Below are 60,948 nucleotides of genomic sequence, written 5' to 3'. Positions count from 1 at the left end.
TACAGACACATGCCGAATCTGCTTTGCATTGCTTTTTGCATTGTACAATTCACAAATCTGACATCATTAAAGCAGTTAATTACCTCTGATGGAAGGCTGCAGTGAGGCCATCTACATTTATCAAACAAGCAGCTGGTTAAGATAGTAAGTATGCCCCCCCCCAACCCCCTAGCATCCCCCAAAATGCTATTATCTGTCACACGTTGCTTCTCTGAAGTGGTTAGATTTGGTGTGCACATTAATGTGCAAATGTGTTGCCATAGGAACTGCAGCCTCCATTACGCCTCAATGACACCATTCAGCAAAAGCCAAAACTAAAAATAACAACAACAATAACAAAAAAAAACACAAGGGAAAAAAGACCCCAACAACCCTTAAAAATGAAACAGAAACAAACAAAAAACAACCCCCAAAAGGCAGCAAAGTCAAAGTCCAACGCACATGCGGAGCCTGGCCCAGGACTGCAGGTTACGCGTGGCTACGGAACAGCGCGGGAGATACTTAGGTTTGATCTTAACTTCACGCTATGGTACAATGGGGCTCAGAGTGAGTTCAGCCGGTCCCAGTCCGTGCTGGCTTAGGAAGGAGAAGGGGAGCGGGGGAATGGAGCGGAGTCGTGGTTACCGGATGCACCCAGGGTCTCTCGGGAATTTGGCAGAATGAGGCACATCCCAATAAAAGTGCAACACCAGTGCCGTGGTGGCAGTGCGATGGGTGAGTGCGTGCACGCGCTTTCCTCTTCATGCATTGGAGCAAGCGGGTTAGGGTAGAGGGGGGAAATCTGTCGTTTCCCCCCCCCCCACTTGTCTCTGAAATCTATTGACCAGTAACTAATGGTAAGACAAATGCATATTCTACTGACTGGTGCCCGAAATACTGAAAACTGCATTCAAGTAATATTTTCTGCACTACCATGAACGCGTGGCTATGTTATCTTACATTGGGAGGAGGAGACTATGTACACCAGAGCAGTGGTAACTGGCTCGCAGTTGAGTTTCTGTGCTTTCCGGAGGTACCTGGGGAGGAGAGGCCGCCGCTCCGCTCCACTCTGCCCCGCCGCGTCGCAGGACTCCCAGCACCACCACCTGCAGCATGCGAGGAAGGAGCGCTGCTCGGCCGGGCCATCGAGCTGCACGGAGCAAACCAAGAGATGACATGAGGGAAAACAAAGACTCAACCCAACAACCGGCAGAATCGGGTGGCGAGGAGGAGGAGGAGGAGGGTGGTTTATTATTTTGTGAAGGGGGAGAAGGAAGGAAAAAGAAAACGCATATTTTGTTGGTTTCGTTTGGTTGGGTGGGTTTCTATTCTTCCCGCAGCTGCAGGCGGTAGCGGTGGTAGCGGAGCTGGAAGAACATTCTCTCCAGTAAGGAGCGCGTCATGCCTGGCAGGGCGTAATGTTCAACAACACCCACATGCTTGAACCCCAAGGACTCGTAGAGCCTGTGGGCTGCCATCTTCACGGCCGTGGTTCCCAGCACAACGGAGGAGTAGTTGTTGAGCATGGCAAACTCCAGCACTTTGCGGCCCAGGGCCTTGGCGATCCCTTTGCCGCGGTAGTTGGAGTCGACGGACATACGGCGCAGCTCCACTGTGTTGTCCTCCTCGTTGCCCCGTGCTGCCACGATCCCCACCACGTTGCCGTCCAGAACGGCAACCCAGAAGCAGGAGCCTGCGGGAGATAAAGCAGCACATGTAGCCACTGGCTATCCAGGATGGGGAAGGCAGGTAAAGCACCCGTTGACAATCACAGTGATGGGAGGTGGGCTTGGGGTCAGAAATCACCCCTCTGCCACATGTGGGGACTAATGACCTCTCTATAGAAGAGCCAAACTTTCTTTTCCCTTGATGCTGTGAAGGGAATGTTGTTTTCCCAAAGGAAATGCACAGGGAAGTCACTACAAACCAAAACAAGGTTCCTAGGGACCAAGCTTTATGAAGTACAGATGGGCAGTGATCCTCAGCTTACAGTGGCACATGATGGGTAACTGATGATGAAAGGGCAGAGCACTAACAAGGGAAAACACCACGTACACACCCAGAAAGAGCACCTCCTGTGCAAGATCAGGCTCACCCACCCCATCTTCCCCCCACAGGTTGGGATGCTTGTGGTCAGGTCACCCTTGCTTTGCAGCTGCTACGCTTCTGCTGCAGACCAGGCAAGAGCATCTCAAGAGCTGGAAACATGGTGTTCAAGCAACTCAGACCAAAACCATGTAGGGTTTAACCAGCGAGCAAAACCAGCCTGCCCTTAATTGTGCCCCAGTACTGGTCAGCAGACACAATGCTCCAGGAACGTGGCTTAACCAAGAGGCTGCACTTTCTGTGTACAGGGTGGTCAGCACTGACACTCTGCCATGGGGCTGAAGGCTTGGTATAGAGCAAATGATGCATTCAAGCAGCCAAAGCAAAACCCAACCTAATCAAAGCCCAGCAACTTGAAGGGCATCCAGCTAGGCTCAAGGCAAGTACCCCAGGGTGCCAAGCACTCCAACCACAGCCCCAGTTATGAAGCTCAAATAAAACTGGACCTCACTGGAGAGAAGCACTGATGCCATTCTATCCCACTGCTTGTATTAGGCAAATGTTAAAGCCAATGCCACTGGAAACTGCTGTAACTGTGGAGTACTGCAGTAGCACTTGGCCCCACCAGCAAGTGAACTTAAATGAAATTCAAGTAGCGAACTACTCAGGTCTTAACTAAAGATCTTTACAGGAAGTCCTGTGAAGGAAAAGTGTCACCAATTGAACTGAAAAGACCAACGTCAGCATAGGGCAACTGCAACCTTAGCTTGGATATTGCTTAATTAACACCCAAGAAAGGCACTGTTCAATTACTGCAGCTAACAAGGGGCATGGACAGGTCTGTCACTGGGAAGGAAAGTGCTGACTGTCAGTGCTCAGGAGAAACATGGCTTCATCCAGAGGAAGAGGACCCCACCACAGGGAAAACCCTGGTACACCATGACCTTCCACAGGCATTGACCTTCTGTCCAGTGCTAAGGAGAAGGAAACCTGACTTGGTCTCTATCTTTAGCATCAACCCTGTCAACCTCCCCATGCATGGCATGGCACATGTCCATAAGGACTGGCACTGAACAGCCCAGGTGGGTGCTCAGGGGTGCACAGCACTGCTCGCCCTGCAAAATGAGGGGCAAGGGCATGAATAAGGCACCTCAGAGTCCTTTGTTACCGGAGGAGTGCAAAGCACAGGGTGGCAGGAGGTGCCTCCCCAGCTGCTGCCTGCAGGACAAACACCTCTCGCAGCTCAGTGAAGCCATCAGAAAGAGATGGCCGAGGTCTCCCACCCTTCCCCATGGCACAGCCCAGCTGCTGAGGAAAAGCCTGGCACAAAGGAAGCGCAGGGAACCAGCCCAGGTTCAACTCAGCCCACCAGGCTCGTCCCCACCTTCAGAGCGATGCGCAGCTCCAGCGACGCTCGCTTCTGTTCCCACTGCAAGTCATCCCGCTGTCGCTATCTAGGTCAACAGCTAATTTTTGAAACCCCGGGACCCATCTTGACCCATTTATCAGGAGCAGTTGTCTCCTCCGCTGCCACAGTGACAGTGCAGCTTGTTCCCTGCAGTCACCTGCATCTCAAGACATCATTTATTCACACACAACCCCAGACGAAGACCTCAAAGAGCTGAAACCCAGCAGTCGCCTTCCCTGCGAATACAAATCACAGGGCTGAGAGCTCGCCTCTCGCTGCTCCAGAGCTGCTTTAAACTGCTCAATGTGTGGTGACCTCAGAGCAGCACTGCAGTGTCTGACGGGGCTATAAGGATGCTGGAGAGGGACTCTTCATCAGGGACTGTAGTGATAGGACAAGGGGTGATGGATTAAAACTTAAACAGGGGACATTTAGATTGGATATAAAAAAGAAGTTCTTTACTGGGCGAGTGGTGAGGCACTGGAATGGGTTGCCCAAAGAAGCACTAAATGCTCCATCCCTGGCAGTGTTCAAGGCTGGGCTGGACAGAGCCTTGGACAACATTATCTAGTGCAAGGCATCCCTGCCCACGGCAGGGGGTTGGAACTGGATGATCTTAAGGTCCTTTCCAACCTATCCCATTCTATGATTCTATGTGGGGGATCTGCCCAACACAACCCCAGCCCATCCCCCTGGCTGCATGGCAAACACACTACAAAATAAGGGCCACAATGACCCTCACCCCTACATGCACAGCCACCAATTTCAGCTCCTGTGGGGTAGTACAAAAGGGGGTTCACATGTACCCCCGTGTTTGGGGATCAGAGGTGGGATGCTCCCCTGGGACACAGAATGCTGTGTCCATCACCCACCCAGTCAAGAGGCAGCTCCCAGAAGTGCCACAACGTAGTCATCAACCGGTGTCACTGCCACCACATCCCTGTCACCCAGCCCTGTGCATGGCAGTGACTCCTGGAGCTGCTTCTCAGCAAGCCTGTCTTTGTGTTCCCCGAACCAGAGATGCCAACCCCGGCTCCTCTCAGCCTGAGGTTATGGAATTGCTTCTCTGAATGCTTCCTGTTTCTATTCCTGATTATTTCTTTCTTAGCAAGCGCCTCTCCTCTGTGCCTACCAAGCCCAAGAGGCTGCTAACACTCTCTCGGCAACGCTTCCCACAGTTGCAAAATGGCACGTTTCTAGTATTTTTGGGTCTTCTGCCTATGTAAAACCCAAACCAGGACGTGCCCACCATGGCAGAGCCCACAAGGTCCTTCTCATCCTTCCGACCACCCTCCAGGACACAGCCTGTGCCCTCACACCCATCCATCTCAGTGGGTACCAGCCTGGTTGCAAGCAGCATGACGGTAAACCCATACTCCTTGTTAGCTTTTACTTACAACTTTAAGGCTTAATTATAATGATTTTGAGTTCAATGTGAAAAGAAACTGTATCTGGCACATCTCCCAGTGTGTTGTACACGAAAATGCTTATAATTAGCGGCAGACAGGACACATCTGCTCAAACAATGTGAGCTGTGCTTGGCTCTTGATTACACCAGCACCATCAATCCCCAAGACTTTCACTCTGCTGCCCACCTTGTGTTTGATCTGAGCATCACCAGCAGCCACATCCTTCAGCCTAATGAAGGCACCTCAAATTTCACAAGGTGACAAATAAGCCCAGGAGAAGCTTTCACCCATGGAATTGTCAATTCCCTCCTCTGGGGAGCTGCATCCCATCCGGATGGGGATTTGTTACCGAAAGCTGTTTTGGGCTCCTATCATGTGCTGCTTTGGGCTAAGACCCTCCTTCCTCTGGGAAAACCTTCCTGTTTCAGAGCAGGAACCCTGAAGGTCTTCAGCTTGCTTTTAAGTAACATGTTTCAGCAATCCCAGCAGCTCCCCTCCATACCCAGCACTGCTTACTATGGAGAGGGGTGGAAGCATCCCGGGAAAGCTATGCCACACTGCCCCTCCTCAGGGCTGGAGGGGGGTCTCTTCACCATCTCTTCTTGACCGAGTGCACTGACTCAGGGCCTGTCTTGTTTGTGCACTCTCATACCTAAATTAACTTCATCTCACCTGTCAGCAGCAGCAGGAGCCTTGTTTGCAGCGCTATTAATAGCAGGGGCTGACGTTTTACTCTCTCACACCACTATCTGAAAATAATCACTGCAGCAAAGATAAACACAAACCCCAGCGGCCACAACTCTCCCTGCCCTTCACATGCTCATCTCGTGGCAGCGTCTCTGCCTTCACTTCCATCCACCTCCATCTTCTGGGGTCCCCTGTGAACTCATCGCTATGGCCATCCAAAGCCCTTCCAGCTCACTCCGAGGTCTGCTCTTCATGGACATCTTGCATTTAACTACAGCTGCCCCCTCAGTGCCACCCTGGAGTGCTGGAGGTACCCGCTGGAGGCATTAGCTGTTTCCAGCCAAACACCAAGCCTCTCTGCAGCACTGTCCCTTGCCTCTTGATCTAACCCTCCAGGCTGCCAAAAGGCAAAGGCAGAGGAGAAGCAGCCATGGGAAGCCCACTGCTGTCTTGCTTAGCCATCTCCACTCCCCCAGCCCACAGCCTCACTATGCAGAGCTTCAACTGCAGGAACTCAAGAGGTGAAAGACATAATAAAGGAAGAAATACTCTGCAATGAGGGAGTGAGAGACTGGCACAGGTTTCCCAAAGAGGCTGCGGGTGCCTCATCTCTGTCAGCGTTCAAGATCAGGTTGGATGGATGGGGTTTTGAGCAACCTGGTCTATTGAAAGATGTCTGTGTTCACGGCAGGGTGGCTGGAACTGGATGAGCTTTAAAGGGTCTCTTCCAACCCAAAACATTCTATGGGAAAAGTAATTGGAATGCACATGTCTATGGAAAAGGCACAAGATGTCTGTGATGCGGGTAACAAGGAAGATGATTTGGGGTTGTTCACACTTCACAGCAAGTCACAGCTTTCTCAGCTGATGGCACCCAGGGCCTGAAAGCACGCATGACGGCCATGCCTTTCTGCTCTATATTTAAGGCTGATTCCCAGCTTTTGAGGACCAAAAGAGAGCATCTTTCTAACCCACCCACCCCTCTCCTGCAGCACAGGCTGCCCTCAGGCTCCATACACCCTGATGTCTTCCCCAGAGCACTGGCGCCACGCTGGCTGCTCATCCTGCACCCAAAGCACCCACTGCTCCTGCCCAAGGCCATGCAGTTCCCTGCCTGTGCCTGCAGCCCTCCTCTCCTGCTCTTCTCCTCTGTCATGAGCTGCACAGCTCCCCCCACGCACCCGGCGGCGATGGTGGGTGAAACCAAATTCATTTATTTTTGCTGCAAATTCTTCTACACCCTTTGGTGAATAAAAGGCCGGTGGGTGGATGGGTGGAAAGATTGGAGCCAAAAGCAATAGCAGAGAGTACTGCTAGGAGAGAGGGGGGAAAATGAGACATCCGCCTTCCTCGGCAGCATGAGTCCTACGTGATTGACTACAGCAGGTTCCCACAGCTTCCTTAAGACCCTTGCCATCCAAGGAGCACTACCCCGACAAACCAGCAGTTAACAGCTGTGTGCTGCTCTGAAAAAGCAAAGCTCCGTGTGACAGGAGCTTTTAAAACCCACTGCTTGCTGGTAAATTCTGTTATTTCCGCAGCAGCAAGCAAAGCTCTGCCACCCCAAAACATCCTGAACTCACGTCTGGCTCCATCCTCCGTGGTTCCAGCACCCATGCACCAAGACAAGCCATGTGCAGCAGCAAGCGGACACAGTCCCCAGCCTAAAGGTGGCTGTGCCACAGCCGTGTATTGCTGATGCCATTTAAATCCCTACCCTTTAATGCCATGTGGGGTTTGGGGAGAAGAACTCAGCACTTGAGGCAAGTCTCCCTCCTCCTTCCCCTCCATCCTCAGTGAAATCCAGGGCAGCCCAGCCGAGTTACATCCACATCAAGGCAGAAAGGAAGCTTGTCTGGGAGAGCAGGGCTGCTGCGATGTGAGTGCTGCCAGCGGAAAGAGTCTGGGGCATAGATGTGACACTTTGGCTGCCAACTGGCCACAGACACAGCTTGGGCACAGGGACCAACCAAGGTCAGGCAACAGTGACTGACTGCAGCTGCACAGCCAGCCAGGATAGGGAGGGGTTTATTTATGTGCTTATCAGGCACATTATTACCCTATTATCTCACCCTACCTCCATCCTTCCCATGTCTTGAGTTTCTCTCCCTTCCACCTTTCTAGTTTCCCCATGGCTTCAAGCAGGGCTGCATAACAGCTCCCACAACTTCTGCTAATAACTCTACACTTGACTTCAGTTAAAAGGCACTCCTGGAGGGCTCCTGGATAATAATTGCATTTCAGTGTAGTTTATGGCCAGGGAAACCAGGTGGGATGTGAGAGGCTCCGACTCCAACACTGCTGACACCCGTGAACATCCCTCTACAACAGGCGAGGCCCAGGCGTGGGGTAACAAAACATGTCAGGGACACACAAGAATTACTCATGCATGAAATTGGAACTGCTGTGGGACCCCTTCCTTCCCATAAATAACTCCACACAACCTACCACCGCAGGATTCATTGCCCCGTTATAAACAATTCCCTGCTGGAAGAGCACAGGGCAGCACATCGATGTGCTGAGGGTGGGTGACAACTCTTGATTCATGGGGTATCTGGCAATGAGATCACCTACACAGCATGAAGAGATCAATGATTTGGTCCTGAGCAACCAGCTCAGCTACTCCTCATCTACCTTATTCTCCATTCTTGGTACCTTTCACCTTCATTTTGTTGTCACTGAGGGCTGAAGCTACTCACAACCACCTCTTAAGCTCAGGCAAAGCCTCCAGAGCTGCAATGAGGGGATCAGTGGGATGACAGCGACATCCAGCATTTGACCTGCAACAGGGCTACAGCACAGTTCCATGCACATTCACTACCAGAAACACCATGACCACAACTCACAACAGCAATGGGCCTGAAGCCACCCCAACAGACAGGAATTCAGAAGTGGCCTCTGCAGCTGATAAACCTGAGCATAAAATGAGACACGGGGGTACATAATAGCTGGCCTAAACATCTGTGCAAACCCAAAAGGACATTTGGATTCAGACTGGTCTGTGCCTAACATGCCAGCATTGATAAACCTGGAGCAGCAGTGCAACTGCAGAGGTGATGGTCCCACCAGGAGGTTTCACTGCAGCCCAGCTTTACCTTCAGCTGGGGATGGAAAGGGTGGTGGGGCTGCAGTTTAGAGTAACAGTATGAGAACTGACTTTGATCAGTGCCTGCTCCATGCTTCCTGATGGAGCTGGTCCATCCTCAAAAGCACTCAGCTACCTTATCATTGCATTTTGGGGTGCCGAGGCCCCTGGAAAACCCCTAGGATGAGGACAGCTAGCTATAGCATCCTTTCACTTTAATATTTTGCCTGCAGAAAACCAACACATTCTGCAGTAAATGAGCTTCAGGAAGCGGCCAGGTTTGGTCCTAAACAACATCTCCTGCTGTCACTGCCGGGGATGTAACATTTCCAATGTGTCATTCCTGATCTTAAAGCCTCCGCTTTAAACCTCACCCTGCTCCTCTGAAACACCTATATGACAGCTCCTTACTCCTCTAAAGCTTCAGGAGCACCTAGCCTGGGTGTCTGGATCAGGACAGGCTGTTAGCGGCAATACCCCACGTCAGCACTTCACGGGTTGGTTTTCCAAACAGGCTTTAGCCCTGTGGGGCCCACAATGTCACCACGTGTGACAGCACCAGGGGAGCTCCGCAAAGCCCTGGGAAGCGCCCAGCACATCTCAGGAACAGGCTTTTGATGAGACAGCTAAAAATCAGGCGATGCCGCAGATGGGGAAAGACAGCCCTTCCAGCACATTTCAGAGGGTGCTATATTAAGAAGTGCAACAGCAGGACTTGCATCCGGCTCTTTCTGCCGGCCGTGGTGCACCTTGAAAAGCAAAGGCTGCAATAAAGCCAGTGTATAATAACTGATCAAGAAAAAGCTGCAGAAGCAGTTAGGGGGGATTAGAAGTACCCTGCTTATCAGGGCTTATTTAGCCCAGTCCATCGCTCTGCTCTCCACTGTTGAAAAGAAGGACACACAACAAAGACAGGAGAGACAAAACCACTGATGTAGCGATTGGAGTCTACCTGCTGGGTCATCAAGAGGAAACGCAGTTTGAGGAACCAGGCATTGTCTGTGGTTTTGGCATGTGAGCCATTGTTATCGATAAGCAAAGAATTAAACAGCTTAAAGGAGCGGATAAAGACCAGAATATGTGACTTTGGCCTGGCATTGTCCTCAGGGCTCAGGGGGTGATAAGTGCAGCACAGCGGAGCTGGCTCAGCAGAACGGGCTGGTCTGCACAAATGGACAAAACCAGGAAAAAAGAGCATTATAAGTACTTTCAGAGCAGATGTTCCCTTTGCATCCAGAATCCGCACTAAGCCCGCAAGTGCGGAGTCAGACCTTAACCACACCAACGCTTTAGAGTTTAGACTGATGTTTAGATGGGAGTTTAAAGGAAAAAAGACAAAGCCCTCCTGCCAGCTTTGCTAGCCTCTGTGCTCCCAGCAACTGCTCTGAAAGACTGATGTGACAACTAGCTGCTCACTAGTTGAATCAGCATACAAGATTAATTGTGTTGCTGGCTGTGTTTAAGCCAGCTCCTTCCAAGGACATTGTTAAGGCTCAGTCTCCATTACCTAGGCCAATCTTTCACTATATGGCTTTAGTGATTTCAGAAAGGTACTGAATTTACATTACAGCACCTTCCACTTCCAAGCACTGGAAAAAACTGGAAAACCTACCATTATTGGATGTTTTAGAGTTCATTATTTGCTGGCTGACTTCTACTTCATACGCATTAGTGTAAGAAGGCACTGAGCAATAATCATCAAATGACTCCCTTTTAGCTTAGCAGTTGGCCTAGCCATAAATCATACAGGGAAACCAGATAGAATCGATCTCATTTTCACCATCCATCACTACTCGTCTGGTCTAAATTTAGCCAAGGCTCCCTTTAGTTCAAGGGAAATGCCTGTATCTACACAGGTACTGCCCCAAATGCTTCACAGCAAAGACAGAAACTAACTTTACATTTACTTAAGGTTAAATAATAAATGCAATTCTCAACTTTACAAGGACTTCCAAGGAGATTTATGCTGCTCTAAATGAGGTCAACAACCTTTAGATGAGTCACCCTTTCGGAGAGCCCCTCTTCTGTAAGTGACCACATCAAAAGCCTACACAGCTCACTGCAAACAACTGCTTTTAGCCAGGAATAAGGTAGGAAAGATGAATCACACCCAAAATGTAGGTTCAAACTTAATGTATGGCATAACAACACATTAGGACAGAATAACTCTTATGTGTGCAATCTCTTTAAATCAGAGCCATAAAAAAGGCCGAGAAGTGCTTTCCCCTACGTTACAGCCAGGGCACCTACCTATACTGAAAAGGGAGAGACTAGAAACATTTGTATATTTAAACATGACAGACAAATAAACCCTGACAAACAACAAGAGAAGAAAACCCCACAACAAAGCACACCCCAAAACAGGACTACGTTGCTTACATTACTTTTAGGACATCAAGGACAGCAGTGCTGGGAACAGGAATGCCTGTCAGGTAACCAGCATATAACCCCAACTCATGGGATGGTGCTCCCCAGGTGCTGGTACAGATGCTGACTGCTTCTGCAAAACCACCCAAATCTATGTCTGTAAAGTAGGGAAGTGAGTGAAAAGGGCAAGGCACAACATACAATTGTAGGTCATGTAGAGGATGCATGTATTCAGCTAAAATATCCTGTACAGCATGCTTCAGTGCTTCTGAACATGGGGTCTTTCCACCCTTAGCACATTCTCTCTGCCCTCAGAAGCCTCTGAATGAGGATTGCTACCACAGCAGTCAATGAGCAACAATGATGAGCAACAATGAACAGTATTTATGGTGCAGAAACACTGACCAGGAAAGCCACAGACCCCAGGGCAGCTCCTCTGTGTTCCTTACTGGGCCATGCCAGGACCTGGGGGACAGGGACTGCATTTCACCAAACACTGCATGGCAAAGAGAAGCTACCATAGGTGTCTCCTAGCACCAATAAATACAACTCTGCTGTGCTCAAAGCCTTTCTTTCTGCAGATGACTTGGGTTTCACAAGAATCCTACCTTGTTGCTAACACAGTGAACTAACCCTCCCCAACCTCTAACCTTCCATTGTATGAATAATCTACAGCAGAGAAACAGCAGTCACAAAGAGTTACATTTTCCCTGAAATCACAGTGAAGAATTCACTATTTAATATGGAAGGAAGACAACAGAAAAGGTTCAGGCATGTATTTGGTACAAACTACAGGCTGAAGTCAAATGTACATGGCTTGATCACCTCAAGTCTATTGCAAGCCATAAAAAAATCCTATTTCTAGCACATTCAGCAACTTGAAAGGGTGCTGCACACATACCCTTCCCAGAGCTCAGGCACCCAACAAGGATGTCAGTTGTAATCAGCTGGGACCAACCCACCCCATCATATCACAGCATGTGAATAGTCACCATCTGCCACACCAAGATAAGTCCCCAAAATCCATTGTAAGAGCAAGGGTGGCACTGAAGCACAGCTCAATCACACTTCTCACTGGGACCAATCCTGTCTGACCTGTTAGTATGAGCCATCCAAGCAGAGGGCCAAACCCATTCCCCTAACCTCTGGGTGAGGAATAGATGACTAAACAGGGGATCTGAAATGATAATAAAGCTGGTAAGGAGGATCAGGCTTGGGTCAAGCAACCAAACTCACAGCCTCCTTGCCCTGCTGCCATCGAGGCAGCACAGCATTCCTGCAGACACATCCTGGCATGGAAGGTGATGGGAAAAATAAAAGCAATTTCCACCTGCAGCATGCCAAGAAACAAAGCCTTTTCCTTGGAAAGGGGGTTTCCCATGCACTTCTGACATCCGTGGCTAGAGGTAGTGACAGGACGAAGGCTTCGTTTTATAGCAAATGCAACCCCAAACCCATATAAATAAGTGAATAAATAACTAGCAAAACTCTCTGGAAGCAAGCCTTCCAAGTATTTCCTGAGTGCTTTTAACCCCTCAAATACTCCTTCAAACACTAGAGGTCTTCCTCCATCAGTAACTTTAACCCTACACAACACCAACCAGCCCATCCTCTTCTAGAAGAGCAGGGAAGGAGGCACTCATTTGATCACACAGGCCCAGACCCTGAAGAGCCTCACTGCACTGCTGTGGGGCTGAACCAGACCCACTGACAGCTGCAGGCACCTTCCCACATCTCCAACCCAACCCTCAACCAACGGATACAGTGCGTGGTGATTCCAATGGTCCAGTAGAATCAGGGGGTACCACTATGTTCCCATCCCACCGTGCTGTCCACCTCCCTATGGCCATCCCACCACAGGCTCCCACTGTAAGCTAACACCTTTCCTCTACAAAGCCTCAGTACTTACACCCAGCACACTGCAGTCCCAGCACGACGTCCTGCGCAGTGTGAGCCTCCATCACCACACATCAACCTTTAACTCTCAGCAAACCCATGGTAATGCCTCATGTAAAGCCAGAGCACCACCATGGTATAGAAAAACACACACCTGGATGCTCACTGTTGTTAAAGCCAACGTGTTTCTTTATCCCTCCTCTAGTGCAGGAAGGCCAATGTGCCTTGGGTGTGATTCTACTGAACTACACAGCTCCAGACTGAAACTAGCGCTTTAATGTGGCAGTGTAAGAAAAGTCTAGATGCATAAATGTATGTCAGGCTGGGCACAGACAATGGACCTGGTGTAGATGATGCATTAACAGAAAATGAGAATAACATCTACATAAATCTCCACATTAAATTAAAAATTAAAGAAGAAAAGATAACCCTTTGCCCTGTGTCCAGACTACCATGGCCCCGACATCCCACAAAAGCCTGATTTGTTTATTCCCACATCTCCTTTGATGACCATCTATCACCACCTTAAGCCTCCACATCCACATGAGTGGGGCTCCTTAGAGCCCCAGCCCCAAAACCAGACACAAGAGCCAGGGATTTAGAAGAGGTCTGCAAAATAAATCAGTGAGTAGGTAAAGGGCTGTTTCTCATTCCATTGGAAGACACGTGGGAAATGAATGAGGCTTGCTCAGAGCCAGTGAAAGCAGACACTTCCATGCTTATTCACCACGCATCTGTGCAAAGGGGATCAACTTACAAACACGAACAGCACCTAGAGCAACCAGCCAGGGGAGATGCAAACCTGGGTAGAAGTGCAGTCTTTTCAGGAACCATTGGATCTTCCTCACTACAAAGACAACACTAAACAACGCTAAACCCCCAAAACCGATGCTAAAACAGGGCAGAATGAGTAAACTAAAAGCAGGTTCACAGCTGCAACTCCTCCTTCTGATGCACCAGTTTTCCCTAAACCATCCTAAATTCCCCTTGCAGGAAGCTGGGAGCACACACAGCAAACGCAAGGTTTACTCCATCGCTGCATGTCCTATCTATGTCACAGGTCTCCTGTAAAGGCCAAAAGAGCACTTGCACCCGTAACTGAAGGATGCCCCTGTGCTGAACTCCCAACAAAAGACAAAGGATTTAAGCCCACGATTAAGTTAAAGCAAATGCTCCAGTGAATCTTTAAGCCAAACTGTCCCAGAGTTCAGTCTGTGTCAATGCAGTGTGCGTGTGTGTGGGTGCTGTTTGGGTTTGGGGGGGGATTCTTTCGTTATTTTTTAATTTAACTTAAATCCTCTTTAGCTGCTTGAGTTATCCATGAAAAACATTCCCACTCCAAGAATCCCTGCAGACACTTTGATGCTTTTCAGACTGCTGATGGCTCGACAAAACCCCCCCCGTAAAACCTGACCATGGCTTATTCCCAAATGAAAATCTGCCCAAGAGGCACATCTTGATGCTATCCCCTAAACATCTGCAGGATCTGAAATCACACCAGACATGTATTTTCACAGCCATTAAGTGAATCTAATTGACTTCACAGGCAGCAAAAGACTGAAAAGGTGTTTTACAAATACCCCTTTTACACAGTTTGGAGTTTTAAAGCATCTCTCATCAGCATCCCTTTCATCCAGTAACTCCCTTCCTCGCTTCCTCTCTTGAACAAATCCCACCACCAGCGACGTAATTCCAATAATGAGGACTTCACCAAGATGCTCGCTGCTGTTGAGCAGACAGCAGCCATGTATCTGCCATGCTTTTGCTGCTCTGTCTCTAGCCAACCATCATCCAAAATTGCTTACAAATGGCAGGTGCTCCAAACCAGGGTATTTGCAAAAGCTTCTCTTTGCAGTTCCACTATTTAACATTATTTTAAATTGAAAGAACTACAGATTTAGGTCTTCCCTGGATTCCCACGAGAAGTGTTACACAGTGCTTCTGATGCTGTTATCTAGTTCCAAGGAGAATGAACAGATTTGGCACCTCCAAAAAAAGAACAAAAAGCCCTGATCTCAGCAAATGAAATGTGGGGGTTTTTTGCTGTACTGACTGCAGCAATGATTTTATGTATCCTATTAAAATGGGAAGAATGGGGCTTGTAATAAAAAATCATAGCTGAAAAGATCAAATAGCTGTACATGTAGGGGCGACGTGGGTCAGATGCTCTAAGGAAGGTGTAAGAAATGCGGTTGTCTTTGGCATTTGCCTTTGGGCAGAATGTTCCTTCCCCACCACCACCGACACGTGGGTTTGTGCACTGCACTGACGCACTCTCTTCAGCTCAGCAGACACAATATCCTCGTGCTGCTGCCTTCTATTTATTTTCTCATCTTTGTTATTCCGAGTACTCTACCAAAAAGAAAATATTGTGCTCTATTCCATTGTGCTCCCCATGCGCAATATCTGAATGGCAAACTGAGAAAATGAAAGTACTTACACAATGAGATTAAGCAAAGCAACAGGGACTTAAAGCGTAACAGGAGGAAGGGGAAGATCAGAGAGATACAAAGAGGGATGCTGGGTGTGGGACCATCACTGCTGGGAAATGCCAGAAGTGATGAATGGAGCAAGAACCAGACCAAACCCACCAGAGAATTCAACACAGGAATGGACAAGAGAACCGAGCAGTATTCAGAGGATAAAAACCAGCATATATTGCTGTTTGACACAAAACCGGACAAGTGAGATAGAGAACTGCTGTAGCAGGGGAGGAAAGAGGGGGATAAAATGGGAAAGAAAGAACTCAAGGAACTACTATTGACCCCCAATAGATGTTATTATCTGATAGCTGTTTAAATGAGTGTTGTCTGGGAGGTGCACTGAGAAGCCATTCACAGCCAGACAGCTGGTCCATCAACCCCCATTTCAATTAGCAGCTTTAGCACAGAGACCAAGAGCTGCAACCGTACAAAGCAAACAAACTTGCACCTCGGTTTCCAAGTCAGGATTCAAGCACATTGGCAAGAGACGGTGGGAGCAGCTTGTATAGCAATTACTAGTGATCGAGGATAAATCTGGGCAAATAGCTTAAAAATGCAGGTTTTGTCAACTCAAAACAATTTACACATTAGTCCTGAATTCACCAATATCTTCTGCTGGGAAAGATGATGGAGAGGGAAGCTAGGCTGGCACTAATCCGGCACACGGCACAGCATCCCCCCGAGGATGTTCCATCCAAGGGGTTAGAACTGGATGATCTTAAGGTCCTTTCCAACCCAAATCATCCTATGATTTTCTGCCAGCACACAGCTTGGTCCTACCCAGATGGCAGGGGACATCCTATCAAGGCTCTACCGTAATCAGTTATCTTAAATAAATACTTGGGTCTGAGCTTTGCTTCTTGAGGAAGCCTGTAACAGAACCAACAGCTTTGTTTCAGGCTAAAAAAGTATTACATTCACCACGACACAGAGGTTTTTGCTTCTTCATGGTGAAAACACACAGAATGAGCAGTAAATCAACTTAATTTGGATTAAAACCATCTTCCCTTTCATTTTCCAGTTCCTGAACTGAAAAATCCTTTTCTCATAAAACCCTGCATTTTTCAGTTCTGCCACTTGGATAAATCCTAGAAGCAGCACACGAAGTTTCAGTGACCAATATTAGCTGTAAGTTATCATTTCAAGCAGCACGTGTTAATGTGCCACTAATGCCTTGCATTCTTCTATCAGCATTTACACTGTCGCAAATCCAATTTTAAATAGTAATATTTCACGTAGGCACTTAAAAATATTCCTGTTATATGTATTTCTGGGTACCTATTTTGAAAAGCCTCCTTTCACTCGCAGGAATCCCACTTTTAACGCAGAATCACGGCTTGGCACTAAAACCATGGGAGTGCTGGGTCTACATTTTAGAGTTAGACTGTAAGAAACAGTTTTCACTTCTTGAAAGAAGCACTTGTCAAACAGTTACAGAAGACAACAAATGATACCCTAGGTGCTTGCATAAAAAGTTCATTGATTGCTGGGGTCCAACGGGTCAATAGATGACTTGAACAAATGGCTCAAAGCCATCTGTAACAGATACCTCAGCTTGTACCTGGCTCCAACCAGGCCACTATGAACTAATTGTTGATGCACCCTTAGTAAAAAGCATGAGGCTTCTTGGTGATTCCAAAAAGCCAAAAGCTAAATAACCAAACAACCAACCTTATTATTTGGGTTAGAATAGTAGATTTGTAAATGTAAACTAGGTATGGTACCCTGCTCTCTTTGGGTTGCCTTAAAGACCGCTTTCATTAACCACCTTACAGGAAAAAGAAAACATTCCTCAGCTTCCTACAAGGGGGAAAATATGAAAGGAAAAGAAAAACCCTAAAAATACACTTTGGACTTCCTGTTTCGCTAATGCAGAAAGCTACAAAGACCTGTGCATCCCTTAGCTGCTCACAGAACCGGATACCAGCAAAGTCTCTTTTTGCTTTAGTCTGGAAGGAGCAGCATCAAGCATGTGATGATTTATAACAGATCCCCAGCACTGCATGACCAGAATAAAAGCATGTGCTCTGAAATACACCAGTAAATGACACTGAGAGCCTCCAGAGCCCACACAGGGCTTGCAGCCACCTCAAGCCCCACCAGCCATTCCCACCCCAGGTAATTAAATATAACCTGCCTGGATAAGGATTTAAGCCTACAAAAGTCATTTCAGAAACCCACCCTGAAATGTGGACACATTTGGAACGGCTGCTCTTGAAAATCAGGCTGTGCATTCAGGGTTTTACCTAAAAGCTGCTTTTGCAGTATATTTAGAGGTCTTAAGGTAGAGAGCGATGACTAATGATGATTTCTAAAGTATTAAGACCCCTGGTTGTGCACCCCGGGAGGAACCAACCTGACCACAGACACTCTAAGATAATCCTAAGAGGCTAAACATAATACTAAATATAATAATGTGCTTGGAAGTAAGATTTTTCAGTTCATGTTCCCACATCCAAAACTGAAGCACCAAGAGGGGCTCAAAGCCTTGTACTTTTAAAACCCCTACTACAAGCCACATACCTGACATGGAGCCTAAATTTAGGCAATTATGAAAACCTTAAGCAGGCTTCTCATCTTGGCCATTCCTAAGAAAGAGAAAAAAGGAAGAGGAACCACTGAAAACCCTTTAGAAGAGTAATCAATTTGCACTTAAACTTGTGGAGAAGATGCTTTTTAGTCGTAAGCAATTGCACACAACCACGCCAGGAAACACCCAACACAGAGAAAACATTCAAAAGGATACTCAAAGCCAGAAAAAAAACCCAGAGCATCTGATGTTCCAGCCCCCTTCATGTTCATATGGCTTGTGTTTGCTTGTCTGGGGAAGTTAACTGTGCCTGTAACACTCCTGATGTTCAATTTACACAACTTATTACTTCTTGTATTGAAGATTAATGAACAGCACTTGCATGTACTGGGGTTTTTAAACACCTGCAGGCAGAGCTTATGTTCAGAAGCATCAAACCCACCCAGATGGATACAACTCAAATGCTGCTGCTTTAACTGACAGTCATGTCAATTAGGGACTACCTTTGGAGAGGATTTTTCAACGTGTGCAGAAAAAATAAGTATTGCTCTGCAAAACTTACTATAAAATCTATTTTCATCTAATTTTGACATGGGACCAAGCCAGCACTCGTGGGAGACCTATTTTTGTCTTGCGCACGTTGAGGAATGGGTTTGTGCATATGTTCCTACTCCAGTGATAAATACACAGGAGGGGGGAAGGCTGCAGTGGCTTACCCATGAACACACTCATACCATATGCACGGATGACATAGCCCTGCATCCACAGGCTGCTCTGCTCATCAGACAACTGCAGCTTTCCCACGTGCCGGCCCTTGCCTGACAGCACCACTGCTCTACCCTGCACTGCCTGAGCCCCAGAAGTGAAAAAAACACTGAATAATAAAGAGTTTGTGGGGCAGAAGGACCCTGCAAGCACTCAGTGAGGTTGAGCAGAGCTGACCCGCATGGCTCAGCACTTCTGGCACTTCTTACCCAAGGAGTGGTAAATGCTCCATCCCTGACAGTGCTCAAGGCCAGGTCAGACAGAGCCTTGGGTGACATGGTTTAGGGTGAGGTGTCCCTACCCATGGCAGGGGGGTGGAACTGGATGATCTTAAGGTCCTTTCCAACCCAAACCATTCTATGATTCTATAGGGGACCTCAGCTGTATCCCCTCCAGATCTACCCAGTGCTTATCCACAAGGGTACAGCGTTGGGCGGCCTCCAGCTCACCCATGCTGCTGACCCTGGGGAGAGCCCTCGCTCAGCTCTGGGAACATGAGGTGAAGCATAGGAGCCATGGTGTGTTCTGGTGCTGACCCTGGCAGGGCTGTGCCATGCTCACTGTGCCCTTGCTAAGCACTTGCAGGATGGGGCTGCCTCCAGATGCAAAAAGCCAAGGCTCCTCTGCAGCAAACCGAGGCAGTCAGGAGTGATGGAGCGCATGCTGTATCAGAGGAGGTGGGTTTTGGGAGAGGCAACCTAACTTTAAAGACATTTTACATGATTCAAATAAAACCAATAAAAACTAATGCTGGACAAAGCATATCCCTAACATTTGGAAGCATGAGCTGTTTTTCCTATTGCTCCCCAACAAAATGCACTGGAGATGAGAAATGCCAAACCAGGCAGCAAGTAGTCAAAACTCAAAAGCAACACTGGTAAGTGCAGTACCCCCACTGTTCCCCTCAAATACTTTCTGACATAATACCTCCCACTGTAAGTATACCAATGGTCTCTAATCCTAACCCTGCAGGATCTCATCCCTTGAAGCACCTTCATTGAATTGCAGAGAGACGCCAGCACCTGAACTGCTCAAGGGAGAGACCCTGCACTGCCTGAGGACAAGACCTGACCTCAGTTCTCAGGGGTGTGGAGCAGAGCTGGGAGACACCGAGGTGGAGATAAGGACACAGCCCTTCCCCTGGGCTTTCTGGCTCCAACTTCTCACCACCCTACACCGTGCATGAGGAGAGGCATGCACGAAAACCATGATACACGAGGGCGAGCGCAGGGGTTTGGCAGATACATGAGGTCAGGGCACTGCATAAGCCAGCAAGAAATGCCGAAGATAGGGATGCTTCGGATTCCAGCTGCCTCTGGGCACCGCGAGTGTGGCTGGGGTCTCCAAAAACACATTCCTGTACTGGGAAGCAGCAGCCCTGAGCCCTCTCCCGGCCTCAGGTAACCAAGCCCTTTCTTTGCTGCTCTATTCTTTCCAAACAATGTTATCACTCGGCAGCGGCGCTCCTGCTTATCTGGCAGCTTGAGCATTACCCAGAATGTGGAGAAACTGGGTTCCGTGGTGGGGAGAAACCCCCCCCCTAGGCTTGCAAAGAGTCTGGGCATGTCAGAGGAACCACAGCTCCCATGCTGAGGATCTCTTCCCATGGTGGCCCCTGTATTTTCCCTGCACCCCAAACCTCACTGCTGTGCATCCCACAGCCTCCAGTGCCTGGCACTCAGTGAACAGGGTTAGATGGAAACTAAGTTCAGCTCCTCTGGGGTCAAACCTGCTGCAAACGGCCTGATCCAAAAGCACAATTAAAACCAGATAAAGGTCTCACTGAAGGCGAGGTACACCTCAAAAAGAGCAAGGGGCAAACAGGGTATCACCTCCTCACAACCCAGCTCTGGCCCCACCTCAACTGGTATCCTTCTGGCAGAAGGATGTGATCCCAAAACCTCTGCCAAGAAGGGCAGGACATCCCTCCTTCGGGCTCAGCTGAGGAATGTGCCATCCCAGGAGCAGCAGGAATTGAACCTTCATGAGCCATCCCCCCATAGCCACCTCCCAGTGACATGGGTTAGTGGTGGACTTGGCAGTGCTGGGGTAACAGTTGGACTTGATGATCTTAAAGGTCTTTTCCATTCATAGCTGATGCTACAATGCCTTAGGGCCCCATCACCCAGGGAGGTTGGGATCTCAGCCCAGGCTCTTCATCCACACCCTCATGTACCAGGGGACAAAAGGTAGCAGGATAGGGAGGCTCTGCTCAGCCCTGGATGGAGGCAGGAGAGCAGAGGCGCAGGCACTGCTGAAAACCACAGCTCTCAGCGTGCTGTGGTTAATGCGACCTGACACCTCCTGCAGCAGACACTTGGGCTTCATCTGCTGCATTATCCAAGGCAGATGCCCTCAAGACTCCACCAGGTCCTGCAGCCACAGCGCTCCAGGTTGCCCAGCTGCGTTGCCTGTCGCTCCTGCCCTGCGGCACTGAGCATGGCAATGCAATCACTCAGCTAATCTCCAGTGCCCAAAGCCATGGGGAAAGGCCAGCTCCCACTACCACGAGCACAGCACATGTGCACACCCCTCAGCAGACCCTGCTGGGACAGCTGGCAGCAGAGATAACACTGCAAACCACAAAGAAAGACCTGCTGGCTCATCAGCTAAAGCCCCGTCTCTGCTCATTGCAGAGAGCATCAGGTTTGCATCGGAGGGAAGGAGTCCGGGTTTCCATCACCCTCCAGCAGAGACCTCAGCCTCACAAGAATCTCTCCAACACACCACCAGCCACTGCAGTACATATATATATACAACACATCTAACAGGGACAGAAGCTTGAAGAGACACTGTGGAATTGATTAGTCGTCAAATTCATCAGACCATAAAAGAAGCTCCAGCTGTGCTCCTCTTATTTGCGTAGAGAAATGCAAGAGGCAGTGCTCTATTTAAAATTAATTCCTTCTTTTTTCCTCTGTTTACTAGAGCCCAAGTTATTCTGGTTGACAATTAAGCCCATTATCCACATCCTTTCTTTTCCTCCACCCCGTGCCTAAAAAGGAAAATTCCTGTAAGTGCTATTTTAAATGGAAAAACGCAAGTTTACAAAGAGCTCAGGGAGGTGTTTGAACCATTCAACCTCCTGGTTTAAGATGCCAGCACAGGACTCAACACAAGCAATACCTTTCAAAAGTCACCCCTGCTGCATACAAGCTCAGAATCAAGTGCTGGCCTAAATGTTCTGCCAGATCCTTGGCTTAGGTGTAGGAGGGCAAGAGAAAACAAAGGCACAGATTTTGGCTGGTGTGTCTGTGCAGAACCACTGTCAGCACATAGTTCTCAGTTCATACAAAGCCCAGTGGAGGAAATTTAAAACAATAACTTGGAAGCCAGAGGAGCAGAAAACTGCAGAAACACTGTAATATGATGTAACTCATGGGACTGTTCAGCACTCGTCATTAAGCTGGGTGCTTGCAGTATCCCATTGCAAATCAGGTCTTTTTGGTTTGGTTTTGAAGCTGAGCCACAATTTTAGCAGGTGCTTTGGCAAAACCACCACGAATGATCCTTTCTAATACTTAAAGTGTCCCCTCACTGTAGATGCCTGCTTTGCCAGGGGCTATTTGTTATAGATGCTCTGTACAATGGTACCCAGCCCGGGGTACCACAGGGAGCCCACTGCAAACAGGTTTTCATACCCAGGTACCACAGACGCTAAGAGCAAAACCGCAGCAAAGCCACAACCACCGTCAAGATCTGAGACCTTAAAACCTCATCCCAGTTTTAGCTTTGTGTTCATCACCCTAATAAACAAGAATTCATAAACCACCCCAAAAAAACTCCCTTCCTCTATTCTCCATGTTGGAAAAACAACATTCAAGCAGGTAAAGAAGGATTCTCCAGAAGGAGCAAAAAGTTGCCTGCTGTGCTCCCAGCCAAAGCCAGGCTGGGATGCAGTTACATCAGGCTAGATTTTAACTCATCTAGTCAAGCTCTGACCACCTCTAGCCTCTCTGGGCCCCTGTTCCCACACCAAATTACCCTCGCTGTGGCCATTTCTTCTCTAACACCTCATTGAGAAAGCTCTCACTAATATCTGAGCTGGAGCATTACACAGGACAAGGAGCCCTTCTCATTCCCACTGCACGCATTTCTGCCTGTGTGCTAATTTGTAAACTAGACAAATAAAGACAAACTTGGGGCTGGAAGTTGTTTTATTGTCATTTTTCTGTCCTTTGGGCAGGATGGGCAGTGCCGATATGGCACATCACTGCCTGTCTCCATACACTCAGGCAGACAATGCAAGTCAGACAGCCTCTGAAGCACGCAGAACTCCAGGCTGTTCCAAGATAACTGCATTTATACTACTGTCTTACAGGGAAGAAACCAGCAACTGTATTTTGGGAGGAAGCAAGAGCAAAACACTGGCTTCATGCCTTGTGCACAGCTACACCAAATAGCACCACACAGCTTTACGGCACATGGACAGACATCACTGGCAGTACCAGTTCCGACCCACAGACATCCTTCTCTTCCCCAAAGCCTCTTTGGTCTTTATCTAATTACAACTCCAGCCAACCTGCTTAACACCAAGAACCTTAAACAAGCACCACCAACCCCATAAATCTGTGTTTTATGGCATGGCAGAAGCCTAATTACACACAGTTAAATTCTGTCAAAAATTAAAGCCCACACGTTTGCTCTAAAATTGAAATCAGCCCTTTTAGGTACCAAATAAAAGCAATGTTAACATTTCAAAGACATGCTGGCAACACCACTGAACCAGATTACATTACTGACCCTAAACAAATTGAGGGCATTGCTCTTCTTCCGAGACCCTTTATTACATATATATATATATATATATATATATAGTGTTTTAAATAGAAGCACTTTGATCCATGCCCTGAATCGTGACCGCACAAGTCCCAAGCACTAATCAGCTCAAACACCTAGTGTACACGTTCTTGTTCCACTGGAGTCCCCTGCTACATTATCCAGCATAATACACTGTTGAACCTCAGAGGCTTGGAAATGTTTTGCTTAGGAGACCTTTCATCTTTGCAACACCACCTTCAACGGAGGCTTTTAAATACAAGTCACACATCAATTTTTCCAAGAACAAGTGCTGTAAATGAAACACAACCCATGTGTAAGATGGGACGAGACCTGTACAAGATATGCACTATGATGGGAAATGAAATCTAAAGCAAGCACATCTAGTCTTCAGGGATTTTCATTACAGGAGGAGCACTGTAGAAGTGAAGGGAAGTTTGTGGCTATGGTATTGCTTCCCAAGAATCCTCTAGAAGTGCTCAGGACGAGGTTAGTCGCACACAGGGAACAGCAATGACACAGTGAAAACATGGTTACATGGAAAAATGACAGAGTAGGTACCCCGAGAAGATGGAACTAACCAGGATACTGGCACTGCCTTGCTCTCCCAGCTCACTGCTTGTGCTACGTGACCACCAAACCTCAAATCCCAAGCGACTGCCCAGTCATCCCCTTGCTCTTGTCCTCAACCTGGATGTGTGCCTACAAGAAGGGAAACAGCACCTGACAAGTTCTAAAGGGCCTTTTTCTTTTTTAAATCATCATGTAAGAGGTCTTTTACAGCTGAACAGCCAAATATTATCAGTGGATACTATACTTTTAATTACACGCATAAATCTAATAAACGGGTGAACGTGTATTATATCAAACCCAGGCAGCATCCCTTTACATACCTGATCTGTGCCTCTTCCAGAACACTTGCATTAAGACATGCTCTTCTTGCATAACACAGGGAAATGGGCGCAATAACTAAAACAGGTTCCTCTATGTGTTTGGGCTAAAAGGCGTTTCATCATCCCCTCCTCCCACTCTCAGAGCTAATACCAAGTGCAAGAAGCAAAGAAATACCAAGCACAAGAAGTAAAGGCTGGGTTGGACCTGGGCTGCAGTAAATAAACCACATCACCCAGCCCCAGCATCCCCCAGCACCTACATCCTGGTCCCCACAGACAGGCTGTGGGACCCCGGAGCACTGCGCTCCAGGATGGATGGAGGCTGCCTTGGATGACTAGACATCTTTGAAGGGAGAAGGGGAAAAACCAACCCCCAAAACCTAAACCAAAAGCAGAGGTATCTGTGTGCCTGATTTGGCTAAAGAGCTGCATTCTGGCGACTTTTGAGCTTGCTCAGTGCTGCTGACAGGAGGAAAAGGCACCAGCAGCACGGAGCAGCCATGTTCCCGGAGGAGCAGGGCTGGGAGCAGGCTCCCTCTGGGAATTCGTACTCACCTGGTGGTTTCATGTAATATTGCTCAATATCGGACATGTCTGTATGCAGCGCACAATCGAGATAGTGCAGGATAACTTTTCTACTGAAGTAGTACCTCATGCCCATCAGAAAGATGGGCAAGCAGCAGGTCAGCAGGAAGGACTTGGTCACAACAAAGCATATTACTATGGAGATAAGGAAGAGAAATAAACGATACCTGTCAGAAAAGAGAATGTAGTGTTGATTTCGGAATACAAACTCATTACACAAAATAAATTAAAAACCAAAAAGTAAACAAGCACAGACAAAACATACATTTGCAGTACACACACAGTTCAGGCTCTCGAGATTATCATGTTAAGGGACACACCAAGATAACCCCAGAGAAGTTTATGGGGTGTCTGGAGCGAGCCGGTGGGGAGGATGCTGCCATAGCACGGCAAATCCCACCAAGCCTCCCCAGTGAGACAATGGTGGGGACACCAGGGACCCCCCAAGCCCCGCTCTGCTCTCCCCGGCCGGGATGGAAAAGCCACTCTGCGGGCACGCCGCTCCGCAGCCATGTGTGTGTCACTGCGGCAGTACTATTTCCATCGCACCGCCTCGATGCCGGCGTGCTGTCGAAGACCCGAGGGGCTTCTGCGGATGCCCACGAGATGGCAGCTCCCCCCGGCACGGCCCCTGCCCCCAGAGCCCCCCTGCACCCCAACTGCTTGTTCTGGCGGGGGGACTCCCTCCAGCACAGGGCCCTGCCGTCCCCCCAGGCTGAAGCACGAGAGTGCAACCTGCCTGTAACCACCAAGGGCAGGAGAAACCAGCCCAAAGCTTGCTCTGGGAGGCGGCGTGGGGGGGGCACATCATTGCTAATTATTAGCACGGGGCGCAGTTATTTGCGGGGTGGGGGTCACCTTGCAGGTGCTGTTCTGAGGATGCAGCTCTGGGAGCTGACACCCCCCCCCCCCCCCTCGACTCGGCCCCGCTGCAAGGGTCACCCCCTCATCACACTGTGGGGGGCTCCGCCGGCGGGCACCGCCGTCTCCAGGCAACACCGGAAAGCGGCGCCCCCTCGCCTCCGCTCCCCTCCACCGCACCCCTCCTCGCATCCCACCCGCCGTTCTCCAGGCCTGGAATGACTGGAAGGACGGCTCTACCCTCGGCCCCGCGCAACTTACGCGGCGACTTCCCCGCTTCCCAAACCCCGCGTAGGGTCGCGCATCCCCAGCGGCGCAGCCACCCCCCCCCCCCGCCGCAGCGCTGCGGTTCCGCGGCCGCCCCGCACGATGCTGCGGCGCTCCCCAGGCCGCTCCGCCGCAGAGCCCAGGGCTGCGGGTCCGTGTCCCACCCCCCCCGGCTCCTCCCGTCCCTCCGATCACATTGTGCAGACCCCGGAGGGGTAAAACCCCTTGGACCCCTTCCCCAAAAGGGATGAGGTACTCACCGGCCAGCAGTCCGTAGAGCAGCTGGGTGAGGGGCTGCTGCTTCAGCCCCCTGAACGCCGTGTTGGGGATCCGCTCCATGATCCCCTCGTAAAATATGCGGCGCACCACCTCCTGCTCGGAGGGATGGAATTCACGGATATAGACATTGTCGCGCTTGGGATCCTCTTTTGGGGAGCTGAGGGTTGGCGGAGGGGTGGAAGGGGAGCCCGCCAAAGAGGGCCACATTTGGGAGGAAGAAACAATGATCGTGTCTTTTTTAGATCCCGGGATTGATTCATGATCTTCCGCCACAATCTTGGTCTCACAAACCATCTTGGGAGACAGACAATGCATGCAAACCGGCCGCGCGGAGGGGGCGGAGGAGAAAAACGGGAAGGGGGGGATAGCAAAAAATTAACTAAAACCAATTAAATTACCAAATAAAAAGGAAAAGGGGAGGGGGAGGGAGCGGGCGCGGAGCAGGACGGAGACCCGCCGGGCAGCGGCTGCGCGGGGCGCGGAGCGGCGCGGCCGGGCGGGACGGGAGAAAGGAACTCCGCTGCATTTTGGAGAGACATTTATAGTGCGGGGGGGGCCGAGGGTCCCCGGGGTCCTAGCGCCCCCCGCATTGGCTGCCCGGGGTCGACATGTGATCGGGGGGGGCGGGACGCGGCCCCTCCCCTTCCCCGTCTCCATCCCCATCCCTTATCTCTATCGCCATCCCCGCACCGCCCCTTGCAAATTACTACGGCGCGGGGGGCGGCAGCGCGGCTGCCCGTCCCCACCGGTGTGTGCCTGTGTCTATGTATTTATATCCAGCGCAAGCACCATGCACCCGGCAGCTTCTGGAACAGTCGGTGCGGGTGCGCAGCGCTGCGCGGGGCGCGGAGCCGCGGGTTGGGGGGGGTACCGGGCATCCCTTGCACCGCACCGCGTCCCGGCGGGCTGCGGCGGGGGCTGCTCCGTGGTGAGTCATTCATCGCGGGGTGCCAAATGGCACTCCGGACCCCGGAATACTGCGGGATGCGGGGGGCAGCCCAAAGAAATCCCCCTCCCCATGCACCAGCTCCCCCCGGTCTGTAACTTTTCCTTCTGTGCCTACGGCGCTGCGCGGGGCGGAGAGAAGAGCCGGGGTTCGGGGGGGGGGATGCGCAAGGAGGAGGAAGGACGGGCTCCTCCTCTTCGCAGGACCCGAAAAGCTTCGGCCTCTCCCGGTTGGAACCGGCCGGCATCTGCCCGAGGCATGCGCTGTGCGCGGCCGGTGCAGGGACGGGGCGGAGGCGCGGGGAGCCGGACCCCTTCTTGCGAGCTGCGTCCCCCGGGAGCTTCATCTGTGCGCCCCTCAGGCGGCAGCCACCGCTGTGGGGTGCGGCTGTGCGACCCCCTCAGCTTCTCCTGTGCACCCCTGAACGGTTCAGCTGCGCCTGCGAGGTGCACCCCCCCCCCCCCCCCCGAAAGTTTGTTCCGTGTCTCTTCGCCCTGCAAGGTGCACCGGGGCATCCCCTTTTCCAAGAGGCACCCTTGTATCCACTCCTGTTTGAGTTGTATCCCTGCAGCGATATAACTGCACCCCGTTATAAGCTCCATTCCTGCACCCCGTTATAAGCGCCATTCCTGCACCCCGTTATAAGCTCCATTCCTGCACCCCGTTATAAGCGCCATTCCTGCACCCCGTTATAAGCTCCATTCCTGCACCCCGTTATAAGCTCCATTCCTGCACCCCGTTATAAGCGCCATTCCTGCACCCCGTTATAAGCTCCATTCCTGCACCCCCTGGGAAGTGCACCGATCCATCAGGAGTGCAGCCGTGCCCCTGACACCGTGCGGGACCTGCTGCCTCTGGAGCTCATGGGGTTTTTGGTCCTTGGGAAGATGCACTCACTGACTGGGTCTTACTCCGAGCTAAAACTTGATTTCACTGTGGTGATTTCATTGTGGTTTCATTGCTTCACTCTTCTACTAGAGAAATTGTTCAGGAATAAGAGGGATGGGAGAGGAGGAAGGATTAGGTAAGGGCTTGGAAGCCTTCCCACCCAGAGGAGTGGTGCCAGCACCCCGCGCATCGCTGTCCCTGGGGAACAGCTCTTCCCCCGGTGGCGGTGGGACCTGCTGGTGGTCAGACGCTGCAGCTCTGCCAGGCTGCTCAGACGGGCACGCACGAACGGCCTCGCCAGCAGCAGGCTCAAGCGCCCGCAGAGTTCGTATTTCTAACGAGCATCGTCTGCAACTGCAGCCAGAGCAACCCCCAGCTCCCACTGGCTGAACTGGAGAGCAGAATGTAGGGTTATAAAGCCTTGCTGCTCAGTAGGGGGGTTGGCCAAAAAGAGTATCTCTGGCTCGACAGGGGAGCCTGCCAGGGGAAGGAGATGGGAAGAGGTGAAGCGTACAGCATCCCTTCATCCCCCTGTCACGTATCACCTCAGCAAGGATCAGTTGGACTCCTGTGGCTGGGAGAGACCTAGCATCCCCACATTCACCAGCACAAAGGCAAAGCCTGTGGATGGGGGAAGGACAAAAAAAAATAAATCAGGGCAGTGTTTGCCTTTGAATTCTGAAAGCTTTGGGCCAAAGATAGGAGGTTGCTGTTTCAAAAGTATAATTAAAAAATGCCTAGTTTCCATATGCCTGGGTTAAGCAGGCATTTATTTTTGTTTGATCCTTTCTAGTCAGATGTGTTGCTTACTTATGAAATGAGCTACAGTAATAAGATCAACCCATTCCTTAAAAAAAAAAAAAGAAAAGCCAGCCCCACTGTGGTTTATATAACAGCCAGGGGAGCTCCCAGTTCCAGTCTCAGGCCATGGACCTGAGCATTTGCAGATGAGCTATCTTTAGAAAGGCACTAAATACTTGTTTACTATTTATGCTGCTGCATTTGAGCATCTTATGAACAGTAATTAATATTGCCTGTTCCCCCAAGATAAGGGGGTACTGTCATCCCTGGCCACCGAGAGGGGGCCGAGGCCCAGAGGAGAGCAGTGATTTGTGCACTATCATGCAGTAGCTCAAAGAAGACACAGGCACCGGACCAGATTTCCCAAGTCCTTCCTTGCTGTCTGAAAGCCAAACTTTGCCCTTCCTATTGCAAAGCCAAGATTCCATGTCTCTCTGTAAAGGGGTTTGAAGAGGAGGCACTGGGGGTGCTGCACGGTTGGAGGAGGGATGGAGGAGGAGCAGGCAGCTGTGACTGACCGAAGCAAATGTCAGTGAAAACGAAGGACCTCACCGAAATCAATTGCAAAAGCCGGTCAGGTTCGCAGACAGCAGATTTGGGGCCCTGGAATGAAAAGGATATTGTTAACAGCAGCTTGCTGGCAAGGCAACTGCTCTGCCAGGAGCTTTCAGTCATTAAGAACACAGTTGTCATCCCAAGTCACTGAGGATTTTGCTCTTGGGTTTACTCTTATTCCTCCAGGACCTAAGGGTAAATCTCCCGCATGCCATGACCGACCGCTGAACCTCATGGATAGAACTAACTTAATTAAGATGGACAGTTCAGAGTTCGAATGTCATGCCAGCCCTCGGTGCTCAGTGTAAAGAAGGAGCTTGTATAAATGTTTGATCCATTGCTACAGCTGGGAAAAAGCCCTGTGATAACCAGGGCAGATTGTGTGGCTCTGGGGGCTGAGGACGTTTGAGTCTGCTTCAGGCTGACTTTGCTGTGGATTAGCAAATCAAAAACGGTAAGCCTTGGAAATATCACTATTTAACTTCACCAAAGTGCAGCTCTTATCTTGGGTCAGAGGGAGTCACTCCCTTTACAGGTTATAGGAAGCACCCAGCAAGCGCACAACAGAATTACCACTGTGAGAAGCTCATACCCTGTTGTCGGTCTGAAATGTTAGGGTTTCTGTCCAAGCCTGGGCTTTGAATGACTTGAAACATCTTCTTCCAACTAGATTTTGCTGTAACTCTTGAAGTAATGAGATCTGTGTAACTGCAAATGAAGCAATTTGGGATGAGCAGTTACTCTTGCAGAGCATCCTCACACCTGAGGAGTGAGGAAATGCCAAGACAGGTCCCCTGCAAACCTCCCTGACCCACTGCTCAGTGTCTGCTGAGCAAGGAAAGAGGTGCTGCTGGCTCTATCTTTCTTCTGCAAAAGCCACAAGCAGCCACAATCCTTTGCTCATCAGGGACTGTATCAATCAACCTCAGCAATTATCTGGTTGACAGCAAAAGCTGCCCCAGGTTATATTAATGCTGTGATTCCAGAACAGCTCATCCCAGCAGGATGAGACTGTCTGGCAGTGGTGGCTCCCACCCTGTCCTTAGCAATGTCTCCATCAGCGAGCAGGGAAAGAAGGTATCCATATTTAAAGCTCTTCTCAGCTACCTCCAGGTTCTCCTCCAACCTGGACCTTGGTTGTTCCAAGTGTTTTTTCCACACTTTTGACCTGGGATGCCCGGAGTGGGCTGAGCTCCCGCGGCACTACCGGTTGTTCAGCTGCAGGAGCCATCCTCCCTCTTTTTGGGCTGGGAAGAAAGTAAAAGCCTCTCTGTCTACTGCAGATGTGCGTATGAATGTGAGGCATTTGCCTAATAAATATCTCCCTAAAGGGGGATTAATTAGCATCCCAAGATTTGCTCTCATTGCATTCCCTCTGACAGCATCTTTGCAGCAGCTTCTCTTTGGGGCACTTATTCCTGCTGAGAGCCTGTTGCTGGCCACTTTCCTGAGGCACAGACCCCAGGGCACTGGATTCACTGATACTCTCAGGAGCCATCACAGCGGCACCAGTGCCATGCGAGTGTTTGGCAGTAACCACACTTGCATCCCGGTTTCCCCAGTCCTGCCACGCACCGTGACCCATTGCAGTGGCGATGCAGGATCCATCCTTCCCTAGCTGTCTCTGTGCCATGAATAGTAAGTCACATAAAACCTGATGTGCTGAATTATCTCCAACCTGTGAAACTCCATGAAGTGGCAACCAGGGGTCAGGTGGGATCTGCTGACAGGCATAGACCTGGTGTCTGAGCTGGCTGCACTCTGCTCCAGGCACAGCAAAGGGGAGAAACATGGAGCCTCCCAACCCAATGTGGACCTCTGAAATAGATCGGATGAATCATGTGCTAAAAGCAGTTGGGTTTGTCTATAAAGGGTGTGTGGGGTGACTAGCTCAGCTGTGGAAGACTCCCCAGGGGATAACTGAAGATGAATCTCTTCCCACAACTCTTTTTGGGTTGAAAGAATTTTGTGGGTTGTGAATAAAATACAAATGTTTCCCAAACAGTGTGGTTTCATCCTCTCCCGAACGGGGATTTTGGGAACTTACGTTTAATGTACAGTAACATCCATGGTGATGAAACCCCACTCTAGATCACAGCAACATTAAAATCTGAGCTATGCAGCAAGTATTTGGAGATTTATCTAGAGCATCTTTCAAACAAGGAGAGGTTGGTGCAGAGTTGTAAAGGAGGGACCAGGACTATGCGTGGCCTGAGAGCTTGTATGCACGTGGGAATAACACAGAGGGTGTGAGCCAGGAAATGCTCATTTCTTGGGGGTTTTAGTGCAGGACTTTGCACTTTCTTTGTAAATTAGCGACACTGCTTTGGAAAAATACCTGTCTCCACAGTCAGTTCCTTCTCCTGCTGCAAATAACCTCCAGCCACCTAAATTTTGGCTACCTGCTTGGGTCAGCAGGGCAACGCTACTACGAAATCTGCTGCGTCATGAACAGCTCTGTCAATGTGTATCCATCTTTGCTAAGGAAGAAGAGAAGAACATGAGGTTAATGACTGTACTTTTGACCAACAGCTCTTTTGCTGGCATTTTTAACAGCAACTGTTGTAACTGATGATCAGCAAGGTTTGGCTGCAGCCCTATGCTCTTCTAAGGCAGCTGCTGGGGCTTGGGTGAGTAGCATCTCACCTCTCTACAAGGCAGGCACTGCAGCTTGATAGCAGGCAGGAGGGAAGGAGCTTGAAAAGGACCCAGGGGAGATAAAAAGAGGAAAATAGGCAGAAAATTACAGCAGAAAAGAGATGAGGACATTCTGCGGCGAGGAGAGGGAAATCAGATGTCAAACCAACCACAGGTGGAAAAACCTCAGAATACAACTGACAAATACCCTGGCCCAAGATGAGCTCTGCAATGATAAAGCAGGCTAAGATGTGAAAAGATTATTTGGGGGTTTTGGGGCTACATTTGGGAGTTAGTTCTGCTGCTAAGCAAAGGAAAGTCCCATTTTCTGCTTGGCCTGCAAGACTGCGCTGTAACTGCTTGCAAGGGCCAGCCAGTGCCCCAGACTCCAGCAGAAATGTGCCTGTGGCCTCAGGAGAGGCAATGTATATCGTCATCTCAGCCCCTGTACGGGCTGCCCTCATGTCAGAGCTGATTTTACACTGGTTTTTCCAGCACCTGATCCACGCTGGGATTTTCCTTTCCTTGTATAATGCCTTTCAGCAAGGAGCTCAGGCAAATTTTCAGGTATTTCCAGTTTTCCTGCTCAGTGATGCCTCCAGGCTCTGATGCTGCAGGGAGTGGGCCCCAGGTCCCCTTCCCTTTGCACACTGGGTTGGGGGATGCTCTATCTGGGTGGTGCAGAGACATGGGCTCTTCCTGGAAAAGCAAAACCCATGGCAGGGGAATCTGCTTGATCCCCACTTCATTGTCTGGGGGGGCCTCAAGTTCTTAAAATCACTCTTCCCATCACTCCTCCACAGAGCCATCACTGAGCCCAGCATCCTCCTTGAGGCCAGTTGGGCATTGGGAAAGGTGCTGGGCATCAGGAAAGGTGTTGAGGATTATCAGCTGGGGTCTTAAAAGGGGTTTTGGGGGAGCTGGGGGCAGTCCCCATTTTCCTGGGGTAGACGAAGCTGTCAGCCTGGAATCTGCTGTGACTCCTGCATCAGGTTTCAATGTGCATGCTGCTTCAGCCTTGCTGGAAACGTGGCAAGTGCACTGTATTTCTTCTTCATAAAGCAAACATGGTGGGGTTCATATTTTTAGGAAAGCCATCTGCATTTTCTATCTGCATTTTCTATCATTGCCACGTGAAAAAGCCCATCATTTAGTATCTCCTTGCTCTTCCAAGCTGCAATGCTTATGAAAAACAGCAATGCTTCTCCTTTCCTGCACCTGACCATCATTTTCCCTAAACCATTCTTGTGCCTCCTTCCTCCCCAGCCCATCCTCATGCACCAGGAAAACATCCCGTACCTCTGGCCCCATTCTGCTCCTGTTTTGCCTGTGCTGCCTTTTCCTCCCTCTCAAGCACCCAGCTGAATTTCAGTTGTCTTTTGCCCAACCTTAGATGAAGGCTATTTCGGGGGTGGTTTGTGGATGTGTAACATGGCAGCAGGTTTCCAAAGCTCACTTAATAAAAAGACATGTTATGGTTGTGTTTGACCAAGCAGGCAGCAAGGCTCTGACTGCTATTGCTTACTTTAGCTCTGCTTCCTGCTCTCCCTTCATGGTAAGGTCCACCACTGTCTCCTGGAGCTCCCGGGCAGAGTAGGATGGTGTATATGGTGTGGTCATAGGAAAGGAGAGACACAGGGGTATGTCCCAGGTGAGACCTTCAGCCCTGAAACATCTAAAGCACGGTAGTGGGGTACGCTGTGCCATATCTCCTTTAAAACTGAAGTCCTAACAACTCATGGAGTTTAAAAGATCCAGTGGCATTTCCACGGTGGTGAAGCTGCTGTATTCATTGCATTGGGAGAATTCACAAAAGGCGTGGTGATATCCAATGGCATCACAGCCCGGAGTAATGAGCACAGCCTGGCACCCTACAGAGGCCAGGGCAGGGAAGAAGCCATCCTGCAGTCATGACTGGGTAAAACTGGGATGAAACACAACCGATCTGAGCCACCCTTGAGCCACTGCTGTGATCCTGCATCCTCAGTGCCGGCGTTATTGTACCTGTCTGTCCGTCAAGCTGGGAAAGGGGGTGAGCACCCTCCCGGAATGAAAACCTCTGTGCAAACACACGCTCATGACATCATCCTGTGGCTCACAGCCATGTCTAAACTTGGTCAAAAACAAAGTCAGGGCAACTGATGCAGCAGGGACCAGAGAAGCAACAATGGGGATACCGGTAAGAGGTGCAGGACCAGAGCTGCAGGAGCTGGATGACAGCAAGTGTCTTCAGAAAGCAGGAACCTGCAACTCTGGCAAAACCAGCCTTATTGTAACAACCCCAGCATCACCCTGTCTGTGATCCCAGGAAGAGGATGGAGGTTTGCACATCCTGAAGGCAGGAGCTTCATACGGGACTGGACTGAGGGTGAATTCACCTCAAACTTGGGAGAGCTGCAATAAACTCCTTGAGAAAGAGAGTGAGGGGATGTCCTGCTGCGCCGTTTTGGCTGTAGGAGATGCCTCCTGGGTGGAGAGGATCCAGACGAGCTAATCTGGTACTCGTGTCTTGTTGGATTCTTGCCCCACTATGGAGCCCGGGGGTGCTCAGAGGGGAGCAGAGCTGCCCCATGGGGTCTGGGGGTGACTCGGGAATGCGAGTGGGGTTTATCCCGTTCTGTGCAGCGCTGCACAGTGAACGCGAGAAAGCAAACGCACGCAGACCTCCAGTGGTCCTCCCGAGTACTACACCGCGTTGTCACTGCCCCCCCGGCGGCAGGGACCTCGCCTGGGGCTCCTCTTCTCCTCCTCCGCTGCAGATGGGTGAACAAGAGGTCCTGTACAAAGTGAGGGGTCCTGTAGGAAAGAGAAGGGGAATGGAAGAGATCCTCTTCTCCTTCCTGCTGCAGGGTGAGCTGGGGTGAGGCTGCAGGCTGAGCAGGAGGACAGCCGGCACATTGCCTGCTCAGCATCCCATGGCCCTGCTGAGCTGCCTCTCCTGGGCTCGCTCTGGCTTTTGGGGTCCAGGGGCTGCAGCTTGCATAGGAGGGTGCTCATAGCCACAGGTCCTTGGGGCAGAGAAACCTGCACAGCCCTAATGTGGGTCTGGGCACTCAGCTCGGCTGCTTACACCCCCTGGGTGTTACAATGCAGAGCCTGAGTGCGGGTGACACACAGGGATTTAATTTCCCTAACTTGGCCATACACTTTCTTACAATGAGGCAATGCTCAATGGAAAACATAGTGAAGGGCCAGAAAGGGATTATTACCGTGCACCTCTGGGACAAGCACCACACATAACCTACTGCCTGCAGGAAACAGCATGGTATGGAAACTCTACATCCCCTCCCATACCTGTCTGAGACACAACAGAGGTTTGCTATGCAATCCTCTCTCCTGGTGTTCTCATACAGAGGGACGCAAGGCTTGAAGTCATCAGCTTCATGTGATCTCACCAAAACCCTTCTAACAACCAGCACTTCTTCACGTGCCTCTATTGTAAATACCTCCATAAGGAATGGTTACTCATTTACAAGGTAGTGCTCTACGTGCCAGTCTGCTGCTCCTGGGGGGGGGGGGGGAGAAAAAAACATAGCAAAATAAACCCCTAGGTTTTGGTGATTATTTCCCAGGTTTAACAATGACCAGGAATTAGGCTTGATGGAGTTTTCTCTTTTGTGACCCCTTTTACCACATGGGAAAGGTGTTTTCCCTTAGCAGAGTTTCTTAGCCCCAGTCTCCTGCATTACATGGCTTCTTTTCACTGCCCCAGTATCCATCAGCTTTGTGCCATGCCCTCTGCAAGAGGCAGAATCATCTTAAAACTCAGGACAAATGTTTTAGGGCCCAACTCCCAAGGAGGTATCATGTGTGGCTTCAACAAACAGGTTTTAGATGGGGAAAACCAAGAGCCTGCAGAAAAGGAAGACCAGAGGATTTGAATTCAAGGCTTAGCATCTAGTTTCAGCACGTCCGAGTGAGGACTGAAGCCTGGTAAGAAAAACCTCCTTCCTGCTGTCCCCCATCCATCCACTGGCGCTCCCTGGGGAGTTGCTGCCAACTGCTTCCAAAAGCAGTTCCTGCACTAGCAGCAGCACTTGGCCTGGCAGGAATTGCTTTGCCAGATGACCAGCTGCTTGTCACTGCCACAGTGCTGGGGGCCTGAATCAGCAGCGCTGAGCCCAGTGCTTCCTGCTTCCCATCCCATCCCACAACCGCTTGGCTCCTGCTGTGTCCCCCAGTGTAGGCTGGGGTGCTCAACCTAGTGGGAAAGCTTTTTGGGGACCACAGGCTCCCTCACTGATGCTCACCTACTGCTGCTCCCTGACTAATCCATGCCATTTCCAGTACATCTCCAGAAAATAGCTCACTCCCCCTGATGCAACTGGCTTTCCACAGCAGGGATTGAATTCAGCAATTTACCAGAGGGATTCTGATTCTTATTTTAGGCTCCTATTTTAGCCTTCTTTTTCTTTCTGAATTTGTTAAGTTAATCCGTTTTACAGCTCTGGGAGTGAGGTGCTGCCAGTGCAGCACCACAGTTCCTGCAGACTTGCAGGCTTTACCAGCACTGCTCCCTGCAAGCTGCTTTCCTCACCTTGTCCCCATGTGTCTCCTTTAATATGGACAATAAAAGATGTCTGAGCTAAGCAGCTGTTTTTTCCTTTTCATCACTTGCAGACATGATCACCTCTTCAACAACAGAAGGGAACACAGTGAAGGTGCTGAGGCGCTGGCACAGGGTGCCCAGAGAAGCTGTGGCTGCCCCATCCCTGGCAGTGTTCAAGGCCAGGTTGGATGGGGCTTGGAGCAACCTGGTCTAGTGGAAGGTGTCCCTGCCTATGGCAGGGAGGTGGAACTGGGTGAGCTTTAAGGTCCCTTCCAACCCGGACCAGTCTGGGATTCCATGATAAGGTGAAAAGGCAAATCTGGGGGTTTGGCATGCCTGGTCCAGGGTGGCAGCACTGGTGTTGCTGGGTCTGGGACTGAAGACTGCAGAATCCTAATACAAATCAAAACTGGGTTATATCCATTACTTTGCAATCTGCTCCATCTCCACAGCCCTCATTGCAAATGGCCCTTGCCAGGATCAGGTTTTGCAGTGAGATCTGCCTTGTATCTGCCATGTGCAGAAACCTGGTCTCCATAAAATCTGTGTGTAACATCTGTGAATCCTCTCAGTTTCAGTGGACGGGAAGAGGATGATATGCTGCGGTCATGCGAGTCTCCTTTCAGTTGCTTCAGTACATCAACACGCTGGTACAGCCAACCCGGGAGACATCTGTTATTCCTGCAATGCCGACTATGCATCTTCTTGACTCATTTTCTATTAGATCCAGCTGTTCTGGCTGATACGGTAGTGACCTTTTCAGCTGGTTCAGCACTTGGCTACCAGGAGGTGATTGGATGTGACTTTGACATAGGCTTGATGCTTAACATCTATTCTGCTGTGGTGAGGAGGGATTTCACCCACCTGTTTTGAGAAGGAGCACCTTGGAAGATCAACTGGCCCTTGCTCACCAACAGGAGGTCAATTTGCAGGCTTCAGAAAGCATCAATAAATCAGACTGGTCCTGAAGCCCCAGTTAACTGTGTAATCTGGAAAGCAGAGCTCAGCTGCTTGCCCTCTGTGCTCTTGGGAACCAGAGGTTCATGTCACAGCAGGTCCAGGGCCTGACTTCAGCTTTGTTAGGCAGGAGGAGATGCCATAGTGATGCATGTGCTAAAAATACCTATTTAATATCATATAGCAGCCCTGCTCCCTGGGAAAACATGCCCAGGGCTTGGAGAAGAGGAAAGGACATAAAGGCAGGGTTGAGGTCTGACCAGTACTGCATATAGCTGCAATACAGGAGATGGGAAATAAGCAGAGCCCAAAATGCTGGGATTCCATATTTCACAGAGTGGCTTGTTTCTGTGGGCAATGACTTTTCAAAGTATCTTTATATTTTAGTTTTGCCCATCTGTTTGCCCATGCCCAGCCCCTAAAACAGACTCTATGGTTGAGATTTCTGAGAAATCTGAGGCCAGATTTCTTTCACCAAGTGAGGAACAAGTATTCCCAAACTATTCCCAGTCAGTTAGTCTCATCTGTCATTAAAAACCTTTGGATATGGGGAGTCTGCAGCTTTCTTCTGTAACTTTATCTCCAGTTTTATTACCTGGTATTTGAATCTCCTTTTAGTTACTCCTCACATCTAACCTGAGTCACTTTTGCTGGATACTACTCTTGTCTTCCTTCCAGGAGCTGAGGGACGATGACTGACCACCTCCTGCTTTAGAGCAACATTTTACATGTTGGAAGATTATTATCTTATGGCATTTTAGCCTCCTTTTGTAGACTAAACAAGGCTATTTGCCATTTCCTTCAACTTCAGCCACAACCCTGTTATATTCTTCCAGCCTTTTGGACTTAATTTAGAGCATAAGGCTTGGCTGGTGTGCCTAGGTAAGCCTGCGAGCAAAAAGTCCCTCTCTTCATCACTGCAGTTGTGCCAGCAAATTCATCAAAGCAGATGAGGCTACATCCATTATGTGGCCTTTTATTGGTGCTGCTTGTGGTCGCATCACCGCAGGGAAGCTGAGTCAGTAGAGGCCTTCTGCAGGAGTTTTCTAGCTCAGATTCCACTGAAACTCAGAGGTTTGTCTCTTTGTTGCAGCCATGGTGGTTTGCAGCACGTTTCTGTCTCATTTCCCAGTGGCATTGCCACTGCCTGACTTCTCCAGGAGGCTTCCCAGGAGAGGACACAACCTGCACCTTTGGTTCTGAGCTTCCTTGTGCTTTTGGATGCTTCTGGTGCCGTGGACAGTGTAGAAAGTGGAGCTGAATGTGTCCCGCAAGGCTCTTGTTTTGTCTTTGCTTGGTGCAAAAGTCTGTGCAATGCTTCTGGTGCAAGGCAGGCTTGTAGTTCATTTTGCTTTGTGCACCCTCACTGGGACCCCTCTATGCTACAGCAGGTCTCTGAGGGATACCATGGGCTGTTCCAGTTCTGCCTGGATCCCCTCCTCCTGCATGAAAAACAGTACGTGTAGGTAGGGAGAAGATGGAAAACTGTTCTCATTGGGCTTTCCCTACAGGTCTCCTTTCCTCTCCATAGGTGGGAACTTATGTGACTGGTGTACCATCATAGAAGACCACCTGGGCTAGACATTCTGCACCAGGAGGGAAAGGGAGAAGTAGAGAAGGATGAAAGGCAAGAGAGCAGCCAGACAGAACATCCATACTGTGATGAGGTTTGGTTGGGTCTGCATTGAAGCCTCTCCCAGTGCTGAGGACAAGTTTTGCAAACCTCTCTTCTGCTTTGAGAAATCCCCTGCTCAAGTCAGAGGCCTCAAAGAGAGCTCTGTATCTGCACAGGGGCCTCACTGATGTGTGGAAGCCATAAGGATGTTTGTAGGCTGGAGGACACACTGGGAACAGCATGCTTAGCTAGTTTTGCTATCTCAGTGGGACTGATTGTGGAGAACAGCTGGTTCAGCCAGGAGAGAAGCGTGATAGTGAGATGCCAGATGAGTAAGACTAAACAGAGCAGCCCTGATTTGCCTCTGCCTCCCAGCAGATCAAACCCAAAATGACCCCAAGCAGGTTGCCCAGGTCAGAGGCTAATGAGAGCCAGTGCCTTCACTTTAAAAAAGGCACTTGACCCCACAGGAAAGGACCTGTTCAAAGGATCCAGCACCCTGGCTGGTTTGTGCCCATCCCTGATGCTCAGTGACTCCCAGGAATTCTGGCTGTATCACTAAGAGTGCTCAGTTTGCCTACCAGAGGCAATCCCTGTTGTAAATCCCGGGTGTAAATCCTGCTGTAAATCGTGCTGGGTACAGGTTCTACAGCTTCCTGCGGGAAATTTCCTCCACCTTCTCATGGGATGCTCTGGGGCTGCTGGTGCTTCTCACCCTAACGCACTTTGCAGCCTCTGTCTCTCCTCCTGAGCCAGCCTTGGCTCACTGCACGGGGAAGAGCAAGCTGTCAGCCTCCTGCCACAGCTTTGGGGCTGAGGTGATAAGTGCTGGGGCCTTGCAAGAGCTTTGGGCTGAATATAGAGATCTTACATGAAGTGTCTGGTTTAATTATGGTGCTTAAGGTCAGGAGAATGACGAGATGCACCCACCAGACCTGACTGCTTCAGCAGTGGGGGGAAGCTCCGTAGGAGCTCCACAGTAGCATTCAGGCAGAGAAGAGTCTTCTCTTTAAGCAGGTGAGGACAGTGCAGTGTTGTTGCTTCAACAGAGGCAGGAGAGACCATTTCACAGCCTGTCTGGTGTCCAGCTACTCTGTACCGGCAGGAATCTGCCCCTGTCTCTCTGTCACAGCCATTAGTCCCACGCATATGGTCCAGTGCCCCACACTATGGTGCTATTGGCCTCTGCATGAGCAGCTGAACAGGGCATGCAATGGCTCTGCTTTGCAAAACCAGAAGCAGACCCAGACCCTGGTACAGATAGGCAATGCCCAGCAGGGACACTTGCATCCAGACTGCAAGATGTCATTGCTGGGGACTCGAGCAACTTTGACTTGTTGACTGTTAATACTACTGTTTGGGTTAAACAGCCAGTTGTGCAGCTGGGGTTGGGGTAGCCCTTGTTTTAAATGTACACACTTACAGCCTTCCCTGCAAAGCGATGTCTGGCCCCAAAGGGCATGCAGCCACAGCTGGGCAGAGCACAGTTTTCTTCCCTGCTGAAGGTTGTCAGGGTATCAAAGAGAAGAATAATAAATCTGTCACGAGTTGCAATGAAAACCCACAATCACAGTAGCATTTTTCAAGCTGTAAACCTGAAATAAAGACTCCAGTGAGTGCAACTGAAACGTTTCCCTTCCATCTCAAGCATGCAGCGATTGCCCGGCACCCTGCTCCAGTTGCAAAACAATATGTGGTCAGCGCTGTCAAGCATGGTTCAAATAAATGCTTCTCCAAGTTGCAAAATGACTCAAATCCAACTTTTCCCAGCAGAGCACATTGTTTTCAGCTCATCTGATAAACCTTTAATTTCCCCATGAATCTCGTTAGCCCAGCAGCGATCCAATAAACCCCAAGCTGTAGCTGGGCTCTGCCATTTCTATGAGCGCTAGAGGAATAAATGTGGCATGTGGAGTGATTTACTCAAGTTCACTTGTGTTTCCCAGTTGTGGTTGCAGTTCCCCTGCAGCTCCGATGCTCTCCAGGAATCTCCTTGCTTCTCTCCCTACTGCTGTGCTCCCGAAAGGGCTGTCTGGGTCTCTGCTGTCTGTGCCTACCCACACCTTATCAACCTGTCACTGTGATGAGCGTGGAAAACAGAGCCAGGAGCGGAGCTAAGGCATGTGTATGTCAGCCCACCTGCCTGCACAGCAGCGTCAGGTCAACACCTCCATCAGCCTGCTCTGATTGTGGCGATGAGAGGAGGAGGTATCAGAGGAGGACACTAAGGATGCTGTAAGTGCTGGCACAGAGGAGTTTGGAGCTAGTATCACTTAGAATTCCTCCCTTATATCTACCTGAACTTTCCATATTTAAGTTTAAACCCATCACCCCTTGTCCTACTGCTACTAGCTTACAATTTTATTTCATAAAGACGCATTTCAGAGGGGAGATTTCACCTCTGTGCATGAGGAAATATCTGGTCAGGGGACAAGATGAAGGTGTTCATTTTGTTATTAGCCATCTGAAAGGAACACAGGTTTCTGATGAGCTCTGAGACATGCAGAGCTTCTCCTGGCCCAAGATGTGAAGTCAAGCATGAGATGGAATCAATTCCTGGGATGAGATAATATTTAGCATTATTGAACAGAGAACAGGGGGAGAAGCAGGGAGGGAGCTGTGCATGGCAATCAGGCTTTGCATCCTGCCAGAGTCATGGAGACAGTCCCACAGGGGGAGTCTCTCGGGTAGAGAGGCACGGTGATCAACCAAAGGCAGCTGGAGAGCATTGATCCCAACCTGATCCCTGCAAGGGGAGAAACAAAGGTATTCCAGCTGCTCCTTCAGTCCCTAGTTGCCATTGAGGACATATTCAACAACTCAAGTTATGCTGCTTGCAGGGTATCATCGTCCTTAAGAAAAAAGCCACATGGAGCTGAGATACCAGCAGTACCTTAGAGTTCCTCCTGGATGCTAAACTCTTTAGGGATGACAAATTCCCTGGACTACTCGCATATGATGAATCTCTAAGTCACTTCTCTGGGGTTTCTCCACCCACAGGAGGAACACGAAGCTCTTGTGCAGCCTTGTGAGACCCTGGCATGTCTGTGGGATCCTCTCCAGAACATCAGTAGGTGTCAGCTCTTCCACATGGCCTTCAGCCTGTGTGTTTCTCATGCAGACAGGGGCAGCTTTGATCAATGATGTCTGCAAAGCTCCTCATGGTTTTCTCTGTTTGTTGGGGGAGTGGGTGGCAGCCTCAAGGGTTAACAGCCACTGCCAGCTGTGGCTCCAGAGCAGGGACAGAGAGGGCCCGGCACCCAGCCAGGAGATAATGCTGTTTGAGCACGGCTGGCAAAGGCTTCAAACCCCTCAGCTAATTTCGGATGTTCTGCTTGTGGCATAAAGAACTTCATTCCCATCTAGGAAAAAGAGCTTCCCTGGAACTGGGGAGGGAAGGGACTGTTTGTTTATTAATATAACATCATCAAGAGTGGCCTTTAATTTCCACACATCTATCTTTTCAGAAAGCCTTGTCTGAGGTGGCTTCCCTCATATGACACTTTTCTTCTAAGGAGCCCTGGGGTGCTGCAGAATAGGTTATCACAAAGCCCTTATCATGTAATGTGGGATGACCACGCTGCTTTGATGACCACTCTGACCAGTTTGAGAGATTAAAAAATGCAGAGTATTAAAAGCAGAGAGAAAATCTGGGGCAAACTCCTGCTTACTTTCCATGCTCCAAGCAGGACAAGAGATTTCTTCACTTTGCCACACTTGCATATGACTTCTTACCTACAATAGAAATGGCTATATCTATGTATTGATATATCTATATATCCATATATTTATCTCTATGTATATATCTCTATATCCCTATATCTCTATATCTATAATACATACAACCTTTTATTTAAGCTAACTAGAGTTTTAGCTGGGTCAGACGTTGGACCCAGCACATCAGGAATAGAGTATCCTGCCAGGCTGCAAGGCCCAGAATAGGTAACAAGAGTGTGCTCATCACCAACCGGAGATGCCATTTGCTGGAGTGCTCCCGGATTTAGGAGCTCCTGGGGAGCTCCTCAACATGAGGAGAGCCACCCAGGCCTCCTTGGTGCTCACTTATGGAGATACCATCTCTTCTATTGCTAAAGAAGACCAAACATGGAAACCGATCTATGTAGGGAGGCTGGATTTCCCCTGCACAAGCCTGGGCAGTGAAGAGCAGCTCTGTTCCCCTGACAGGAGTGGAGACCTTTTAACAATGAGGGGTTTCCCCAGAGGATGGTGCTGACAGATGCCAGCAATGAGATCATGGAAGAGGCAGCAGCATCGGGTGACTGGATCACAGCTTCTCTGTCCTGGACGTGTGTCTAACCCAGAGCCTGTTCCTTGCAACGCATTGGCTCTGCTGCCCATTGACAACATGAGATTCATGTGGCCTGGTGACAGCACTTGGCAAGGCTGAAACAGTGTCCTCTAGTCCTTGCCATGATCTGTCACCTGCCTTCTCCAGTGACAGTCATTGTGATGATCAAGGCTGCTGTACGCTATTTAGGAAGCTTGGGGCAGTGATTGCGCCCTCTCTGTTGTCAGCTATAAGGTGAAGTGTTATTCCCAGCTGCCTGGTTGCACAGGGAAAGCGGTATCTGGTGGGGAGGATATCACCATCAGGGCCATGCTTCTTCTGGGGAAGCTATAGGAAGGCACTATGGTTCCCCTGCTTTGCTCTCTCTAGAAGTAAATGTATGACCATGCCTTACAGACTGGCCCTGCCTTAGATCCTGTAAATGCGGTGTCACCCCTGGCTCTGGGTTTTTTTTACCCTAATCCCCCCTATGTCTGAAACCACCATGTCACCAGACAAGGCTCAGAACAGCCCTGCAGGATGGAGCTGAGGGCTCCTTGCTGACCAAAGCCTTTAAAGCACTGTTGGTTTTAGAGGTGGACAGTGCTTCATGCAGGGAAGAGGGCGGTGAGGGTCCTGCCATACAGGGGAAACCGCTGCTGGACACTGGTGAAGGAGGTTTGAGTGCCGCTGGGTCTGACAGCAGTCCCTAGCGTCTGGCATCATGTCATCCCTGTTCTAGTGTCACCTACATGTAACCCTGTGAAACTTGGGCTTAGGACACATCTTCCTCCACAGCAGTTAAAAAGACCTCAGATCTATGTGAAAAAGCTTGCTTTTTCTCAGCACAGAAGAAATAAGGAATGCCATGTAACACCCTACTGTGCTGCAGGCTTCCCTCAGGGCTCAGGGGACGTGCAACTGAAGATCAGGGCTCCACTAGGGTTAAGAAACACCAAGAAATTCTCAGCATCAAAGCTGATGATTTGAGGGGAACAGCAGAAAGGGAACACAATCTCTGTGCTGAAGGTAGCAAATCCAGGCACCAAAAATGCAGTGACATTCACAGCGACATAGCAAACCTCTGTCACAGACAGAAGTCTCCTCAGTCCCCTATTTTGCCCTGACACTGCTCATTATGGCTGCAAAAGCCGGCAGGAGCATAGGGATGTGCCCTCCAGACCCTCCATGCTGGGGTCACGCAGTAGCTGATGTTAGTGCCACAACCAAGGATCCCCATGGCTTCCCAGGAGCCTCCACCCAACAAATGTTCCTGTGCACAGCGGATACGTCAGGATTTGAGGACATCTGCTTGCCTGGTAAGGATAGCTGCCCCAGTGGGGCTGCCTGACATCCATAAACTGTGGACAAGTGTGCTACAGCCTACAGATGTCATCACAGCGGAGACAGAGCACGTCCCCAGAAACCCGGGGAGCTGCTGCCCTTCCCTTGGTGGTGATGGTTTGTGACCATGTAGCAAGTGCTTTCTGTCATTGCCTCCAATACATCTCCCTTACAAATCCATCTCACCTTAACAGACCTACTGCAGAAATTGGGAGTTTTTCCTTCTGGTTATAAATGCTGTTGGGATATGAGCTGCATGGGTTCACAAGTTTGGCTCCAACTTTGACATCGCATCAAGACTTACGTACAGCTGTGAAGGCAATGAGCAGAGTGGATGGGGAAAGAAACCAAGAATGGGGAAAAAGAGGTGTTTGTTTTTAAAAGAGGAGAAGAAAGCAAAAAAAGAGAAAAAAAAAAAAAAAGAAGGAAGAAAGAAAATTAAGAAATGTGAAAAAATTAGTGAAGGAAGATGAAAGAGCTAGGAATGAAAGAGGGAGATGCATTTATTGCACAGCAGGTACTTGCCCACACCAGTCCAACATCCAGCCAGCTCCCTTAGTCCTCGCAGAGAGAAAGCAGGAATCCCTCTAAGTACAAATCATTCAGTCAGCTGATCGGAGCTAGCCTAGCTAGAGCCACAGCCGGCACGCTTCAGCGACGCGAGGGTCAACGGAGATTAGGAAAATCAGAGGGGATAGCGCAGAGACATCGCGATTCCCGACATCTCCCGATCCCCGAAGCCCCAGCAGCCCTTGCGAGAGAGAGGCTGACGTGGAGGGGGGCGTTCCCACGGTGACGGCGGGAGATTTAAAAGCGGCCTAAACTCGCTACTAGCATTCAGTCAGCTGATCGGAGCTAGCCTAGCTAGAGCCACAGCCGGCACGCTTCAGCGACGCGAGGGTCAACGGAGATTAGGAAAATCAGAGGGGATAGCGCAGAGACATCGCGATTCCCGACATCTCCCGATCCCCGAAGCCCCAGCAGCCCTTGCGAGAGAGAGGCTGACGTGGAGGGGGGCGTTCCCACGGTGACGGCGACCACTCCCCTGCTGCTTGCCTTGAAAAAGCCTTTGAGAGGGCAGCGACCGGTCGCTGCCCACCGGGCACAGGGAGGAACAAGCAGGTCGTGTTGCTGGTGTCCCAGACTGCGCACCAATATGGTTGCTTCCAGAAAGAGAGCTTGCAGTAAGGTGACTACAGCAACTCAGACAGAGACCCCGTCCCAGACCGTGGCTGTTCAGGTCTCTGGGTGCAGGGAGTGCCAGAGCCTGCTGCTGCCGGGGGAGGGAGGACAGCATTCCACCTGCGTGAGGTGTGAGCAGGTAGAAGATCTGCTTAGCCTGGTGGCAAGACTTAAGGAGGAGGTTGAGACGCTGAGGACCATCAGGGAGTGTGAAAGGGAGATCGACTGGTGGAGTAACTCCCTGGCGGGCCAGTCCAAACGGTTCCAGGGAGATACCCCCCAAAAGGGGAAGGACCCCCTGCCTTCTCACACAGAGGGGGATGGCCTGAGGCAGCCCCTGCCCTGTAGCTGTTGCGCAGAGGTAGGGGACCAAAAAGACGACGAGGGTTGGAAGCGAGTTCCGGGTCGACGTCGTGGGAAACCCTCCCCCCTTCCTGCCCTGCTTCCCCAGGTGTCCCTCCATAATAGGTTCGAGGCCCTGGATCTTGAAGGAGAGGTAGGTGAGAATGTGGGGCAAGGCCAGCCCACAAGGCCACATAGGAAAAGGGAGTCGACTTTGCACCTCAAGACTGCCTCTGTTAAGAAAGAAAGAAGGGTCATTGTAGTAGGGGATTCCCTTCTGAGAGGAACAGAGGGCCCGATATGCAGAGCTGACCCTCATCATAGGGAAGTGTGTAGTCTGCCTGGAGCCCGGATCAGGGATATCACCAGGGCGCTCCCCAACCTGGTGCACCCGACAGACTATTACCCGCTGCTGGTCTTCCAGACAGGTGGGGAGGAAGCTGCTTCCCGCAATCTGAGGGGGATGAAGAAAGACTACAGGGCCTTGGGGCGGATGGTGAAAGAGTCTGGGGCTCAAGTGATCTTCTCCTCACTCCTTCCATCTTCCACTGATGATGTGGGAAGGAATGGGAAGATTCAGTTCATGAACAATTGGCTTCGAGACTGGTGCTACAGGCAGGGCTTTGGATTCTTTGATAACGGCTGGTTTTATAGGGCACCAGTCTGGACAATGACAAGTGAGAAAGGTTTGTCTCACAGAGGGAAAAGGATGCTGGGGCACGAATTAGCAGGGCTCATTTGGAGAGCTTTAAACTAGATTCGAAGGGGGATGGGGTTGTAGCTGGGCTTGCCCCAGTGGGGCAGCGCTCCAGAATTAATGAAGACTGGGAGGCCTCCTACAATCCTAGGGTGAAATCGGTGTGCTCAGCTCGCTCCCTGAAATGCCTGTACACCAATGCGCGCAGCATGGGAAATAAGCAGGAGGAGTTGGAAACCTGTGTTAAGTCAGGAGATTATGATCTGGTGGCAATTACAGAGACGTGGTGGGACAGCTCACATGACTGGAATATAGTCATGGAAGGCTATGTCCTTTTCAGGAAGGACAGGCCAGCCAGGCGGGGTGGTGGGGTTGCTCTTTATGTGCGGGAGGAACTACAGTGCACCGAGTTCTGTCCAGGGACAGATGATGAGCAAGTTGAGAGTCTGTGGGTGAGAATTAAGGGGCAGGCTGGCAGGGGGGATACTGTTGTGGGTGTCTGTTACAGACCACCGGATCAGGGTGAGGAAGTTGACGAGGCCTTCTACAGGCAGCTGAGAGCGGCCTCACAGTCACAGGCCGTGGTCGTCGTGGGGGATTTTAACTTCCCTGATGTTTGCTGGAGGGACCACTCGGCAACCCAGCCGCAGTCCAGGAGGTTCCTCCAGTGTGTGGATGATAACTTCCTCCTGCAAATGGTGGATGAGCCGACCAGGAGAGGAGCGCTGCTGGATCTCATCCTCACTAACAAGGAGGATCTGGTTGAAGCAGTAAGGGTTGAGGGCTGCCTTGGTTGCAGCGACCACGAGATGGTGGAGTTCAGGATCTTGTGTGGCAGGACTAGTAGAATACCAAGTAGAATTGCAACCCTGGACTTTAGCAGGGCAAACTTTGGCCTTTTCAAGCAATTGCTAGGGGAAATCCCATGGGCAGGGCTGCTTGAAGGTAAAGGGGCCCAAGATAGTTGGTTGACATTCAAGGACTACTTTTTCCGTGCTCAAGATCGGAGCATCCCGACACGTAGGAAGTCAAGGAAGAGGGCCAAGAGACCTGCGTGGCTAAATAGGGAATTGCTGGGTATGCTCAAGTGGAAGAGGAGAGTTTACAGGTCATGGAAGGAGGGGCTGGCCACTTGGGAGGAATATAAGGCTGCTGCTAGAGGATGTAGGAAGGCAGCTAGGAGGACTAAGGCATCCTTAGAATTAACCCTGGCAAGAAGGGTCAAGGACAGCAAAAAGAGCTTTTTTAAATACATGGCAGACAAAACTAACACCAGAGGCAATGTAGGCCCACTGATGAACGGGATGGGTGCCCTGGTGACAGAAGATAAAGAGATGGCAGAGTTACTGAATGCCTTCTTTGTCTCTGTCTACTCTGCTGCGGGCAGTCCTGAAGAGCCCTGTACCCCTGAGACCTTAGATGAAGTCAGGTCGACGGAGCGGTTTGCCTTAGTCGATGAGGAATGGGTTAGAGACCAGTTGAGCAATCTGGACATCCATAAATCCATGGGTCCAGATGGGATGCACCCGCGGGTGCTGAGGGAACTGGCGGAAGTCATTGCTAGACCACTCTCCATCATCTTTACCAAGTCTTGGGAAACGGGAGAGGTGCCTGAGGACTGGAGGAAAGCAAATGTCACTCCAGTCTTCAAAAAGGGCAAGAAGGAGGACCCGGGTAACTATAGGCCGGTCAGCCTCACCTCCATCCCTGGGAAAGTGATGGAACACCTTATCCTTGGTACCATCTTAAGGCATATCAAGGATAAGAAGGTTATGAGGGGCAGTCAACATGGCTTCACCAGGGGGAAATCATGTTTGACCAATCTCTTAGCCTTTTATGAGGAAATAACACAGTGGATGGATGATGGCAGAGCGGTGGATGTGGTCTACCTTGACTTCAGCAAAGCATTTGACACAGTCTCCCACAGCATCCTCACGGCTAAAATGAGGAAGTGTGGACTGGATGATCAGGTAGTGAGGTGGACTGCGAACTGGCTGAAGGAGAGAAGCCAGAGAGTTGTAGTCTATGGGGCTGAGTCTAGTTGGAGGCCTGTAACTAGTGGAGTGCCTCAAGGGTCAGTACTGGGACCGGTATTATTTAATATATTCATCAATGATTTAGATGAGGGAATTGAGTGTACTATCAGCAAGTTTGCTGATGACACTAAGCTGGGAGGAGTGGCTGACACGCCAGAAGGCTGTGCTGCCATCCAGCGAGACCTGGATAGGCTGGAGAGTTGGGCAGGGAGTAACTTGATGAAATATAACAAGGGAAAGTGTAGAGTCCTGCATCTGGGCAGGAACAACCCCAGGTTCCAGTATAGGTTGGGGAATGACCTGTTAGAGAGCAGTGTAGGGGAGAGGGACCTGGGGGTCCTAGTGGACGACAGGATGACCATGAGCCAACACTGTGCCCTTGTGGCTAAGAAGGCCAATGGCATCCTGGGGTGTATTAGAAGGGGGGTGGTTAGTAGGTCGAGAGAGGTCCTCCTTCCCCTCTACTCTGCCCTGGTGAGACCGCATCTGGAGTATTGTGTCCAGTTCTGGGCCCCTCAGTTCAAGAAGGACAGGGAGCTGCTGGAGAGAGTCCAGCGCAGGGCAACTAAGATGATTAAGGGAGTGGAGCATCTCCCTTATGAGGAAAGACTGAGGGAGCTGGGTCTCTATAGTTTGGAGAAGAGGAGACTGAGGGGTGACCTTATCAGTGTCTATAAATATATAAAGGGGGAGTGTCACGAGGACGGAGCCAGGCTCTACTCAGTGGCAAACAATGATAGGACAAGGGGTAATGGGTACAAACTGGAACACAAGAGGTTCCACTTAAACTTGAGAAGAAACTTCTTCTCAGTGAGGGTGACGGAACACTGGAACAGGCTGCCCAGGGAGGTTGTGGAGTCTCCTTCCCTGGAGACATTCAAAACCCGCCTGGACGCATTCCTGTGTAACATTATCTAGGTGTTCCTGCTCCGGCAGGGGGATTGGACTAGATGATCTTTCGAGGTCCCTTCCAATCTCTAACATACTGTGATACTGTGATACTGTGATGTGCAAATAAAACCCACAGCAAACTGAATCACCCTGAGGAGAAAGACAGGAGATTAAATGACAAACCGATTGGATTGAGGAATGGAAGTTTCGGCAGGTGGCCGTTTCTCCAGGGATGATGGCCCTGTCAAACCCTCCCCTTCCCCTTTTCCATGAACCAGCCTCATCCCTGCTCTGCTGGGAAGGCTGTGCTAGTCATTTCAGCCAATTGTGCAGGCATGCAAAGGACCTACTTCTCACCATGTGTTAAAAACAGCATTTGCCTGCTGCATTCTGTATGGGAACACCATGCCTGGGTTTCTTTGGATCCCCAGCTTCTGAGTACGTTGCTATTAACATGGTCAGGGACCTCCTGCACTTCTAGACAAGGAGGATGAGGTATCTGGGCTCATTTAGTCTGGCAAAAGGGAGTTAAGGGAGAAACTAACAGTTGCTTACAACTCCTTGATGGACAATGATGAACGTAACGGAACCAAACTCTTTCCAGGAGCCCAGGGCAGTGTAAGAGAGAGCAATGGCCAGTCTGCAGTGTGGGAAGGACAGCAGGGGAAGCATAATTTCATGAGGAACGTATTGCAGCACTGAAACAGGTTGTACAGAGGATGCTCAGCCTCTGTCTTCAGAGGTTATCAGAATTTGGCTAGCAAAGCCACATCTGACCTAGTCTAGAGTTGTTAGTAGTCTGGCTTTGAGCAGGAGGCTGCACTAGAGGCCTTCAGAGGTACCTTCCATCCACTGTGTCTATGATTCTGGGGCTGTTGCCACTCAGTTTCATCATTTATGCTTGAAAGTTTGGTTCAGTCTTACTGTGCAAAGTGCCCAAAATGATGGTGTTTGCACTTAGCAAACTGCAGCATTTCACTCTTTCAGAAGACATCCTTAGACTGCACCAGGTGGGACTTCTGGCAGCTTATTGAATCTGATTCACCTTTGGTTGCTAGAAAACATTTTTACTCATCAAAACTATACAATTTATGTATTCTGGAGACAGCCAGGAGCATAAATTGGATCTGAGGTTGAGCATTGTGCAGTTGGGCTAGATTTAATTTTAATTTAAGGGTTGTTTTCCTTTCGTTAATAAAATATTCAGCCTTTAATGCCACATAGTCAAACAACAGTTGGAGAGCAGAATAACTGGTGGCTCCAAGTCTGCAAGAACATTAGGAAACCCATAACATTTATCAGGTGCTGAAAGCTAACACATGATGTGTTACATCTGTGATTTAAAATGCTCTTGATATATAATCCCTGAGACACCAGAGCATCAAGGTTGGATAAAGTTTCTCTGTAACGTACTTAAGAAAGTTAAATTAAAACAGTTGAGGTGAGTGAGTTTAATAAAAATTATTTCATATGAAAGCAATTTACTTCTGACTCATAAGAATCTTCCCCTTTTGTTAGTCCCAAAATTAAATAGAGGAAAAGCTGTGTTTTTATGGAACAGAAGAGCAGCTCTTTTTTCACTTTGGATGCTCTCAAGCTGAGCTGAGCAAAATCTGATTTACTCAGATTTAAGTCTAAGTCATTCGCTTCCTGCAGGGATCCCACAGCAGTGTTCTATTTTTTCAGGTGCAGAAAATACTTTTTTTAAACTTTATTTTCTGTGATTATTCACTCTGCTGACATTTAAGGAAATGATGTGCCGTTTCCCTATTGTGTATAAAACCTTCCCCTTTCCAGCAGATATTACCTACTTTTTTCCTAATCCTCCACCAGCCACGGGAGTGCTGCACTACACAAGGTTTCATACCTTGGTGGTCAATGCTTTTTGGCTACAAGAAGGTGGGGTGTGCAGTTGAGTTTCCAATCTTTCAGGTTTTTTCTTCAGATTAACACTTTTGATCCTATTAGAAAAGTTCAAACCCAACAGAAGCAGAACAACTGGCTTATATGGCCATTAGGAAACTTCCTGGAGCAAGTCCTACCAAAACCACAGTATTTTGGGAACCTGATAGACTGACGGATGCCCTGGTCAGCAGCAGTACTTCAGAAAGGCAAGGCAGCTGGAAAACCAATGTAACTAAATGCCAGGGTTTAACGAAAAGCTGTCAAACCTCAGCAAAAGGTGAAGAAAGGAGGTCACATTGTAGAAGGCGCTTTCCTGTGCTCTGGTAGTAACAGATTTGCTCTTCTTCAGGGTCTCTGCCTGGCAGGAATGGTGACATTGATTTGAACGTCTCTCCCCCTTTTCAAACAGTTATGTTATCCATTGTTGTCAGGTCTGTTGTTTTGGCAACTTTTAATGGTATTTACACAATATCACTGTTGCTTTCACTTCTGAACAAGAGCTTTGAGGTGAAACCATCACCCTCAGTAAAGCCTTGGCTCTCGCCCAAGAAGCAGGTTTATGGTGTTTGCTTCCGAAGGAGGCAAAGTGGTTAACCAAGACATTTCCAAGAACTGGCTGCTTTCCTGAGCACTGCTGCAAGGGTTAAAGCTGTCTGAATGCAGCTGCCTCAGGAGGGATGGCTGTGTTTGTACAACTGCCATCTATCCGGGTTGGAGGTGTTCCTTTGTAAGCTGCTAACTCTTGTTTATGAGCTGGGAATTGATTTCTTGGCACTGGTGTTTCTTGAGACTCTTCACTAGAAATAGCAGATCCCTCCAGAGGCTTTTGGTGTCCCTAAGGATTACAGGTAGGGACTGAAATATGCTGTTATCTTTCTCCTTAGCTTTTTAGTACTTCTGGGAATTCTGGGATTCCATGTGAGAGCCAGAGATTTCAGTCCATGCTCTGCAACTCCTGCTTTATTCATCGTATGATGTTCGATGTAGAACAAAACTGTATATTTATTTATTCCCAGAGTACTTTGTATGTAACTAATATATAGCTGTATTTTAGCTAGCAGTAGATATATAGAGTAAAGTGGCCAATGATGAAATTCCCATTGCCTGCCCCAAGGACCCAAAATGCTCCTGTCCAGATGCACTTACAATTGCTGTATTTTCTTTACGTAATAGAGGGTGCTGGAACATGTATGTCCAAGCCCGCAGGAGCATGGATGCAGGATGCAAGAGCAGCAAAGAGTGTGGGCTGCAAGGGAAAAAGGAAATGGTCATGGTACTCACAGGCAAAGGGAGACATACGAGGATTCACTTACTGCCTGTGCTCTCCTGTCTGCTGGTTTTATGGTGGTAACAACACCAAGTGAGAACAGAAGTCCAGGCAGGATGATGTTAATATAGGTAAAATGGGAAAGCAAAAGCCAGAGGCACTAGTTAGGTATGCCCTCAGAGATATTGAATTCATCCAGCTCACTCTGAAGTGAAGGCATTATAGATCTGAGGGTCTTCAGCACTTTTTAAGAGGCATCTTGCAAGGTGAAGCTTCAAAAGGCCCAGACACAGTCAAGAGGACAAACATGCAGGAAGGGAAGCCTGTTCAGGGGTTGCTAAGAACAGCACACTGATGTGATCAGGCTTAGCTCATGGGGGGGAGGTTGGGACCTTTCATCTGGGACCTGCTTCTGTGGAAGCAAAGAAGTGACAACAGTAAATGGGACATTGTTAATGGAGAATTGGCATAGTGACAATAAAGGAGACGTGCTAAAGTGGTGAAATAGGGTTGAGGAGGGGGCTCTGTGTGAGTATGCAGAACTGCAAAGGCTAGCTACTGCAGACGGAAGTGTCTGAGCAGAGCAAAGGGCCTGGTTTTGGCCAGCCCCACTCAGTCACCCACTGAGGCTGAACAATGAGAAGTGCCCTGCAGCATCCGAGAGCTTGCTGCCCTGTCTTTGCAGGGGGACTGGGAGGGAGGGCAAAGTGCCATTAAGTGCCAAGTGTTGATAAGACTGTATTAGAGCATATGCAAGGAAACTGGAGTTGGAAGGGACCTCTGGAGGCCTCTTGCCCAACCTCATGCTGCAAGCTGTCTACTGCTGACTCTAGATGTTGGAGATAACCCACATGCCCAATTCCAGCTGTCTATCCAGCATGGCCCAGGTCTCCCATAGCTCCTGTGTGGTACCTACTACCTACATAACCATGCCGTAATGCAGACAACCACATACTCATGGTCCACATTCAAGGAACTGAATTGTTCCTGTCAGACTGGAAATGCAATTGTCATGAGAGGATACCTGCAAGTCAGTCTCCAAGGCTGGGGGTCTGGAGCAGTCACTTGAGTTTACATAAAGACCTAGTGACCAAAATAAGTCCATAACATAAAATACAGTCTGAAGTGGCTCTCCCCTGCTCCCTCCTGAAATGTGGTGAAACAGCAAACAGCCAGTCCACCCCAAGAAAAGCAGGTTAACATAAACCACACATCACTTCTGCAACTGGAAGCCATTTGGGCAAGAAAACACAAAACTGATGACAGATGTGCCAACCACCAAACTCCCTGTGAGCAATAATCTTCCTCCTCTCATGCTCTCGCATTTTTTGGCTCGAATCCTTGAAAGGGTTAAGGAAACCGCAGAGCAGGGAGGATTCCAACAGCTCTCAAAAGGCTTTTGATAAAGTCTGGCACAAGAGGCTATTGAGAAACTTGGCAATCCAGGGGTGAAAGGTAAAGTCCTGTCACGGATTAAAAACTGGGGAAGAGATAAGGAGCAAAGACTGGGAACAAATGGCCGATTCTGAGCATGGAAAAACATTAATTGTGGGTAGCTGCAAGGAGAGGATTGTAGACTAGTGCTGTGATTTCTTACTGCTGGCCAGCCAGGAGGTAAAATGTGCTGTTGGCTCAAAGTGTTTGGGATAGCCAAGACTAGGGAGATTTAACACAAACCCAAAGAAAATCCAGCTTAAGAGTCCAGTTCTGCCAGGAATTACTGTCACTCAGCATGGTTTAGGAGGCATGAAGAGAGTAAAAAGGCAAGTTGGCATGGGAAGCAAAGACTTCACAGAGACAGGCAAATACAGGCTAATGCTGAGAAGACAGAACAAATACTTATTAGCCCATTGTCATGGGCAGCATAATTAATGAACCAGAATGAAAGAGCGAAAAAAGGGAAAAGGAAAGACCTGAGGGCACTGCATGGCACTGCACTTTGATTAACTACAACATCACCCATATAATCTGGTGCACACCAACCAACAGGAGAGAGGCAAGACTGAGACCTTTAAGTGGATATGAACAGCCTACACAGTTGTACATAAATTACAAGAGCTCTCCGTCCTCTTGCTCCCTTCTACAAGAGTAATCAGTGCCTGCACTCAGAAGAGGCATTAATGCAGTTATGGTTTTCTTCTTCAGGAAATTTTGCTCATTGGAGGAGAGTTTTGTAGAGATCATTGCTTGTTCTGGTATTGGATAAAAATGACAACAAACTCAATTTTACATCCTGCCCAGGGATCTAAGAGCACTTGATATATATTAGCAGCTAAAATTTCATGGCTGCCCTCATATCATAGCTAATAAACCTTATTGTCTCCATTTGACATGGAGCATCACTGCAGTACTACAGTCAGTATTAACCTTGGAGGTGAGTTACTTTACTTACTTGAACATACCTGTTTAGTGTGGAATGACACATCCACAAGTGGCTCTCTCTTCATCTCCCAACAGAGGAGATCTTGGCTAATACTTGAGTCTATCTTTTAAAAGGTCAGAGCCTTGCTGTTGCGTCCCTCCTATAGTGATTAATGCCAGAGACAGAAATAGTCCCCAAAATTCCTGACTCCCACTGTCATATTCAAGTACAAGAGTCCGTAAGTGTCCTTGAAGATGCCAAAGGGAGCTTGTTCTTCAGGCAAATTCTTGCAATGTCTTGGCCAGGTGAGAAAACATTATCTCAAGTATAGAACCATCCTTGGTAGGATGGAAAAAGGATGTGGAAATGAATATGCCCTGGTTAAATCCATGAGATGTAAAGGGAAATTAAATATTCAGGAGTTGTTTGTTGCAGTGAAAGGTGAAGAGAATTTCAACCTACGTTTTGCCTACATGTGATCCCTTTAGGATTCACTGTTAACACAGTGCTGTAGCAGGAGTTCATGGTATTTCTTCTGCCGTTCCTTCAATTTTGTTTTTCCTCACTTGTGATTCTTCTGAAAGGGTACACAGAAAGAGAATAGAACAAAATGGACACGGCAATCAAGAAACAGATTGTGTCTTTCCTACAGAGGGCTCATCTCTGGCTGCCACAAAATTGTTTGGAAAGGTCACGGATTCCCTTGGTGGCAGCACTGCAAGTTAATTACGTACACAGAGTCAGGTAGTTAGGTGAATGCAAAGAGACATAATTGAGAGTTCCCTTGTGGTAAGAGATCTCAGACAAACTGCCTGTTGGATCTGATGGATTTTCCTGTGTATCAAAATCTTCTAGCAGTTTGATTATGCAAGCTACAGAAATTTGATAGAGATGATACTTAGTCATGTAGGATCAATATGGAGTTCTGAAGTTTATTGTCAGAGGATCTAGGCTTGCGTTCTGACAGACATATCGGGAACCTTTCTGTCATTCCTGTATCACAAGTGAATGGTAAAAATGTTCTCTGCAAATGGCTAAGACTTGCCCTGAAGTGGAGAGATGAATTACCTAGGTTGGGTTCAACTAACAACCAGAGGTTCTACTTTATTGTCAACATCAGCAAGAAGAGTTTTTCTTAAGCATGGTCTAACTCTGTTCTCTCTGAGGACAATTGGAAAACTCTTGAATCAAAGGAGAATTAAGTCAACCTAATTTTTTGGTTAACTTAACCTAACCTTAATTAAGTTAATGTAGGTTAACCTAACCTACCGTACCAGAACATAAGGCTGCTGATTAAGTCCTCCTCTTCCTCCCCTGCCTTCACCCACTCTCCAACATGTTCATATAAAAGAGCTGAATAATTAATTAGAGACTGGAGTCCACGTGGGCATCCTGATGAGCAGGATCAGCATACATAAAACACGCTGGTGAACTGAGGAATCCAAAGGTGCAGCCGGAAAAGTTCAAACGTGAGCTGAATTTGAATGGACATCCCCAGACACCAGCTGTCTCGTTCCTATCAGAAAGAATTCAAGTGGCACATTTAGTAACTTGCTAACTAATGAGCTAGGGATGAGCAGCTAATGCATGAGCTCATCCCATCTAATTCCAGGCACTGAACCGTGGTCCCAAGTTAGGAGTCTCACTCCTTGGCTCCCTTTGTGGTCAAAGGAGAGGTAGACGCTGCTTCATGTAATGGAATAATCAAAAGGATGAGGGGCAGAGAGCAACCACAACCCAGGCAGGGAAATCAATCACCCAGGACAAGGTTGACAAAAAAGAGAGGTCCTGTTAACAGCCCAGTGACCACTGGACATGGCAAGGTAATGAACTACGTCTGAGGTCCTCCCAGGAATCATTGCTATAGTTACAATGCTTCCATCAAGTAGGAAAAAAAAATGGTATGCTTAGGAAAAGCATTTATTTACAATTATAAAGTCACATTTTGCTTCCAAACAACATTCTCAATAGCTTCTAAAATGTCAGTTTTAACTTCTGCGTTGGCAAATAGTTTTAGATTTCTTGAAAATGCTTCTTTTGCTCAGTATTTGCACCTCGGACTTGTATGAGTCTCTGACAGGTAGCACCTTATTATACCTTAGCTGACAAAACAATTACTAGTAACATGCAAACAGTGGTAGAAATACTGAATATCTTATATCTTAATATCTTCCCTAAGGTATTATTGTTTACTTGTTCTCCATATGCTCTGTGTATATTTCAAAGTCAGTTTTCAGCTAAACAACTACATCCATGTGAGGATGTGAGCTCTGTGTGATGGGCTCACTCTGTGTATACCACCCTGTGTAGAGCCTCCTTGGCAAATGATAGCCAGAAGACCCTGGATCTGGCACAAATAAGTCTTCCAGCACATTGTGGGGAATCTGCAACTCAAATCTACCTTGGTACATCCACAGAAGAGCACTCTTAGGGATACTGACCTTCATGACACTCTTGCTCTAAAAAGATTTGTATGTCTAAGGTATGGACTGCATTATGTTCTGGAGGTGTTTAATTTCCTGTTGAATAAATATGAAAAAGGAAAAGACTATTTTAGACAGAACTGACCTCTCCTCATAGGTCTTACAAAGTGCTAAGCTCAACTGATTGCCAAGGGAAATTCAATACTAGATGGATTGGATTTGCCCTCCCAGGCCAAGTGTCTAAAATCAGATTGAGGCAGTGCCTACATTAGGCAGTGATCAATTGTTGCCATTCAAGGGGAGAGGATAATACGAGAGACAGTGAAGTACACGCATACAGAGTTGATGACCCTAGCAGTAAACTGCACAAATTCACCTCGGTGCATGAAACATCCAGGGAAATAATTCCAACAAGAATAATGCAAAAACCATTCTGAATCACACCACAAATAGTGTTTACAGGGATCTGTTGCTGCAGAAACAGAGACAAAATGAGCCTCCTTTCTCAATAAAGTTAGATCTTGGTAGTGCCATTTTGCACAGTGAACCCATTAATCAGCCCAGGCACCACATCAGACAAATGATTTTTCTCCTGTGAGGAGCTGTCAGCACACTGCAATGATGGAACCAGCTAAGTATGTATGGAACTAACTGGGAAAGGAAATGGTACCTGAACAGAATATATTTTCCGCTCAATAACGCCTGTCTGAATTTAGCTTCTCCAGTAATGCCAAACCTTAAGAAGCCTGGAAAATACATTAGGAGGAAGAATAAGTCTGTTGCAAATTGAAATAGTCAACACTCCTTTGTGAGTGGCACCGAAACCCATAGCATCTTACCCTTCATCAGTCGTGCCACCAGTCCATCAGACTTCAGAATGATTTCTGGAAACCTCTCCAATTATTGCTCCATCTTGATTTCTTGTTCTTGGGTAGACTTGGAACACAAAACATCAGCCAACGTGGGTACAATTCTCAATGAGGGTGTAGGCCATGACATGGCATAGAATCACAGAATCATAGATGGTTTGGGTTGGAAAGGACCTTAAGATCATGTAGTTTCAACCCCTCTGCCATGGCATAAGGGCTCCTATGCTTGTACTAAAGGATAGACTCAGTATAAATGTATGGGTGATGATTATCCATAATTTAATCACCCAAATGGCTTGGGAAGTCATTAGCTTTCCATAGCTAGTCACTTGAACCCCCTTTTTCTAAGAAGGAATTACTTCTCTAGACTATTTTTAGAGAAAGTCATTTTATGGTACTCATTTAACACCCCTAAAACTTGTCTCAACGTGACATTTGAACAATTTATATTGATGAAAGCACCCATAATTGCCATTTGACAAGATGAAGTTGCTGCTTTGATTTCCTAACACTATTCAGTTCTGTTCCACAGGCCCTGTAGTATGACCCTGTCATTACACTTTTTGTTCTTTGATTTAGTGATTCCAATTCTTAGGAGCTTATCAGAAGTTCCATAGAATGTGGTGCTTATCTTAAAGATCTTGCTCGCAGGGCAACTGATTACATAAGAAAGTCACATTTTATTTAAAAGAAGAAGTTTCTAATCCTCCAGGTCACAAAGCAAATTTAAACCACAGATCTGGAACATCCCAGTGAGCTGCAAGCCAGGAGATAAATTCAAAGAGTGTTTCTTTCTGCATCTCATTATGCTGAATTCAGTCTTGAAATGGTAGAATCTTGTAAAAATCTCATAAAATGGCAATTAGGGGTGATTTCCTCCATAGGAATTGGTCAGCGTCACACTGAGAGCAGCTTTAGAGGAGTCTGATCCATGATTTCAGAACACTTGAAATTGGCACTGCTGTATCTTGTAATCTGTAGCCATGAACATGTCAGTGCTTGTGTCTCTCTACTCAATTATTGTACATTTTATGCAACAGGATGAAATCTTTAGTCTGTGTTTACATTTATGCTCCTCCCAGCCAGCCTTCTAAATCGTCCATACAGATATTGCACAGACAATGCAATTCCACTGGAGTTTTAAAACGCCATCATGTTGATTCCCTCTTTACAGGGGAATCCTGATGGGCACACCCTGATGTGCCCTGGGTGTTCTGCATTGGTTCAAAGGCGTTCATAGTATTTTATATTTTGTAGCTTTGTTGTTGGATTCCTCTCTGTGGAATCCAAATCTATTATCATATCTGCATCCATTATGACTATTCTGTGAATCTGTGGCTTTGGTGGAAGGCATCACACCATATTTAGGGTGCAGTAGATTTTTATCCAACAACTACAGAACAGATATTGATAGAAGACAAGAGAGAACCTCTGTGCAGTGCATAGACCATAAGACCTCAGTTCCTGTTTTCCTTTGCAGACCAAACTCACAGTCTCTCCAAAGGCGTTTGTCTAAATGCACTCTTTGTCACCTGTGTGGAGCTCTTTGCAAGTCCCAGAGCTTTCCCGGGGAAGTGCCACTGTTGGAAAACCCAGGGCTCTGGCAGAATGAGGCCATTTTTCACGTCTGTGCTGGTGCTGGTTCACAGACTGGGGTGTGCTCAGGGCCAGACAAAGCTCCAATACAAGGGAGAGCCAGGCTTGGAGTCTGCATTTTAACCAGCCTTCATGCTTCACAGGAGACCTACTCAGCAGCGAAGGAGGTGAAAGGATGTGAAAAGCTGGGTCAGACAAGATGTGTACCTGTAAAATGGGAGTACAAAGTAGGAGAGCTGCGTCCTCAGCATCTTCATAGGATGGTGTTCAGTCCTCCTCTGCCAAGCAGAGAAGTGAGCAGCTGATGGGCAAACAGCACTGTCCTGCCAAGGCACTTCAGGTCACTCATTGAAAGGCACAGGGCTGCGTGTTCACCTCTGAAGGAAGCCAAGCAATGCTGGTGGGGACTGCTCAGCTAATTCCACCTGAGGTGTCCCCTGAACGAGGTCCCCAAAGCTAAACTTAGCTCTAGAAGGTGC

At 48.9% G+C, this 60,948-nt stretch overlaps 1 protein-coding gene and 1 long non-coding RNA gene across 2 annotated transcripts; one reads left to right on the top strand and one right to left on the bottom strand.

Moving 5' to 3' along the window:
• Positions 1–1,194: 1,194 nt before the first annotated feature.
• On the bottom strand, positions 1,195–26,932 carry NAT8L (N-acetyltransferase 8 like). The gene is made up of 3 exons (XM_061467276.1): positions 26,301–26,932; positions 24,883–25,047; positions 1,195–1,672 (listed from the first exon to the last, which is right to left on the bottom strand). The coding sequence occupies exons 1-3, from the start codon at positions 26,632–26,634 to the stop codon at positions 1,305–1,307; spliced, it is 867 nt and encodes a 288-aa protein (XP_061323260.1). The 5' UTR covers positions 26,635–26,932; the 3' UTR covers positions 1,195–1,304.
• An 8,809-nt stretch (positions 26,933–35,741) lies between these two features.
• LOC133275056 (uncharacterized) lies at positions 35,742–40,414 on the top strand. The gene is made up of 3 exons (XR_009745381.1): positions 35,742–36,079; positions 37,268–37,615; positions 38,331–40,414. It is a non-coding gene; the product is annotated as an uncharacterized LOC133275056 (long non-coding RNA).
• Positions 40,415–60,948: the final 20,534 nt, after the last annotated feature.

Source organism: Pezoporus flaviventris, unplaced genomic scaffold (assembly GCF_033815535.1).
Source record: "Pezoporus flaviventris isolate CSIRO_AGI_PZ_B2104156 unplaced genomic scaffold, CSIRO_AGI_Pfla_v1 ptg000002l, whole genome shotgun sequence".
NCBI lineage: Eukaryota > Metazoa > Chordata > Aves > Psittaciformes > Psittacidae > Pezoporus > Pezoporus flaviventris.
This window is presented reverse-complemented; position numbering and strand designations above follow the sequence as displayed.

Bases quoted from the DNA above. Each gene is read 5' to 3' on its own strand.
- NAT8L (XM_061467276.1), bottom strand. From the start codon at position 26,634: ATGCATTGTCTGTCTCCCAAGATGGTTTGTGAGACCAAGATTGTGGCG. The intron at 25,048-26,300 runs GTGAGTACCTCA...TTATCTCCATAG, and splicing joins GCTCTACGGACTGCTGGCCG to TAATATGCTTTGTTGTGACC. The intron at 1,673-24,882 runs GTGAGTACGAAT...TATCTCCCGCAG, and splicing joins ATATTACATGAAACCACCAG to GCTCCTGCTTCTGGGTTGCC.